At 39.2% G+C, this 72089-nt stretch overlaps 4 protein-coding genes across 4 annotated transcripts; 1 reads left to right on the top strand and 3 right to left on the bottom strand.

Annotated features, from left to right (window-relative positions):
• The first annotated feature begins 8930 nt into the window (after positions 1 to 8930).
• Positions 8931 to 10077, top strand: LOC117407782 (butyrophilin subfamily 3 member A3-like). The gene is made up of 2 exons (XM_059014492.1): positions 8931 to 8946; positions 9539 to 10077. The coding sequence occupies exons 1-2, from the start codon at positions 8931 to 8933 to the stop codon at positions 10075 to 10077; spliced, it is 555 nt and encodes a 184-aa protein (XP_058870475.1).
• A 4752-nt stretch (positions 10078 to 14829) lies between these two features.
• Positions 14830 to 25187, bottom strand: LOC117407866 (extracellular calcium-sensing receptor-like). Its single transcript, XM_059014491.1, has 9 exons — positions 24949 to 25187; positions 23262 to 23553; positions 22712 to 22990; positions 21196 to 21454; positions 20807 to 21099; positions 19382 to 19609; positions 17247 to 17370; positions 16275 to 16747; positions 14830 to 15264 (listed from the first exon to the last, which is right to left on the bottom strand). Exons 1-9 carry the CDS (start codon positions 25185 to 25187, stop codon positions 14830 to 14832), a joined length of 2622 nt encoding a protein of 873 aa, XP_058870474.1.
• A 4061-nt stretch (positions 25188 to 29248) lies between these two features.
• LOC117407789 (UDP-glucuronosyltransferase 1-2-like) lies at positions 29249 to 38653 on the bottom strand. Its single transcript, XM_059014653.1, has 2 exons — positions 38541 to 38653; positions 29249 to 32095 (listed from the first exon to the last, which is right to left on the bottom strand). The coding sequence occupies exon 2, from the start codon at positions 32085 to 32087 to the stop codon at positions 30486 to 30488; it is 1602 nt and encodes a 533-aa protein (XP_058870636.1). The 5' UTR covers positions 32088 to 32095; positions 38541 to 38653; the 3' UTR covers positions 29249 to 30485.
• A 14195-nt stretch (positions 38654 to 52848) lies between these two features.
• On the bottom strand, positions 52849 to 60443 carry LOC117404704 (UDP-glucuronosyltransferase 2B31-like). Its single transcript, XM_034007616.3, has 2 exons — positions 60017 to 60443; positions 52849 to 54758 (listed from the first exon to the last, which is right to left on the bottom strand). Exon 2 carries the CDS (start codon positions 54751 to 54753, stop codon positions 53149 to 53151), a length of 1605 nt encoding a protein of 534 aa, XP_033863507.1. The 5' UTR covers positions 54754 to 54758; positions 60017 to 60443; the 3' UTR covers positions 52849 to 53148.
• Positions 60444 to 72089: the final 11646 nt, after the last annotated feature.

Genomic DNA, 72089 nt, shown 5'->3' with positions numbered 1-72089 from the left:
ATCACGTTCCTTCATGGGCATGGCTCTATCAAATACAATAAAGAATGGTTCAAATCAAATCATTTGTGGATTCTCCTGTGTGAAAGAGACATTGTTTCCTTGTAAATAGTCCATCCAGACTAATCCCAGGACTAAAGGAATGAGCTTTGAATAGATGCTGAAAGAACTGAATCTGTTTAGTCTGGAACTAAGAAGAATTAGTGGGGCATGACTGAAGTCTTTAACATCTTAAAAGGGGTTGTCAAAGTTAACCCTAACCAATATTTTAAGCGCAGCACAGAAACCAGAACCAGAGAACACAGCTGGAAATGAAGTGGAGGGAAGAAGACATTTCCTCACACAGAGTGGTGAGGGTATGGACGGGGTTATCTAGTTCTGGTATTGATGCTCAATCACTTGGATCCTTTACATACCCACTTTCATTTGTTCTTATGTACAGTAGGTCATTGAGACTACTGGCCAAACTCATTTCACTTGAGACCTGAGAAGCTAGATTCAAACCCAGGCCTATAAAAATGAAAGGCAGGAGAGGATAGTGATTTTTTTCATATGTCTGTGCCACTTCGCGACCCCGAATTGAACCAGAAGTGAAAGAGGCTGGCGAATTAGCCAGCAGTGTAGCACAGTCTCCCTCAGAGAGAGATAGTGTTGTCTCCTGGTTAATGAATACAGGTATATTGCACAGGTGTTCACTGCTTTATGTGTTGAACTTTACTTTCAGTTTCTATTTTAGTCATACGTTGGATCAAAGAGCAACATAAACTATGAAACAAAACTTCAAAACTTCTGTTTTTTCTCCACTGATATCAGAGCTGTGAACTACTTTTCAAAGGTAAGCTGGTAAACTATGTTGCAAAAGGCAAACATCTGATAATTATCTGTTTAGGGATGCCAAGATATTTAGTGAGAAAGTAGTCTGAGTGAAGTTATTCAGCAACAAACTCCCTATTCCCAGTTGTACTGCTTTCCTAGGAAAAGGAGAACATTTCAGGGGACCATTCTACTTATGAGATGTCTTACTCATTAAAATATTTTGCATATTTTTAAAGAGGAGACAATTATCTATTCAGGGTTACCAAGATATTTCGTAAGTAAAGGGTCTGAGTGAGGAATCCTTCCCAGTCTTGCTGTAAATCATTTGTCGTTTCCAATCTTTTGAACACTACTGTATATATATATATATACTATACCCATGAATGACTCATATATGTGTATGTCCAGTTGGGAGGACATTATCTCTGATTTTCTTCTTTTGTTTCTGTGCAGTTATCAATGTGGGAAGATCTGTAGAGAAGATGGCAAAGAAAAATGCTGAACTCGAAACTGGTGAGAAATGTTTTGTTTGACTCCAACATTATATGATAATAACAATACAATAAAATGACACAGTGTCCAGTCAGTCAGGCATTATACGCAAAATCAAATATTATCCCTGTAAACGATATAGAAGTGATAATACTGAGTGTTGAGAAAAATAATCAAAACAAAGTCCAGTTGTAAGGTTCAAAAGTCTGTTACATTTACATATTTACACAAGGTGGAGAACAAAGCCAGCTGGAACAGTAACAAGTCCGGCAGTCAGACAGGTTCCGCGTTGGCTCCTTTGTCACACCCGCAAATCCTCCACCTTCAGCCTGGATCACATAAGTCTCTTGGCTAATAGTCCTGATCACAGGAAAAACGGCACAGCTTGTTTTTTTTTTTTTAAGTGCTACCTTCACAGCCCGGCTCTCGTCTGCCCAGTAGTATTCCCTACGTAGAAAACTAACGTCCTCCAGCTGACACAGTTCCCTATATATTCACGGCTCCGCCCCATCAATCCAATCTCAGCCACTCTGTAACAAATGTGTTAATCGCGATGAAGTGGAACCAGGAACACCTGTGTAGCTGCCCTCATCAAGATGGCCGTAGCAACCCGATTCTAGACCTATGTCAGTTCCATCTCGATAAGGGTATGGAAGTTATCCTCATTAGCACCTCCGTCTGTCGGGAGGCCAAACTTCACTCCTTTCATCTTGTCTCATATGACGATTAGGTTGTTGTATAAAATTGGGTGGACATACCCCACTGGCAAGCTGCATCATACAAATGCTCAGAATTTGTTCAGTTTTGCTTTAAAATATTTCACACCTGAAACATGTAGAGACCATTAATATTAACAATTAAGCCTATGATGCTTGATTATGGGACACCTTGTATTTAAGGCTGTTCACTGTATCTTTACCCTCAGGTGAAGGTATACCTCTTGGTAGTATACATGGGTCTTCTACCTGGGAATGGGACAATACACCACCATCAATATGTTTGTATTTATAAATAGAAAATAATTGTGGGACACTGAAGCTTGAGTGGAAAAAAAATATTTAAATAAAAAATGCAATTAAAATGCAGTTTCTATGTGAAAGTGAATTATTCTGTGTTTAAAAGAAAATCTTTCTCGATATTTTAGGAAACAAAGACTAATTATATAACATGTCCGTGCTAACAGACCACGCTGGCACCAAAGTGAACGAGCACAAGTGGGCCGAATGGCCTTTTCTCATTCTTGAATTTGTTATGTTCCTATACTGTCTCCACCTCCATAACCCCATCATGTTACCTCACTGTCTCTCATCCCCATAGTTACAAGCACATCAGGAATCATCAGTATTTCCCAGCAGAGTTTCAGCAGTCACTTTAAGGGGATAACTTCTGCACGTGATTCCAAATCCTTCAGCACTGAGAGATCTCATCAAAGCAACCATAAGGTATGGCACAGACAGTACGGTGGGAAGCAATTCAAAGTGCAATAGTGGAAATCAATACCCTTTGTTTTACCAAGGGGGTGTAGGACTTCCAAGTCTCTGTGTAATCAGGGTCAGGTCAGAGGGAGTGTACATGGACAGAATCAACCTGCATGGGCAGGTAGGCATTGGACCAGGCAGTACCTCTTCAAGCATTTCTATAAGCACAAATTACAAAGCTTGAACAATAAAAGAAGGTTTTAATAAATAAAATCAAGTTTGATATTTCCGAAACTCTTCTAGACTATTGGCTGTTTTATTAATAACAGTAAAGGACTGTTTCATAAATGTCAAACTTTATTCTATTCATAAAAACAGACTTTCAAATAAATAAGTCAGGATTTAAAGCTTCATTATATATTCGTTCAAGTTTCATGCAACCTAATTACTAAAATCCCCAGGATTTGTTTTTCAACTTCAAAACTTATATTCATTTTTGGCAAAAAAAAAAACCAAAAAACAAACTCAAATGTGTATGTGTTAAAATAATTTACAGTGCTGAAAAAAACACAACAAACTGGAAGTAAATTATAACACTCACCCAGTATGGTAGATAAATTCAGTCTGTCTTTATTCTTATTAATATACTGTACAGTATTTTTACTACCAGTATCTGTGTTGTAATCCTGATCCCGATTAGCACCAGTCATGGATTTCTTGACCTAAAATAACATCAGTTAGTCCAGGATTATCTAATATCAATTACCATCACTTTGTAGATCTGACATTTTCCTCTATTAAAGTCATCATGTTAAATGTGTATTTGATTTTGTAATGGTATTTTTTACCTTATTTTTCTTTTCCATGCTACATTGAAGCCCAAAAAGCAACATACAGTCCTATTCCTTTTGGATTTGTTAATACATTTAAGATGAAAGCCATATGATTCAAATGTCTTACCATTCAACTAAAGAGCAAGTTCTGTAGTCATGAGGTAAGTACAGGTATTATGCTAATGTGAGTTTTCTTAACTCATCAGCAGGGCCAATAGAAATTTGCAGAAATATTTGGCAAAAAATTGCGGGGATATTTGACCAGATTGTGCAAGAAATTGCTGTGGGTATTTAGGGGCAAATTTATACTAGTATACTTTTTTACTACTTTGATCTACTTTATTTTATTAATACATACAAAGAAGACTCAAAACATCATAGTTGTTGCAAAACGCTACTTTATTTTTTTCTTTCACAAAAACAGAATAGATTTATAAAAGGTGCAAAAGAGCTATTTGTAAGTATGTATGTAAAATTGAATGAATGCAAAAAATTAACTTCTGAGTGTTGAATCTGAAGCATTTTGGGCATGGCAACACAGTTTGCAGGAAAACAAATAACTATTCAAAATCAAACTGTCAGACAAAGAAACAAAACAAAACAAAAAATCTTGGCAGTTGTTCTATTTTAACATGAGTAGAAGCTTCACATTGTCTTTTGTCAGGATTCGTCTGTTGTCTTTCAGGAGGTCTTAATAAACAGAAAATGTATTTTCTACATCATCAGTGCTCGCTGGTAGCCAAATGTATCTCTTTGCAATTGCAGCAAGTTTCCCCAGTGGCTCAGCCTGAGTTTCCCAACATGTTGCTTGTTGTGTCCGCTGCGGTAGTTTTTCAACCTTTTTGTAGGCATGCCATTCAAAATTAGAAACAGCTAAAAGGTCAGGAATCACATCACTGTTCTTTGTCCATTTGTGGCAACTGACAAGAATCAAAAAAATTCAAGCATATCAATGGACAGCTGCTTTTGCAAAATCACCCTTCGCTTTTCAATACTTTACTGCAAGACACTGGAAAAGCTTGACGGATGTCTCTCTTCCATGCTCAGAACAGGCTGTCAACTTTTCTACTGTCTTTTGCCTGTACTCCTGCTCTCCAGCGATCTGCTAGATCAGGCAACAGCTGTGCTGCTGATGAAAGTTACAATCAGGCCATGCTCTTCAGTTTTGTGTTTTGCTTTGTGCAAACGTTGATGAAAACAATTAACTTTTCTTCTGCAGATTCCTGCCTGGACAGGGGCGCTGAAGAAAGTTTTCAAGGTACATAAAGAGAGAGAGAGAGAGAGAGAGAGAGAGAGAGAGAGAGAGAGAGAGAGAGAGAGAGAGAGAGAGAGGGAGGATTTCATAGTGCTGTTATGAACTGTAAAATAGTTTTGGATAGAAATGTTTTATTTATTTGTTTTTAACTGGGTTATACTTTAGTGTTTCAAACTAAGAATCAGTGAGTAAGAGAGTTTAAAAATGCAACGCATCTACAATAGAATGCTCAGTGAACCTGTTTGACTGAGACGAATTGAGAGGTTTGTAAATATGCATTTATACTTTCATTCATTCTGCAGACCTATGATAAAAAGTCCAGGCGTCATGAGTTTGGTGAATGGAGTCTGGAGGAGGGTCGACACTTCATCATGGAGCTGGCGAAGGAGCTGAACAAAGGCTGGGAGGTACAGAGGGGGCAGGAAAGGAGTAGAAACAGAAACACATTTCCTGTATTTATCTCTGCAGCGTTTGTGGTTTAGTACCTAGTTGTAAGTCATTTTTATTTATTTTATTTCAGAACCCCATCATACCATCCAATGTGACCGGTGAGGAAGTTTGTAGTCTTGAAGAGTGTCGGAGCTTCATAGTGAAATGGGCTGATGAGTTGGACAAGCTTTACCAGGTAAAGAGAGTACAGTGAGAGCTCAGCATCAGGGTCACAGTTACAGTGAGAGCTGATCATAGAGCGACTGATTCTATTGTAACCTAAGTGTGGTTCAGGGGGCATGAGCTTGGGCTCCTCCCTCAGTCTTCTTGCTAAAATATAATCTGTCAATCTTTCTATTTAAACCCAGGTCACACTCTAATGTTGCTGTTTAGTTTGGTCTTGGCTTTTCGTTATGCTCTGTGTACAAACCAAAGCTTTAACTTGAATACAACTTGGACAATAAATCAAACAAATCCACTGGACTGAAAGTATTTGCTACTTTTGGTTTACAGACAAAAAATATTGTTATCTAAAACCCCATTATTTAACTTAACAAACTAAAACTCTAATAAAAGCATATTAATACAGTGGATACCTGCGTCACCCTCTCACAAGGATCAAAAATCTCAGACGCAAATATTATCCCTCCAGCTAAGCAGCCCAGCAAAAAACTTCTGCATAAATCCATGAAATCATCCGTCTCTGTCCTACAGTGGACATTGCAGCTAAACCAGCCCCTGATGTTGATCAAAACGAAAGCTTCTTCTTTTGATCCTTCTCCTCCGTGGCGGTTTCTTCAAAGACCGCTCTGCTCTGGGTCCGCAGCCTCCTTGCTCCGCTCAGTAGCATCATCCCAACTGTCCAGGGTTTTGAATATACCACAGTTTTCCAGGGGCAAACTTTATCTAAACCAGCCTCTGGACGGTTTCCTCTCTAAGCTGCTTTCCTCTTTCTGTCAAAGACTGGCCCATCAACAATCTCTACAAAGCATTTTACATCTGACATTCATATCCCAGCAGGAAGTGATTGGAATTGAGGTGGCTTTCTCGTCAAGCAGTCTCACAGTGTTTATCATCTGTACGCCATGTATTACAAATGTAATGGATCTTTGTTCCAACCTTCAACACTTACATTTTCACTTACATTTTATAAGTGAGTTTGTAGAGCTATTGTTGTCTTATCAATCCACTGCTGTATAGGTACAGGTACAGCAAGCTGTTGCAAGATTATCTTCTCAGGTGTTGTAGGAACAACATAAAAAATCACGTATTGAGCCACGCAGACTGTTTACAGTCACAATTTGTTATGCATTTTCCATTGACTCTGCCAATTATGAATCAACTGTTGAATCCGATCTGAACATTTTTGTGTTTTCCATGGCTTGTTCTGTGCCTATACAAAAATGAAATAGTCTGCATCAGATATTTACCCCATAGACTTTACAAACTTGTTTTCAACAACTGCACACTTTACACAAATATTGTGACTGAAAACTTTGTTGCAACACATTTCCTGTTCAAATTAAATATATTTATTTTTGCAGAGTTTGTGGATAATTAACTGTATTTTGTATTGTGGCAGAATGAGGGTACTGGCCTGTGTATATGTGTGTTTTGTAGTGGTGGTGGGTAATTAAAGGGTTAATTCACCAGCACTTTAAAAACATGTGAGAATGTGGTGGAGGGCTTAATTGATTAAGTGGGTGTAAATTGCTGCACAGGTGTGTGTATATAAGGGAGCACTGAGAGCACAGGTTTAGTTGGTGTTAGGATTCTGGAGAGGGTAGATCTCTGATCCTGTGTGTGCGAGATCTGTTTTTGTTTAAACTGTTTATTTTGTTTGTTTTATTTAATAAATACGTGCCGTAGCGCTTTTCCCTGCACATCCTGACTCTGAGTCTCCTTACCCCGGTCAGCCTGTCACATGTATTATTTGTAATTTTTACATTGCATGTCAGAACTCTGCCATGCCATCCAGTGTGTCCAGTGAGGAAATGTGTAACTTTGAAGAGTGCCGGAGCTTCATCATGAAATGGGCTGACGAGTTAGACAAGCTGAACGAGTGGGCGGAGGGGGAAGAGCAAAGGCTGAGGGAAGGCCAGCACATCATCATGGAGTGGGCAAGGGAACTGTAGAGAGTGCCAGAGGTATTGTTAACACTGGTTCCAGATCCCTGCAAAAATCACCAACTACATTATTGCACCTTCCTAGTTTTGGCCTTGGAGAAAGTCCAATAAATAACAAGCAGACTTATCCCTGGGATTTAAGCAATGAGCTTTGAAGATGTATTTAGCCTAAAGCAAAGATTAAGGGGGGCTTGGCTGAAGCATTTCAAATCTTAAAATGAGTTGACAAAGTTAACCCAAGGCAATAGAAACCAGGACAAGTGGAGGCAGACTGAGGACACAGGGGAGGAGACAGCTCTTTACGCAGAGTGTTGAGGGTATGGAATGGGTTACCTAGCCATGTTGTTGATGCTGAACCACTGGGATTCTTTAAGGCTCAACCTGACAAAGGTTTGACATCAACCAGCTACTAGGAATCGGACAAACACAGGTGGGCAGAATAGCTTCATATTACTTGAGTATATTTTCACGAAAACAAAATTAAACTTGATAGAAAGTCAAATAGAACCTTATTGACAAGCCTGCAACTGGCTATCTTTTGAAGACCACTAATTATAGTTTTTAAATGTATGTCTTACAACAGGCAAATACAAAAATCAGAATTTAAAATAAAAAATGTAGGGAAAAAGTCTAACTTAAGCATGATTTAAAGGTGCATTGCAGTTTTCAGGTACTGCGTTTGTTGTGTGTTTGTTGTGTGTTGTGTTCACTGCCTTCCCACATTCTGTGAGTTTGAGGGGGTCAGATAATATTGCTGGTCACATGGATTCCATTCTCAATAATAATTGGCAGCCCATACAATAAACTTGTTTTTATTTTAATGGATTTATTGTGGATTTATTTCATACAGCTTTTGGAAAGGATGAGGAGACTCATTGGAAATGATGTAACAATCTTTATTTGAATGCGTGTTCTTAAAAACAGAACTCCTTGTCTGCTGGGGAGGAGGTATCAGGTGGTCTAGCAGAGCTGGTGAAGAAGTGGAAGCGAGGCAAGCTGAGTAACATCTTACCAATTATGGAGTTCATCATGCAATCCCTGATCAAAGAGAAGGTGAGAGCAGCAAGATGAACTCATAAAGTCCCATAGAACCCAAAACAATACATGTACCACTGACTGCATTACAGCAATATAAACATGAAATTCTGAAGGCCCACACTTTTTCCTCAAGACCTGCATAGTCTTGTAACATCACTGCCACCCATTTCTATAGAATGGTTGACATTAACAAGCAGACTGTTACTCCCGTTTTCTTGGGATGATAAACCTGGGGTGTTCAATTCAGGTTTTACATGAACAGATAGAGGAAGAAAGAAACCAATCATTATGTCTTTGTTTTTTTTTAGGGTATTGTTACTCAGATGTGGCTTTCTAATAAGCAAATCTCTCAGAATAGTGGTAAGTATGGTAAACCTTGGTTTCAAGTAATACAACCAGCAAATCTTCCCTTGAATGTGATGGAGTTCTATTTGCATGGCTTGTTTTAATTGGTTATTCATGTAAGTAATTTTTCATAGCAATGTCTCATAGGATGGTCTATTTTTAGATTGTCCTGATTTTAACAATGCAGTGCAGTACTGGTATTCATTTATTATTTATTTCAATCATAATAAACCAAGATAACTATGCCCAGATATGCGTCTAATATATACAGTCACAGACAAAAGTATTTGGGCAGTTTAAAAAAATTAGAAAAACTGCATGTTATTTTTTATTTTATGCATGTTATGTAATAATGTGGTGTTTTATTATAAAGCTGAATCTGTAGTTTAATGTATATCTTTCAATGAAACAATTAGAAATTATAGAAATCACTTTGTGTTTTTTCCAATTTTTTTTTAAACTGCCCAAATACTTTTGTCTCTGACTGTGTGTGTATAATATATATTATACACATACTGATTATTCTGTCCAATAGTTACCTAGAATAGATACATAAATGAACTTCAAACACATTTTCTGTTTTTAGTTGGTTTTAATGAGATTTTAATTGTTATTAATTAATAGAAGTTTGTCAAAAATATCTGTCTTTTTTCTAGGCTGGAATTCGATTTGTAATTCATCAGGTACTGCTTAACTTTATTATTTGTTTGCCAGAGTATAATGTTTCTGTTTGTTTGTACAATCCTGTTTGATTTGATTTATTCTTACTGTCTCCTGTATTCTACACAGTTGATGTGACTCTGGACTCTAATACAGCAAACCCATTGCTCACCCTGTCTGCAGATGGGAAGCGAGTGAGACTGGGAGAGGAAAAACAGGCTGTCCCCGACAATCCCCAGAGATTTGATCACAGGCTCTGTGTGCTTGGCAGAGAGGGCTTCATCTCTGGAAGACACTACTGGGAGGTGGAGGTGGGGGAGAATACTTTTTGGAGATTAGGAGTCACCAGCGAGTCTGCCGAGAGGAAGAGGGGGTTTATTATGACTCCGCAGCATGGTTACTGGACTATTGAGTGGTGGGAAATTGGAAATCAATTCAGTGCTCTTATTGACCCACATGCCCCACTACCCCTGAGCATGAAGCCACGGAAGCTGGGGGTGTATTTAGATTATGAAGAGGGGCAGCTCTCTTTTTACAATGTGGAGGCCAGATCTCTCATTTACACTTTCATAGATTTCAATGCCAATGAGAAACTCTATCCCATCTTCTGGACTATGGATAGGGAAATAGACCTCATGCTACAGTCTACTGTTAGCACTGGAAACTAATACTCACTTCATATGACAACACTTTTTTAGGCAGTGAATACCTCCTCTGGGACGCAATCCATCCTGCAAGTTTAGTTCTACCTGATAATATTCTCACTTTTCTAGTAATGCAGAAGCTAGTAGCACAAATGGGAAATGAAAAATGTTGTAGTTTCTCTTCCTTGCCCAACACAGTCTTTGCTTATTCATTTTTTTAACCCTTTGCTGTCCTATGTCGGACCTGGTCCATCATTGTAATTATTCCTATCCGGTCCAATGTCGGACCCTGACCCACATCATCAAAAAAACACAAAAAACGGGTTTCTAGTCGATTTTTCTCCGGAAAAAGCCGAGAAAACCATTCAATGGCTGAGTGGGAGCGACAGGAGCCGAGACAAGCCGAAAAAAAAGGGCGTATCTCATGAATAGTCATACTTGCCCCTGGCATCAGATAACGGCGGCCATAAGGAAACAAGCTGGCTGTTACTGCATCAGTGCTCAGAGAATATCACGGACATTTGCAGAGCTTTTTTCAGATGTTATAGTAATAAAATAATGACTTGGATCACATTATTGAGGCGTTTGGTGATCAAACGAGTGATCAGGAGATGATTGATCGGTATGTACGATTATTATTATTATTATTATTATTTATTTCTTAGCATATGTGAAAGCTATAGCAAATGAAAGGGTGGGGCGGGGCTGGAGATGCCTAGTGAGTGCTTTGTTGATATGCAGGGCCTTTAAAACCCGTTTTGACTGTGGAAAAAAATACTTTTAAACAGCGCGTCTAAAATTAACTGCGCGTGTGAAAATAAATTGGACCTGACGTGCCTGACATGCACTTAATAAATGGACTGCAAAGGGTTAAATCTAATAATTTCTTTATAGGCTTAATTAAATGTTGCTTTTGACTTACAATTACTTTTAAAGCTTGCAAATTGTGTTAAGGGGGCTAACTTGGGCAGCAGTGTGGAGTAGTGGTTAGGGCTCTGGACTCTTGACCGGAGGGTCGTTGGTTCAATCCCAGGTGGGGGACACTGCTGCTGTACCCTTGAGCAAGGTACTTTACCTAGATTGCTCCAGTAAAAACACAACTGTATAAATGGGTAAAAATAATGTGTAAAAAATCATGTAATTGTATATAAAAATAATGTGATATCTTGTAACAATTGTAAGTCGCCCTAGATAAGGGTGTCTGCTAAAAAATAAACAATAATAAATAATAATAATAATAATAACTTTCCCAAAATGCCACAATAATACGGTTTGTAATCATGTTAATGATATCTGAATCAGTCTCTAACTGGCAGATAATGACAAAGGGTTGTTAAGAGCTTAGTTCATTATCTGCCAGTTAGACAAATCCATGTCGGTCATTAACGCTTAATTTGATTATGCTTGGTAGTGTCATTCTAGTGAGGTACATTAATCTGTGGTGGACCACCGGCTATAGCCTTTAACTCATCACTCCTCACTGATCTTCATGCTTCAGGGTGATATCTCCTTGTGTAGGATGAGTACACCAGCACCCCACCCCGATATTCATGCTTCAGGGTGATATCTTATGTAGGATGAGTACACCAGCATCCCACCCCGATCTTCATGCTTCAGGGTGATATCTCCTTGTGTAGGATGAGTACACCAGCACCCCACCCCGATCTTCATGCTTCAGGGTGATATCTCCTTGTGTAGGATAAGTACACCAGCACCCCACCCCGATCTTTATGCTTCAGGGTGATATCTTGTGTAGGATGAATACCTGTGTCCATCACACACCTGTTTCTGCTGTCTCTGATTAATGATTGCTACGAATTCATCTTCCCTACTGGTTTGAGTGGCAGTGTGTGCAGCAATCGTGTAAGGACATCAGGAAAGGACACCGACTGTTTTGGGGCTGTTTCTGTGTTTTATGTGTTGTGTTATTTTATTAGTTAGTTAGTTGTGTATTTTAATTCTTCATTTGCTTTTATAGGTCTGCTGTGTCTTTTCAACTGACATCTCTCTCTCTCTCTCTCTCTCTCTCTCTTTCTCTCTCTCTCTCTCTCTCTCTCTCCTTATATTTCTTTTTCTATTTTGTTATACAATTATCTGATGCTCAATCACATTCCTTTCTGTAAATGTTACTTTATTTGTATAATTTTCTTTTGTGTTTGTCCAGGGACTGCCAATGAAAATGAGCTCATACCTAAATCTGGGAGCAATTTCAAAAAATGTGCATTGTCCCTGTCAAATGAATACATACATACATACATACATACATACATACATACATATATAAATAAATAAATGGGATAAGGGATGTAAAGTAATTTCTTAAACTAGAAAAAAGACTCTCCGGGGGTCCCTCTATGTTTTACACAGCAAATTAACCCTAACCCTAACCCTAACCCCTCCCTGATTCCCCTTTGTCTGAACTGATGAATTCACTCAGGGCAGCGACCCTCCCCTTGACCCACACTGTTTTTGACTCTCCATTCCTGACTCAATAGTTATGGTCATATTATTATTTTTTATTATTACTTACAACAAAAAATGAATTAATTGAATGGATGGATTATTGATTAAGGTCAACTAATAAAGCCTCTCTCTCTCTCTCTCTCTCTCTCTCTCTCTCTCTCTCTTTCTCTTTGTACAATCTGTCAAAGCATTTTTTAATATTTCTTTCCCTTGTGGGTTCATTTTTTTATTGATTTTAACACATATCAGGGATCGTCATTTGCTGTAATGACTCAAAGTAACTGGTTACGCTTTTTACTGATACACTACATAATATTATCCACACTCTGCACAGCAAAACAGGCTCAAAATATTATAATACATTATAGTTACATAATAACATCATTATTTCCTTTAGAGATTACATACAGTATGTAAAAAAATACTTTATCCCACACACCTAAAATATGCAACATCACACCCATACACTACTGATGAGACAACTTTATTAATTAATGTTCAAGTTATATATATATATATATATATATATATATATATATATATATATATATATATATATCAAAGCCTATATGTTTTAACATATTTAAAAGTTTACTATGGCTATACTTAAATTTAAAACATGTTTGGTCCACTGTCACTAGCAGGTCATACTTAACAAAAGTGCTTATAATATATGTATAACCCATTCAATTTAATATACAACAATATACCCCGTTCTATCAGAAATATATATGTGTTCTACATTGCCCATAGACCATTAATGGGAAAGTATGACCATTTCTATTTTTTAGCAACAATCTTTAAAAAACAGAGCTGCATTTACCCAGACAAAGAAGAATTAGAGGGACTTGATCAATGTCTTTAAAGTCTTAAACAGTGTTAACACAGTGAACCCTAACCAATACAGAAAACAGAACCAGAGGTCACAGTTTGTAAGCATGCCACAGGCAGTGGTGACTGTATGGAATGGGTTATCTAGCCATGTTGCTGATGCAGAATCAGGGAGGGTTAAAGGTATGGAATGGGTTATCTAGCCATGTTGCTGATACAGAATCAGGGAGGGGTAAAGGTATGGAATGGGTTACCTAGCCATGTTGCTGATGCAGAATCAGGGAGGGGTAAAGGTATGGAATGGGTTATCTAGCCATGTTGCTGATACAGAATCAGGGAGGGGTAAAGGTATGGAATGGGTTATCTAGCCATGTTGCTGATGCAGAATCAGGGAGGGGTAAAGGTATGGAATGGGTTACCTAGCCATGTTGTTGATACAGAATCAGGGAGGGGTAAAGGTATGGAATGGGTTATCTAGCCATGTTGCTGATGCAGAATCAGGGAGGGGTAAAGGTATGGAATGGGTTACCTAGCCATGTTGTTGATACAGAATCAGGGAGGGGTAAAGGTATGGAATGGGTTATCTAGCCATGTTGTTAATGCAGAATCATTGGGATCCTTTAAGCTATTAGGAATTGGACGATCAATGGTCTGACTGGCTTTTTTTGTTTGTACATTTTCTAATGTTCTTTAAAAAAAACTATAATGTCAAAACAAAAATCCACTGGTGGTACTTTAGCCACAGCATTAACTCACTGTAATGGTTAAAATGCTCATACCCCCTAATCTTTTGATGCATGCAACATCTTAGAAGACAATAAAACTGAAATATTGTATTTTATCTAGAATCTAGCAGAATCTTCTAAATGAATTCAATCTATATAAATATGTTCTATTTGTGTTTAACCAGGTAGCTGCACAATACAAGACTGGGACATCTGACTGCAGTTCCTCACGCAGGTTCATGCGGATTCTCTACTTGTTTTGTAGACTTGCAAATAAAATTCAATGTAATTTATGAGAAAGTCAAATAGGAAACCTTTGTATGTACATAAAGCATGATAATAACAACTTTCAATGAGGAAAACAAATGGTTAATGTTTCAAAACTAGCAAGAAACTATTTTACCAACTCAAATGGGCAAAAAGTAGTTTACCAGTTTTGTAATATTTACTTGGTGCCAATAGCCAATTAGCAATTGTATTGTAAGATTCCCAGGCTAAGCTGTTTCAAAGAAGGGACTCTTACCACATTATTTTTACACTGAATTTTTGCAGTTTTCCCCTGCTTTTCTCATGGTTATACAATGCATAATTACCATGGTTTGCCATGTATTTTAATATGCTTTATCATACCTCAAGTGCTTTACAATGCTTACCTGTGCTTTAACCACTGTGCTTTATTACACTTTGCTATGCTTTTATTGTGGGACACTTTTATAAGGGGAAAGCCTGGTAAACCTGTGGTTGTCCCCTAATCATATTACCTTGTTGGTCCCTTGCCCATGAGGTAATCACGTGTATTTCTCTCTGGTCTCAGTAAAATAATGTAACACTTTGGGAAAAAGATACAGCCCTGAAGGCCTGCGCTCGAAGACAAAATCGCAAATATCTCCACAGAAACCATGTACTTCCCCTTTGTGCTGAGATAGGCTGGGATAAAGGACAGCCACACACTGACGAAGACCAGCATGCTGAACGTGATAAACTTGGCCTCGTTGAAACTATCCGGAAGATTCCGTGACAGGAAGGCCACTACGAAGCTGACGCTGGCCAGAATGCCCATGTATCCCAGCATGCACCAGAATGCCAATGCAGAGCCTTCATTGCACTCCAGGATGACTTTGCCAATTTGGGATTTGATGTTATTTTCGGGGAAGGGTGGGGCAGCACCTAGCCAGGTCCCGCAGATACCAACCTTGGGAAGGCATGATAAATATTATACACCTTTTTTTTATTTCTGTACAGCTACCTGACACATACTGTGTTAATAGTTTCATATATAGTACCAGTATTGAGTGTAACATCTAAACTTGACCCCCTCCACCTGTGGCTCCTCCTACCTGTTTATGGATAATGCTATTTCTTCATGTTGTCTTTCCGCAGACAATGGTTGCGATATTTCAAACAAGTAGCAATGCATGCCATGAAGGCAAATTGTTACTCTGAAACCCTTATTTTAAGACTAACTAAGAAAATAATGTAAACCTTGACTAATTAGCAACAATTATAATTTTCAAAATGCAAATTATTAGGGGTAGGGGGGTGTAGTTAGGGATGAGGTTAGGGGTGAGAGGGTGTGGTTAGGGATGGGGTTAGGGGTAGAAGGGTGTGGTTAGGGATGGGGTTAGGGGTAGAAGGGTGTGGTTAGGGATGGGGTTAGGGGTAGGAGGGTGTGGTTAGGGATGGGGTTAGGGGTAGAAGGGTGTGGTTAGGGATGGGGTTAGGGGTAGAAGGGTGTGGTTAGGGATGGGGTTAGTGGTAGGAGGGTGTGGTTAGGGATGGGGTTAGGGGTAGGAGGGTGTGGTTAGGGATGGGGTTAGGGGTAGAAGGGTGTGGTTAGGGATGGGGTTAGGGGTAGAAGGGTGTGGTTAGGGATGGGGTTAGTGGTAGGAGGGTGTGGTTAGGGATGGGGTTAGGGGTAGGAGGGTGTGGTTAGGGATGGGGTTAGGGGTAGGAGGGTGTGGTTAGGGATGGGGTTAGGGGTAGGGGGCTGGGAGAGTGTGGACTGTTGTTTTTTCTCTAGGCATAGTTCACCGTCGATTACTATTCCCAAACTGGACCCTTGCCTCAAGGGCTCAGTAGCTTGGTAAAATCTTCAGTCCTACGGATCGGTAAGTGGGTTGAAGCAGTGAGACAACATTTGAACTGGCTATATAAAAAATGGTAAATAATTATTCAGAAGAAATAAAAAAAAAAGATGCCAACCTGGATTAAGGTGCCCAAGCAAGCAATGGAGTTTGGTAATCGAGTTCCTACCCATCGGTGCAAGCTGCTGCCTGGTATGGAGGCTTTGAAAGCTATCACCACCAGGACAGTCTTAGCCAGAACGCAGGAGACGCTGAGGGCAAATATGATGCCAAAGGCTGTCTGGCGTAGCATGCAAGAGGCGGGCGAAGGCTGACCGATGAAGATTAGTGAACACAAGGGGCACAGCACCAGGGCACACAGCAGCACGTAGCTCAGCTGACGGTTGTTAGCTTTCACAATTGGCGTGTGGTGGTGCCACAGGAAGAGAGCGAGTGTTGATGCAGGCAGAAGTGAGGTGAGAACAGAGAGAGATGCCAGCACAGCACCCAGGGGCTCCATGTAAGAAAGAAACTCAACCACCTTGGGAATACAGCTGTCCCGATGCTTGTTAGACCAGGAACCTTCTGGGCAGTGCAGGCACTCTGTGGAGTCTGAGAGATAGGAGAGAGACTTTTGTCAGCAAATTTGTGTTCTGTGAAATGCTATGTGAGTGAAACACCCAAGAAAATAACACATTTGCACTATTATACCATTCTGAGAAGTAGATAAGATATATTGGGCATGGTTTTCCCCTGTATCTTACTGTTATTGCATTAATACAGCATGCAGTGTTGTCTAAAAAGTGATTTTCTTTATGAGGAAAAAATGCAGTTGTTGTATTTCCACCAAATCGCTAATTTCCCTTTACAGTTGACGGTGAGTTAACTGAAATCGGCATGTGCGTTAATAAATGCCATTTTCATGAAGGGGCGTCACAGACTAATGCACATGGGTGGTGCTGTATCCCCTGTCACTTACAAGTAACAAAGTAAGTTGTGCCCCCAGCAATCCTAACCCCTCACCCACCTGTACCGATCTCCCTCCTGCGATCCCAACCCCACTCACCCACCTGTACCGACCTCCCCCCAGCAATCACAAGCCCTCACTTACCTGTGTGGTTGGCGATTTCACCCTCAGAACAGGGGATGCAGTCAAAGCAGCAAACAGGTTGACCACGGAGCGCTGCTTTGCGACTCCCAGGGGGGCAGCTTTCACTGCATGCTGAGACCGGTGCCTGAAGAGCGAGGGGGAGAAAGAGAGCTCAGTCTGTCCATTGTCAATAACCAGGGTCTGACTTGGGAGTAGGCCTTATTCATGGATTATGATCTGGGTCAGGGGTCAGGCCTGATCTGGTCAGGTCTCAGAAGCGAATAAATTGAGTAAGTACTTCCTGGATTGGGTTGGTCCTATATAATAAGGCCAAACTGCTTCTCTCCCTCCTAATCCCCCAGTTCTAACAATTTGGTCACATTGCTTCCATCACTCCCAGTCCCTCCCACTACCCATATGGCCACACATCTTACCACCCTACCCCCCAGTCACTCAACTATAACCACTGGGCCATACTGCTTCTCTCCGAGCAGTATTTTTAAACGTGGTTTGATTCTCAAAGCTGTTTACACAAAATCGTCATTAGAATTTTCTTAAAAACGTTCACAATAAATTTACTAAACCAGAAACCAGTTCTCTTAAGTAGAAGTGGTAGATCTTATGGGCCGTATTCATAAAGGGTGTTGACCAGATGTGTAGCTTTAGACTTGCTGAGAGTTACACATGTGTAAATAGGAGCTAAGAGCGTCCGGCTAAAAGGGCTTTCAACAAAACTTCAAACGCATCTGTGAGACAGGCAGTGTTAAGCTATTTGCTTGCAGCTACAAGTGGCTCTGCTTGCAGTCTGATCAATTGAAACTGCACACTGTTATGATTCACACAGCTGAAATGCAAGAGTGAAATGTAAAAGCAATGTTGAATGGCAATGTAAAAAGGAATATGTTAATTAAAAGCCCATGTTGTTCCAATCAGCACATTTTAAATTTCAGGTAATATTCATCAGTGACCATTCATCAGTGACAAAACAATACCATGATATCAACAGTAAATGGCTTGAAAAATTCACAAGCACAAATATAAATACACAAATAAATATTATACTGCATATGGAAACTCAATATGTACAAAATCTAGTAAATAAACAAACAATATGAAGTCACATTACGCGTAAAAATAACCCTGCTTCCGTCTTTTCAGCAAAAAGATAATATAAATAAAAGTGCACACAACTAACAAAAAATAATGGACTTCAACCATTGAAAAAATAAGAATGCCAATACAACTAGCACCATTATCAAAGACCGGTACATGGGGGCACATTTACTACAGATTGTCTGTTCTCTCTCTCAGCCATCGATTCTGCAAGGCAACAAGCTACATTTTTTGCATTTCATGGAAGACGGAAAAAAATACAATTATATTTATTCAATACCTTACTGTGACAGGTAATAAGCAGAATACTGTAATGAACAACTGTATCAAATGCAGTGCTGAAAGTGAATGTATTATACACACATATGCATACAGTTTCATGTTTGTATCATTCTAACATTAGAAATGACATGAGGCTATAAATGAATATGTAGAGTTAACTCTTTAGAAGGAATAACCCTTTTCTACATCTCTCCCTGATCCCCTGCACCTCTCAGCAATCCATTCTGCAGGTATTCAAACACAGTATTCAAAACACACGTCTTTTTGGCAACCCACAAAAGATGGAAAATAATACATTTTTTAATACTGTACTGTAGCTGGAAATAAGTAGGGTACTGTAAAGAATGTTGTTATCAAAGACAGGGTGGTGATACCAGGACTTCAAAGTGTTTTGAGATGGGTACGTTTTTTTTTATTTTTTTATTTTTTTATAAAAGTACATTTGTTATCAAAGTAATTTCAAAGTGATTTAAATTAGTGGTAAAGTAAAGAAAAAGAATAACTGAGTATGTGTTTTACCTCTGCATAAATGTGATTGAAAGAGCTTAAAACAAGCTCTACCCTTGTTTAACAAATTCTATTGCACCGAAAATGTAGAACAGACTTCAGCACATGCAGAGATAAACTTACTTCATAAATAAGTGACTAAAAATACGCACAGGATTTAAGGGCAGCTCCATGTGTACACGTGTCTAAGAGATCAATATGCTTTATGATTAGGGCCCATATATTTTTTGGAACATTCTATACTTGACCCTCACCTGTGTTTGGCCTCCATTCCAGATGATGGCACTCTCATTTATTTCCAGGTCTCGTCCTGATGGAGCACTGTAGTCAAAGCTTCCAATCTTTACATACTGGATGTCACCTGTAGGGGTCTTCTGCCAGTTTAGGATGTCATAGCGAGTTGGCGAAATGCCGTTTTCATCAAAATGCACCTCCTCTTTAGCATTATTGTTGAAACGCACTTTCTTTATGTAGGGGAGGAGCTATGGAACAAAATGAAAGATACCCTCAGACAAAGGTTGAGACGTGGCAATTGTTCATGACTTTTTGTTCACACGTGACGTAGTTGCAATGATTGCTGGATGAAGGCATGCTGTAGAACACATGTGTTTGGACTGTTATCTAATTTGTTTGCCATGAAGCCTTTGATTGGCTGTCAATGACAATGTCCTCTAGCGGTCTCAATCAGAAAAGGCACCATTGTGCAGGAGAGCAGGAGAGCAGAGAGAGACACAGGCTTGTGCAAGCTTGATTGCAGTTCTTGGACAGAGGGACACAGGGAGTGCTGCATTGGCCTTTGGTCACCCATGGATTGGAACAGAGGTTGGCCATTGATTTTTGATCCTCCATTGATTGGAACAGAGGTTGGCCATTGATTTTTGATTGGAACAGAGGTTGGCCATTGATTTTTGAATTGGTAAGTAGGCTGCAGTAGTGAGGCTACATTGAAACTTGGTATTTCAAATCGAGGAAAATAGGATAAAAAATGTATTTAAATATACTTACTATTTCCCACAGTGTTACTTTGTAATAGATGGTTAAATATGTTTTTTTTTTAACATTTGAAATATGCAGTCAACAAAAATACCTATTCTCTCAACCATTCATCAGTGACAAAATACTCACTAAAAATCAGTAAATGGCTTGAAAATTTCACAAACACAAATATAAATGATACAAATAAATATTATGTCGTATATGGAAACTCAACATGTACAAAATCTAGTAAATAAACAAACTATTTATAACACATCCCTGTGATTCAATATGAAGTAGAAATCTGCAATACTGAAAATAACTGTCGCCAAAACAATAATTGGATTCATATGCTTTGAACCTTACAATAATGCAACACTCTCAGAAGTGACGTAGTATTCCAATGAAATGTTTAAATTACCACACTTCACACAAAGTAAACTATTTACCATATTTCAGGATTTGTGACATGTGTATTGTGACACACAGGGCTACAGACTCAAGAGTCATTTACTCCAAAATGCCATGAGCAGGTTGTAAGCACGTTTCCATGTTGCAAGTTACCAAACCAGAAATAAACAACTTTGTAGGTTGTGTCTTATTCATTTTAGAAATGTGTGTTGCTGTTTTTATTCTTTAACTAAGATGAGTAAATAGCTTTGAGAATCTTGCCTATATAGTATTGTGCTTTTAGTGTGTATTACCTGCCAAGGTTCAAAATCCCTGATGTTCGCACAGCCTCCATTAGCAAAGGGTCCCTCCCCAGGCTTGCAGGAGTGGAGGTCGTGCAGAGCGTGAGCAGCAGCATACACAGCATTGTAGATATTGTAACTGATTCTGAGATTGGAAACGTCAGAGTAAGCTGTAGCCATGCCCAGCTGGCTAAGATTCTCCTGGCCTGTGCAAAGCTGCTGTGAGCCTCCAAGGTTATCCTGGATGTCGGGCCACTTGCACTTAAACATCTCCTCCCAAAACAACTTGACCAAGCTTTTGTTCTCTTCAGTTCTCTTTGTGGTGTTGGCAGTGCCAGTTTCTCTGAGGCTGTTATTGCTGCTTTCCTTAACGCTGTTGGCTGTGTAATGGTTGGTGCTGCCGGTGGGTGAATTGGGTGACACACTCAGTAGGTGTTCCCTGAGCCCAGGTATATCAGCCCTGCGGATTGCAAACCCAATGGTTCCGTCCATTGTCTTCAGGAGCTCTCTGTTTGCCAGGTTGTGCGATGTGGACCAGCCCTCGGTGGCGACCCACACTTTGCCTGTCACGTTCTGACGTGCCATTTCCACTACGACAGGCATCAGGAAGGACTCAAAGGTGAAGACAATGATGGCTTTAGCAGAGGAACTCTTCACAACCTGCAGTGAATTGGAGACAAGTGACCCACTTTATTGTTTAGAATTTGTGTCAAGTTTCTTCTTTACAAGTTTAAATATAGTGTGTCCCCCTCATTGCTGCTTTCCTCATTCAGGTGGCTGTGGTACAAAAACAAGCCCAGGCCAGAAGACCTATAAAGCCAACTGGTGTTGCATCTACAAGTTGGTTACAAATGTAGTTAGAAACCTGATCCCAGCTATCTTATAATTATGGCTTCTGTTTTTTGGTTTTTATTAATTTAATTGTTCAGTGATTATTTTTTGCTATTTTCTAGATACCCCGAAAACATTTTTTTTTTCCTGGGCTTTCGCTTTTTATATACTGCATGAAATTATTGTTTTTGGTTACTTTGCAAAATGCTTGAACATTCTTCTGGGGTTTTTGTGTGTTTAGGCATTTTTTTTATAGTTCCCCACAATCCTCCCTATTTAGCTTTGCTTCAAATCCTGCGAACATGTCTCCGTTTCTAGTTGTAATCTAATTTTAAATCTTGCAAGCAGAGTCTCTAGTAGAAATTTAGGAATTTGCTGCCACTCGGTAGTTGAGGTGGGTTTAAAGTATTCAGATCGATTCAACTGCACTGGGAAAGGTAGTTTGTTGTAGTTTTTTTATTGGAAAGGGGTGAAGTCAACATGAATTAAGTAACCATTGCCAGTGTTTTTCCATTGTTTATTGGCTAATCAGAAGCCCTAGTTACAATTTATGGAAAGTTTCAGCCAACCCAGTAGTTCGTCACAAAATATAAGATGACATTAATAAGCTGAATCTTGGCTGGGGGCCCACAGGGAGTTTTTCCTTTGCCAATTCTTAGGTAAGGGAGTAGAATCAGCTGGTCATACAGTACTTCATCTTCAATGACCCTACGGCAGTGACTGAATCAGAGTCACTGAGCCTGGGAGCAGTCCTTCTGACTAGTAAGTGGGTTACTATTGTGATGTGACATTAGACATATTGGTAGAAAAAATTATAAATTGTGATACAGATGCAAAAAATTGCCTCAACCCACACAAACACACAATTTAGTGATGCTGTTCAATCATATGTCATCACATCTGTAAATTGTGGTCTATTTTCATTCTAAAATCATTCAGCACCAAACAAGAATGCCACCATCGAGTAAACCTTGTCAAGACAAGTTCTACACATTTTAGCAAAGGGTTCACCAGTTGTCATTGAAGGCTCACCACTCTGGGGTTGAGGACCACTGTTCTGTACATATTGTATTGTACTATATTAACCTGTACTATGCGTTGAATCTTCCTCTTGTCATAAAGCAGGGGCACAGTTTCATAGAAGGCCAGACATGCCCCACTCTGCAGCAGCTCCTTCTGCAGGATCTGACTGCCCATCTGCCCGTAGTCGTCCTCCGATGCCAGGAGCCCCAGCCAGGACCAGCCAAAGTGCTGCATCAGCCGGACCAGCCCCTGCACCTGGAAAACATCGCTAGGGATCGTCCGGAAAAATGAGGGGAACTGCCGCCGGTCACTGAGATGGGGCACCGTCGCAAAATAGCTGATCTGTGGAAAGCCAAGTTCAATTGAGTCAATGAGGCACTGTGTTGTTGGTTTCAATCGAACCCTCACTGATTTCACTGTCCAATTGGCTCAAACAAATATACTGATATTAGGTGATAAACTGAAAATATTTGTTAACCATATCATGTTCATATTATCTAACAACCAAAAACAAAATCTACAAAGAAGAGTGTATAGTTACTTAACTATTAGTGTAAATATACACAGAAGCCCTGATGTAGAGATTACTCAGACCTGTACAAGTTCCCCTTACCAGTGGGTAGCTGTACAGTCCAAGGATTCGGGCGATGGCCAGCGAAATCCGAGAGCCTGCATCTCCGATGATGGCAGCCAAGGGGGTGCCAGGCAGGCAGCGGTACCCAGGCACCAAGACTTCCTGACCACTCATCATCCACAGGGCGCCCTCTATCCCTCGGTGGACGGCACCACAGGTATCGTAAATCCCAAAGCCCAGCGTTAGGTTGGGGAGCAGTGTTGCATTCTGATTGATCTCATTGATGGCGAACACCATAGTCTGCACCCAGCGGTAGGACCGCTGACTGAAACTAGATCAACAACAAAATGGGAGATTTTAGTTTAGTGATGGCCCGTTGCTGATATTGTTCAAACCTGATTATGTTAAACCATGGCTAAGCAAAGGTGGGCATGCAGCTACCGATACCAACAATAAGGCAAGAAACCCCAATCCACAAGCAGATGAAAACTTGAAGCATATATGGGAGCTGCTGTAAATCAATACAAGTCAGTACATTAGGTCAATATACAACAATCCTACCCCTTCCTTGATTATAAGACCCTGTACATTTTCGTTTACAAATGAACCCCTAGTTGCAGCCTGAGGGGAATTTGAAGGTCCAGCATGCCCGTTGTGGCTTTCTCAGGATAGGCATGTTGTTTACAGGTTCTGTTCGGTACATTGAAACCCAAAACCTGCCAATTCATGTAACAAAATCTCAAGATGTTCCTTGAGTTCTTCACTCTTTCTCAGACAAGGACACAAGTCTGTCTTTTCACAATCCAGCCACATACTCACATGGCTAGTTTGCCCACCAGTGGGTGGGAAGTCATCAACAATGAATCACATCAGAAGTGAATGTTTTACCCTAGCTTTCAGGCTATTCTCTGTATTGTGAATCTCAATGTCCAAGCAATTCATAAATCCAGCCAGCAACATAAAACACACTATTGTAAAAGTATGACTCCTAAATGTAACATTGGCTCTGAAACTCGGCAATGCCTCTCTTATTGTCATCACAAACAATGTGTTTAGATCAAAAAGAACAGAAGCAAAAATACAAACAAGAGACAAAAAGTTGGCCCTAGTTCCAATTGCAGCCAATTGATCACAGAAATGTGGCCTGGCTCTTAAAGGATCCCAGTTTTTTAGTAACCCATTCTCACCCCTCCCTACCCTACCCTCATAAAAGTCTACTACAGTATGTTTGCACTGCATGTTTGCAGTTGTACGCTTTTCCAGTGGTTATTTTATGCATTTACCATCGTTTTCTCAGGTTTGCCATGTTTATTAATATACTTAATCAAACCTCGCTGGTCTTTACCATGCCTACTTATGCTTTACTATGCTGTCACTGTTTTAATACACTGTGTGATGCTTTTCTAAGGGTAAATCTGTCTATGCTCAGTTTCCAGCTGTGAAACTGTACTGTATCGTGAATAATAGGATTCATACTCTGAGGCCTTTATAAAATGTGAAATCTTCTGTCATTTTAATACACTGAATCCTAACAGGGAAGAAATAACATTTTAGATCACAAAATGGATGAATAAATATCAACCTGGTTGTGAGGAGACATAGAGCATGCTGATGTGGTGTTATGTGACAGATTAGCAGTTAAGGGTTTGAAATGGCAGTTACTCATTTTTACTTGGGATTCAGTGTTCAGATGAATCCAATACAATTCAGAGTAGGTTCTACTCACATCTCACAGCGGGTGGGTCCAGGCAGCTCTGTGAACGGGGTGTCCGGGAAAACCTTGTTATAATGAACTGGAAATATTCCACCAATGATGATGTCACCCTCCGCAGAGAAGCCCCGCCCCTTCACACTGCCCAGTGTACACGCTGCAAGTCCCGCCCCTGTCTGCTCTGAACAGCACACAAGGGAGAGGAAGTGCGACCAGACTGCTGGAGCCAGCAAACGGAACAACATTACTGACATCGCTGTCACAGTCTGGGGAGGACAAACATATTCATTATCTCTTTAGAAATCAAACACTTTACGATATAAGCTATAGTAGGGTTATAAACATCCCAATAACCATTAAGAAATTGTTTAAAGCCCAATTCAAATGAGCTTTCTAAATATATTGCTTTAATAAAACTGTGTAGTGTATACAGTAGGTGAAATCATATGTGTAAAAAGACACTAGCCTCATTTTTTTTTTTTAGTGTACCCAACCGACCTTTAAATACCTTTCATTGATCAAACAGTGTTAGAAGCAAATTTTAACTGCTTGACACAACGTTACAAGATTCATCACCGTTGTAATTAAATATAGTTACCGGTACTAAAATTGTAACTAAACAGGTACATTTTTCTGCAGGTTCTTTCTGGCTTAACAAAGTTGGGAGGTTACATTGTAACAATGAATCTTGATGAATCTTGTAACATTGTGTCAAACAGTTGAATTGACTTCAAATTCTGCAACCTATTTATACAGTGATTTTAATGGAGCTTTTTAATTGTTTCTACATTGCATTCGCTGACCCCAAGTGCATTTATCTGTATTTTAGTTAGTTTGTTATTTGTATATATATATATATATATATATATATATATATATATATATATATATATATATATATATATATATATATATATATGATAATAATACTAATAATAATAATAATAATAATAATAATAATAATAATAATAATAATAATAATAATGAATTGTCTAATACATACAAGGGCACATTAAAATAACAGTAATTATAACAGTAATAATTGTAGACATTACATTATGTAAATGTAGATATGTACAATAGGCTTAAACAGTACAGTAGTAAAATTAAATGAATACCTATAGCAGGCTTTTTTTCTCTTTTTAGTCTATTATACATGTAATACAAAATAAACCATGCTGATGCATTGTAGGCTTTACATTGTTGTAGACGCGTAGATAATAAAATATTATTTTAAATTGAAACTAAATTATTTCAGCATATTTTCTTTTATCTGTCTCTCATATTTATCCGTGCCGCCACCAGTAAGTAAGCTCCTTCACCTGTTATCAATAGAATATTATTATTATTATTATTGTTATTATTATTATTATTATTATTATTATTATTATTATTAGTTTATTTAGCACACCTTTATCCAAGGCGACTTACAGAGACTAGGGTGTGTGAACTATGCATCAGCTGCAGAGTCACTTACAATTACGTCTCACCCGAAAGACGGAGCACAAGGAGGTTAAGTGACTTGTAATAAATACCGTGCGCAACTTCAGACCTGTTGCCACCCACAATTTGTATGCTATTTAGAATTTTTCCAACCAATATTTTTGCTTCTAATTAGTTAGTAAATAAGGCATGACAATTTGGCATGCACAGTCAATTTTAATTCTGGTGACATTACCGCCGCTTAGTAAATGAGGCCCTAAAAGGATCTTGTTGTGATGTTTTTTTACACAAGTATTGAAAAATACTTAAGATTTAGAAATATTGCTGTGTTTTGGTTTTTTTTATAATCCACAAAATCCTTTTGCAGGACCCTTTTCCATTTCATTGCTTTTATATTACACAAGCTGTGGATTTAAAAGGAACATACAAGATAGTACTGAATTCAATGACTCTATATTATTATTGAATTCAAGTCTAATAGAGTATCTACTTTAGATAATTGTCCCAGTGTGTGTTTTGGAGATACATCCTTAACACCAAAGTCCTATTAAAAGGGTACCACCAGATACATTGTAATTAGATAGAATTAATTGTAGCAATCATAAGCATAATACTTAACACCAAAGCATGGTAAAGCACAGGTAAGCATTTTAATGCCCACAGAGGTATCGTAAACCATATTAAAAAACATAGCACCCCATTTTAACCTACAGTGTCGTGTAGCCATTATGTCTGTTATGAATGCTACATAGTATTCAATTCAACTTATGTCTTGGCAATTAAAATTATATATATAATTGTAAAGGATGTATCTCCAAAACACACACTGGGACAATTATCTAAAGTAGATATTCTATTAGACTTGAATTTAATAATAATATATAGTCATTTAATTCAGTACTATCTTGTATGTTCCTTTTAAATCTACAGCTTAAATCTACATCATTTGTATCTTACCGTCCAGTTACATCGGACTTTTGTAGTCTCTGCAACTCATGCAACAAACTGAAAGCTGAGTATGAAGCAAGCATATACAGTACCTTTTCCGCTTGGTCACTGGAATTTTTCTTGAGCTGTCTTTAACTGTGACTCATGTGGTGTTGCAGCCTCTTCTCCCCGTCTCACTAAAAGTTATGCCTCTCTTCTGCTTGTACCAATATTTGCTTTATCGGTTCGCTTTTACTTTAAGATAGTCGAACAGTATTTCATAACGTAAACCAAAATTTGAAATGCAGTATTACATACTAATAATTTGTTGTTTTCATTATAAAATATAGAAGTTGGTAAATATAATTGAATATTACATATTGTTTTAGTAACAAATCTCTTTTTAAAGTCCTGAATTAATATATATATATATATATATATATATATATATATATATATATATATATATATATATATATATATATATATATATATCACACACTAATATAATAGAACTTTTCCTAATTTATAAGTGTTAATACTTTTAAGAACAATCGTCAGCAAGTGAACTCAAATAAGGTGCTCTGCTACCTTGTTTCCAAAGAGGGCACATTTATAGCTCTCTATAGCAGCTCTCCAAGGTATCATTTTCCTACAAAAACACCATGCATTATAATTAAGGGCTCTCCATTACAATTAAAAAGGTCTTATTTTTTGCAATGCAGTTTAGAGAACATAGCAAGTTTGCGCTGGCACGAACAACTTAGAACACACCAGGGACGTTTCTTCAGTTCAGATTCATACACTGACAAATAATCACTGGGTCTCTGATTCAGCTTTACGGAAACATTTGAAATACCCTATTGGGATTATATTCTACTACCAGTTTATTACCCCGAAGAAATCTTTGCAGAACCACTAGCAGACCAAAACATTACCAGAAATGGCAACACATTGGGTTTAGAGAAAAAATATCGTACAGTGGTCCTAATATGTTACCCTGGCATTACTGTGATAGCAGTCCAAGAATATGTTACTGGTACAAAAACAGCCAAATTATAGTAAATGGATTAGCCTTATAAATATGTTTTTATACAAGCACCCAGTAGTTCCTGATGCAATAAAATAGGGATCACTCCAAGTTAATCCCATTTTTTATAAATGGTCCCCTTTTATAGATATTGAACCTTGATTGTCTTTTTACTTGGCTGTTTTGGTCTGCTATTATTGAAATGGCATTTGCAGCTATAGGCACTCTGAAGGCCCTTGAGAATCTGCTGAAAGCAGTAATCATAAGGAAGCTCTAATCACTCGACAGCAATTAGCTCATCAAGTAGAAATTATATCCTTCCTCTGCCCCGTGGCAGAGTTTTGTTTAGCAGATAACGGAGAACGCTAGCAGGGCACACTTGGGCTTTGGTGTGCATGTTTATCAGATAGGAATAACACTGCAAACCCACCAGAGAGTGAAAGAAGACAGATGAGTAGAGTCAGAAATTGTATTCAAGTTTGAATCACTTCAAATAGTGATTTAAAAAGTGTTTTTCAATGGAAACACAGTGTATCTGTACTAAAGGGCCAACTGGAGCACAAGGAAGCCACAGTCTAGGTTTACAACTCCTCTTCTGTGAGGGGGAGGCCCTCTCCCTCCTCGGTTATCCGGAAGAGCTTAGATTGTGGATAAGCATCAAATTAATTTCCTAAGAAGACAAACAATCTCTCAAACGCACACTCAGATAACCAAATACATTGTCATAGCTGTTTACACTCCACGTGATACCTCTTAGCAGTCACCACTGTCTGAGTGAGTTTCACAGGCAACACATGTCTCACCCAATTATTATTATTTATTTCTTAGCAGACATCCTTATCCAGGGCGACTTACAATTGTTACAATATATCACAATATTTTTACATACAATTACCCATTTAAACAGCTGGGTTTTTACTGGAGCAATCTAGGTAAAGTACCTTGCTCAAGGGTACAGCAGCAGTGTCCCCCACCTGGGATTGAACCCACAACCCTCCGGTCAAGAGTCCAGAGCCTTAACCACTACTCCACACTGCCGCCCAACAATTAACACAACAAACCAGCACACCATTGAAATGTTTAAGTTGGCCAAAAAGTGTACGATAAATACATCTTTATTTTCAAGCCTTTTATTATTAAAAAACAATAAGCAACATTTTTGGCCCTAATATATGAAATGCTTGCTGTGACATTCTGTTTTATTGGAGCTTCTGTTTGTCATACAGTATGCCAACCATTAGATGGCGACATTAACTATGGTTGTACTTAACTGTATGGATAATGTGGTTTCACTGTGTGTGGAGGTGAGATAAGAGATATATTCGCTGCCCTAACCCCTCTGTACTTTAGCTGCATTGTTTATACTAATTATACCAATAAAGAAAACAGGTAACTGAACACTGGTAAATTAACATACTTGAATGTTATTTTTTAAATATAAAGTTGTTCTCATTGTTTTGCACGTGTATTGTTCACCTTGATTCTTTACCATCCAAAGCAGGCAAAAATGAAGAAAGATAGGAGAACTTCCATGTGGTAATGATGAACTGGATGAATATCCTGCTGGTGCCACCATCACACAGGTACAATAAACCTCAAATGTACAGTTTTGCCACTAAAATAGTAATAATAAACCCCACCTGAATTGACACAAGTGTATTTTACAGAATGTACTGGTGACAGGCTTTTAGGGGATTTAAAATGGTCAAAAGACGTCCACGTTCTGATTGCTGTCACCAGCTATCATGGTTGAACCCAGATGGTACGGCTCATGGATGTCATTGCTGCTTACGTTGCCCAAGCTGCACCACTAACGGACAGCAGGGTTTGGGCAATTACAATTGGTCAATGCAATGGTGTGAAATGTGGCCAGGCAAATTGATTTATTTTAAAAGGGAGCTGGAAAGCTAGTTCTTTGTTCACAGCACGCTGGAGGTAAGAGTTTGTGAACTGGCAATGAACTCTCACCACTGTGTGTGTGTGTAACCAGGGTGAGCGAACCTTGACCACTGTGTGTGTAACCAGGGTGAGTGAACTAAGGGCACGGCCACTGTGTGTCTAACTGGGGTCGTGAGCAGAAGCCAAAAACATAGACAGGGTTTGTTTAAATGCACTATAAAAAAAATAGGGAATGCTGTACAGCGAGATTATTTTACTCATGCTTTATTTTTCTTTTCTTACAAACCCTGCAGCACATAAATCTGACAATGCCTATGATAGCTGCCATGAAGACTAACACAGCAGCCAGCAAGACCACTATAACATCCACACAGTAGTAGGCGTACCAGGGCATTCTGTAGGACTCTGTGCGCAGGTGAGCAGCACCTTTGTTCCTCATGACATACTCGATCCAGAAGAGGGCGCTGTCCATTGGTTTGATAGGCTGGTCTCGCTGGAGGCTGGAGAGCCTATTCATATTCATCTGATAGGAAGGCTCCTCAAGCACCTCCTTCAGGGCCTGGAGGAAGTCCTTGCTGCCCAGGGTGGTGACTTCCAGGACCTTGGCTGCCCCTCGCACCTGCATCCTGAGGAGGTTGTCAAACTGGTCAAAGAGCAGTGGTAGGCCTACTATTGGCACGCCATGGTAAATGGCCTCATACACCCCGTTGGTGCCCCCATGTGTCACAAAAGCTCTTGTCTTGGGGTGTCCCAGGAGATCATTCTGGGGCAGCCATTTGACCAGCAGGGTGTTGTTGCCCAAGCTAGAAGGCCTTTCTCCCAAATGCCTCCAGATGACTTTCTGAGGGAGCTGTGAGAAAGCGTAGGCTATCTTATCTGTTAGCTCACTTGGAAGACCGTTTACCAGAGTTCCCAAGGACATGACAACCACACCGTGCTCTCCAGAGCTTTCCATAAACTCCTCTAGATCTTGTGGTAGGGGCTTGGCAGGTTTGCATTGGAAGCCGCCTATGTAGACAATGTTGGGCATAGTGGGGCGTGGGAATTCAAAGACAAAGTTGACCCTCATAAGCCAAAGGTCTGCAGACTGGATGAGACTGTAGAGGTCTACACCTGGGCCAAAGTAACGAGCACACAGAGCATCGTAATGGGGGCTAACCACATATTTGTCTACATAGAGGTTGATGCTGTATTGGAGCATGTTCCGGGCTCTTTGAATGAGGTCCATTTGGTCAGATAACTCTGTTCCTGTAATCGGGACGTAGGAGAGAGGAGAGGGAGCAGTGGCAAAATGAGCCTCCCCACTTGGAAGCCAACGGACATTGAATACCACAGGCAGTTTAAGGTAGTGGGCCAGCAAAACTCCTCCAGCCAAACAAGGATCTGTGAGAACCAAATCAAAGTGGACATCCTGGAGCTTCTTCATTAACTGTTGATCCTCAAACATAGTTACCACCATCTGGCATTCTTCTCTGTGAACGTTTGAGAGATCAGAAAAATCAGTGTTCATGGCCATGAAAGCCTGCAGGGACCCCTTTCCTCGTCGGATCTCCAGCATTTTCCTCAAGAATGAGGCCATGAAGTCTTCACTCTCGATGCTCAAGCCTTCAGGTAGAGTGACAGTGATGGAAGTGTAATGGGGTGATTTCTCTTTGATGTACCAGCTTGTTTTGGAGTGCACCACTGTGATGTCATGACCACGCCCATGCAGTTCCTCAATGAGGATGTTCATGTTCAACCAATGGCTGCCATCCAATGGGAACACCAGGATCTTGCCACCATGGCAACAGGGCACAGCAATAAGGGATAGGATGAATGCAAAGGCTGGGTAGCTCTTCCAGAGGGGAAATTCCATAATACAGTCTGAAACACATATTGAATACAATTGTTAAAGGCTTTAGCATCTTACTATATTTTAGTAACTTTCAATGACACTGTAAAATAATGTCTGTATATTCATATTAATTAAAATGTATATTATGTATATGGCTGGTTATAAAATGGCTTGGATAAATTAAGTGCTGTGATTGGCTTAACAAGGTCACATGACCATGCTGTAAGAATTGTCTTACCGCACGGCTATGACATCATAAACCAACTTACTTACCTGATCGACTAATTTTACTACACCTTAATAGTAACACTTATCTAAACAGTATTTCTGTAGGTAAAAATGTCAACATACAACTGAAACAGCATTTAAATCACCCAACAATCTGTTTTTTTCATCTCTGTCACTAAGAATTACAGAAAAATTGGCAAATATATTGTACTGTGGTATTTAGTCAGAGAACAGAACAAGGAAAACTCTGCAAGCAGGAGCAGTAACACTTTATTCAAAAGCCATCTGAAAAATCACCACGCAAGTCTCATTCATCATGTAATATATACAATTAAACTAATTATCACCTTATAAAACTGACCAGTGAATATGCAATGTTTAAATTAGACTTAACTGATACATCAATCAATCAATCAATCTTTATTTTATATAGCGACTTTCATAGTGGACCACCATCACAAAGCGCTTTACAAGATGCAGTAACACCAAAATTCATAATATTTTAAATACAGGGAAGTGCATAATTGCATGATATTACATGATATAAATGCCTAATCCAATACAGTGAAAAATGCATAATACATGATACAGTAGCAACAACACAGTAGCTAATAGCAGATATCAGGCTTAAAGAGCATGGAAAGCATGAGAGAACAAGTGCGTCTTGAGAGTTGATTTAAAGTGAGCGACGGTGGAAGCATCACGCACCAAAGCTAGGAGAGTCAAGGTGGTCAAATAGTAGACAGGGCTTGTGGTGGGAGAGCAACGATAAGATGTTGTCAATTTTGTTCCGAAAGAAAGAGGAGAAATCATGACAGGTAAGAGAGGAGGATGAGCGGGAGATGGATCTGTCGGTGGCTGGATGTAGGATTTGGTCAACGGTCTTAAAGAGAACATTGGGTTTACCGTGTCCCACAGTTATGATTTCAGAGAAGTACTTCACCCTGGCAGCGGCGAGCGCACGCCTGTAGCTACCGACATGGTCGGTCCAGATCTCTCTGCGAACCATTAGTCCAGACGACCTCCACTTGCGATCAAGCTTGCGGCAGGCAGACTTAAGCAATCGAAGTTCGAGGGTGAACTTTCTTGACGGTTCTGGTTGTAAGCAGTGCAACAGTGTTGATGATATGAGTAAGGGTGGCTTTGTAGAGGGTCACCGCATCGTCAACGGAGGATGGGAGAGTACCAGTTGGGGGGGATGAACAGAAACATTCAGAAAGTTTCAGAGGATTCAGCAGATTCTTGGGACAGAAGGAGATAGCAGTGTCAGTAGCAGAGGAAGGAGCAGGGAGATTAATATTAGCAGTGATTAAGAAATGGTCAGAGAGGGAGATATCTGAGACGGAAAGATTTGATGGGTCAAGACCCTTGGTGATGAGCAGATCCAGGGTGTGTCCTCGGGTGTGATTGGGGACGTTGACAGACTGAGAGAGCTCAAGAGTCCAGAAGTGTGTTGAAGTCGGTCACTAGGGGGGAGGAACAAGTCAACATGAATGTTGAAGTCACCCAGGAGTAGGATTTTGTCAGTAGAAGTGCAGACGAGGGAGAGGAATTCTAAAAACTCTGCAATAAAGCAGAGTTGCTCTTAGGTGGATGGTAGATAACTGCAAGGGTGAGGGACATGGGAGAGGGGAGCTTGATGGCGAGATGCTCAAATGAAGTAAAGGCTGGCAAAGAAAGAACTGAGAAAGCAAGCATAGAATTGGCAATAACAGCAGTGCCCCCGCCATGGCCAGTGAGGCGAGGTTTGTCAAAGAGGGAACAGCCCTTTGGGGTGCCTAGATGCAGCGAGTGCATGTGATTTACAGAGTGCCAGGTTTCAGCTAGACAGAGAAGATCAAGATTGGAATCAGTTATAAGTTTCCTGAGAAGCAGAGATTTGTTAGTCAGAGAACAACAATTGAAAAAGGAGATGTTCAAATGTGTAGAAGGCGACGTAGAGGGAGAAGGAGTTAGTAGCAGTATGTGCAGCAGGTATGGGAGTGGAGAATGAGTGAGCCAGCTTTGTGCAGGGGATCCAGACATTGGGTGTCAAAGTAGGAATGAGGCCTCTAGTAACCATTGGGAGAGATTTGGAAGAGGTCCTCGCTCCACCTGTCCTCGCTCTGATTGACACAGCTCAGACTGCCCTTGGATGTGTGGCCCTTAGACGGTTTTTCACTAGCAAATTAAATACAATCCACTTACCTGGTTATATGTTGAGTCACCCAGCAGCAAACGAGGATAGACATGTTCAGAAAATGAAAATAGACACACAGCATGTGTGGCCTCAGTTGCAAGGTAAACTAAATGTTTGCACAGTTAAGATGCCAGTATAAGTTCAGGCAAGATCAGACTCACACAGACGTCCACTATTTTAAAAGAAAAAAGACACGCTAATCACCGTTCACGTGCCACAATATTCTAATCAACCTCACGATTCAACACAGCCCAGCAGTTTACAAAACTTAAATTACAATTGTTAAAGGCAGGGATAGTTACCAAAACAACAGTGATTTTAACATCTCACCACAACTCTCCTATTTCAGAAACATATTTAAAACAAAATTACAATCTGTTCTCTTCTGACACAGCCGTTGGGCTTTTAAACAAGGTTGGGTTCGGCATAAAAAGCTGAACTGCTTGACTCTTAGGGAGACATTTCCTTTTATTATTAGAACATTACAAGAAAAGGACTGAACATGTATTTAAGGTGGAAAAGTTTTGTATTACTGTTTTTGTTGTTTAAATGTATCTGTAAATTATGTTTTGCTGTTGTTAAATTATTGAAAGTTTAATACTGGTACTGTCCTTTGCTTAGTACTTATATAGGAGTAATGTTGCATCTAGGTTGCAGTGGACTATATGCATGCTTATACAGTGTTGATAACTGTCACTCACTAAAAAGAACAAGTATATCATTTATTCTGTACAATTGGCATTTTCATGCTGTATTGTTTCAATAAATAATGTAACCCTTAATTTAACTAATAATTTGCTTAAGTAGACCTTTCTTCATTGTTCTCAGCTCCTAAAACGTTGCATATTTCAAGTTACTTGTTATAGCTGACTTGGAATCTGCAGCTGTTTAAGAGCTGAACACAAGTTAAAAGGTCTAATTAAGCAAATGATCAGTTCAATTAAGGGTCTAGTTAAGTAATAGAGAGCTCATTTGGAAGCCCTGCCACACAGCCTCAAATACAGCTTGGATAAATTAAATGCCATGATTGGCTGAACAAGATCACATGACCACGCAGAAAGACTTGTCTTCTGCACTTCAAGGGGTGAATCACCCCCTCTGAAGATTAATCAATTTCCTTGGATTTATTTTCTTTAAAGTCTCAAAATCCTGATTTCATCGGCCACGGTGATAGTCATGTAAGCCACCCACATGTACATATTTAAAAAAACATATCCCCATGTCACTGCTGTTGTGTTTTTTTTCTTTTGCATGAACTAACCACCTTTCCGTTGTAAGAAGAGCAAACTTAACACTGCAAATAATAGTTTACACATTGTGTCCAACACTATACTAATGTGCACATTACGTGCAAGCTGATAAACAATGTACATCTCCAGATAACAGCGGACTTGGTCCTATAATAAGCAAGTTTAATGTGCACAGTCATTTTTTTTCTCCTGAACCCTCACACCTTGTCATGGGTTATTGCTTATATAATAGTTGGCTGGTCTGTTGGTTGTCCCCAGCTCCAGGCTGCACACTCAGGGTGACAAGACTTTTTTTCTGTTTATGCACCCAGACTTTGGAACTTCTTGCCAAATTATATTAAAAGTAATTATATAAAAAAATTGGCTTTTAATTGTACTTCATTGTACTTTTTTCTTGTTGTTTGTTTAAATCTTGTAAAGTTCCTTTGGATACTTGCTATGAAAGGCGCTATACAAATAAAATGTTGCTATATAAATAAATGTTGTTGTTGTTGTTGTTGTTGTATATAACTAACTGGGACTTACTTTTTCTTATTTATTAATATTCATTAACACTATTTTTCATTGAAAAGTCATTGCTTTAGAATTGCAAAAAAATATAATTTTTTCTCTTTGCAGATTTTAGGAAATGTTACTGCAGATTTCTATGGGGACTATTTTTTTCTGTACGTAATACAATAAATACTATGCAATTGATGTTGTGTGAACTGTAGGATATGTTTATTACATGCCTAGATGGTGTAAATTAAAGATGGCACACAACTATTTCAGTTTGGCAAATCACCTCGATTGAATTGCTTAGAATTGCACAGATCTATGCTAATGTCCTGATAACACGAAGAACACAAGGAGAGTTACATCAAGAGGAAGCCATTCTGCCCATCTGTGGCTGGTAGATCTCGAACATTTGACAAGTCAAACATATCTTTAAAAAAAGCTTTGCTACCCTTCAGCTTAGTTTGCATTGCACATTTCAAGTCAGGTATCAGATTAGTTTGTATTGCATGTAAATCATTGAAAGACTTAGATAACCTTCTTTAATTGGTCCTTGGAAGTGAGCCAGGTGATAAAAAGTTCTCATTCTGCATGTTTGCCAAAACTAACTGTCAATAAACACAAATGGTTAATATTGCAGAGTACAGCAACTATCTCAAAATGGCAGTGATACAACTAAACGAAAAAGGAGAAACTGCCAGAAAAAGAGCAGAAAGATTTGGTTTCCTATTTGACAAACACGGGAGAACAGGAACTATTGCAAGTAGCTCCAGGTGTGGAAGAATGATTTCTGTAAATCTGGAAGAAGAATCATTCAAGCAGCCCGGCAAAATCTTTGGATTACTGCAAAAGATTGGAAACATGAGTGAACAATTCAACGATACCTTTACAAAATGAATGTCCGTGGGCAAAAACCAAGATGCAAACCTTTGTTAAAAACAATACACAAAAGAAAATGATTGGAGTTTTCCATTGAATACTTGAAGAAGCTTAATGATTTCTTCAACCAAATTTGGTGGTCAGACGAATCCAAAATAGATTTTTTTTTTTTCACAAAGAAAACAACAAGTTTGGATGAAGAGTGGAGAAGAATTTGTGTTAAACATGGTGGAGGTTGTGTGATGGTATGGGCTTGTTTTTCTTCCTCAGGCACTGGCGACCTTTGTATTATAGAAGGATCAATGAATGCTGCAAAATATCAAGAAATTTTGCACTCACATTTGTTACTCTGTGCTAGAAGGCTTATGGATGGAAATTTGTATTCCAGCAGGATAAAGACATGAACCTAAGCAGTCTACAAAGGAATTTTTGAAAAAAGAAAGATTACAGTTATGTATTGGCCATCTCAGTCTCCAGACTTGAATCCCATTGAGATGTTGTGGATTGACTTGAAGGCTGCTGTTGCAAAAAGGAAACCAACATCGATTGCAGAACTCAAAGCTGTATGTGTTGAAGAATGGGCAAAAATATCTCCAGAAAGATGCCAGGAATTGGTTTCAAAATACAAAAAAGACCGCAAGCTTTAAAGGAAGCAAAGGGTGGGCACACCTAACATTAATGTAAGGTTGTCTAAATACTTTTGTCAAAGTATTTTTTTTTTGCATGTTAGTTTTCATTTGATGCATGTTATGTAATAACGAGTTGTTTTATTATAAAGCTGAATCTCTAATTTATATCTTTCAATAGAACAATTAGAAATGATAGAAATCACTTTCTTTGTGTTTTTTCTCAACTGCCCAGTATCTGAAGTGTTGTTTAAAATGAATAATTCTGTTTCTTTGGATATGAACAGGATTCCAACATAGATATGTTTTAAACAGGTTTAAAAGCAGTTTTAAGTAACAAACAATTGGAGACTTTATATACCTATGCATACATAAAAATGATGCATGCAGTTTAGATTTAAAATATGTTTTAAAATATGTTTTAGGATGTACAGCATATTTACTGTTGTACATGTATAGGTTCCCCACTAAAATTGAGTTACTCCTTCCAGTTTGTTATTCTTAAATATAATGATCAAATAAGTAAAAATACATAGAATGCACTTATATAAATCAGATAACAATATAGTATATTACACATTATTTTTTTATATTTACTTTCTTCACATTGCGTTATTTATCTGATAAATGAACCATCACACCGATAAAAATAAGTTTTAAAAAAATCCGGTCCTACAGTACCTATCCTTGTCTTTTGCCTGAAAATAATCTGGAAGCTCAGGTATTATCAAATACCCACGTCTATCTACACACTTACTGCTTACTGCACTTTCTAAAGCTTTAGCTGGGTAAAATGGGCATAAACTGATAAACCTACCTTAACTCTTCCGCAGTTCTGAGCTGCCGTTCCTGGTCTCTTGTTAAATAAAGCAAGTTTGTTTGGTTTAGTGTCCAAGGCCAAGGGAGGAGATACGCCCCCACAGGGGAGTGGTTACAAACAGAACACCTCAGAGGTAAAGCACAGCCCAGTGCTTAAGAACATCAGAACATAAGAAAGTTTACAAACGAGAGGAGGCAATTCAACCCATCTTGCTTGTTTGGTTGTTAGTAGCTTATTGATCCCGGAATCTCATAAAGCAGCTTCTTGAAGGATCCCAGGGTGTCAGCTTCAACAACATTACTGGGGAGTTGGTTCCAGACCCTCACAATTCTCTGTGTAAAAAAAAAGTGCTTCCTATTTTCTGTTCTGTTACAGCAAACACACTTACCATTGCTCTCCTGCACTGTACCTGTAGACAGCAACGCTTAATGATGACTCCTCTCATTCACTACACCTGTACTGTACCTGTAGAAGACAAGGCTTAATGAAGACTCCTGTCTCATTCACTACACCTGTACTGTACCTGTAGAAGACAAGGCTTAATGAAGAGTACTCTCTCATTCACTAAACCTGCACTGTACCTGTAGACAGAAAGGCGAAGACTCCTCTCTCATTCACTACACCTGCACTGTACTGTAGAAGACAAGGCTCAATGAAGACTCCTCTCTCATTCACTACACCTGTACTGTACCTGTAGAAGACAAGGCTTGTGGAGCATTAAAAGGTTCAAAATGAGTTCATTCATAAATCAATTTGTAAATGAATTTGTCAATTCATAAAGTTAAAAAAAACAACTTTATCATCATTCTTTCAAAATGAAGCTGATTGACTATTCAAATGATGTTGCTTTGCATGTGAAATTCAATGTGGTGCCAGTGGCATTTAAAACAAATTGCTACAGTTGCACATAATTTGAAATGTATTAAATTGTAATAACTCAGCTGTAACTTATCAACATCCCCAGCTGGAAGTATTTTAGTCAAAACACACAAAATGGCTGCTGTATACCGTTAGCCGAGGTATACGAAATAGTTGTGCAATATCCCACACAGATCCCAAAAAATCAACTGAAAGACCAGCACAGAAACACATTCTGAAAGTATGCTGAGATTAAATAACTGTTAATTACTGCGTGTAAACAGTGTCGGTTTGTGTTTTTTTAAAGAATACCCCTCACCTGTCATATAGAAACCTACAGGAGGAGGCAGTGTGGTCCAGTGGTTAAAGTCCAGGGCTTGGAACCAGAAGGTCACCAGTTCAAATATCACCTTTACTACTGACTGACTGACTCACTGTGTGACCCTGGGCAAGTCACTGAACCTCCTTCTGCTCTGTCCTGCGGATGAGATGTTAAATCAATGTCCTATTGTAAGTGACTCTGCATATAATGCACAGTTCACAGCCTACGTCTGTAAAACACTGTGTGATGGTGGGCCACTATGAAAGGCACTATATAAAGATATTATAGCATGTCGAACAGAGAGAAGGAATGCTGATTTTGACGGGTTTGGTTTGTAGAGTTTTGTTTAACTGTTTGTTTTGTTCCTGTGTTTTGTTTTGTAAAGAATAATAAAAGTCCAAAGAAGCATTTGAACTGTTCTGAGTCTGGATACTATTGCAAGGGCGCAGACCAGCCTTGACTGGGGGGCAATGCCACACTGCAGCTTTGATATTACAAAGCAGTGCTATTGATTCACACACATCAAACTGTATAATATTCACACAGATATGGACAATGCTGGGGTTCTTTATTTATTAAAAAAATAATTAAAAAAGATATCCTCAAAACCTCAATCAGATTACTGAGAATGCAAACTATTGGAATGCTATTACTGACATTTGAACAGTCAACAGGAAACTCTAGTGAAACTGTAAATCTAGCATGTCACTCACTCCTTCTCATGTTTGTAGATGCCCAGCTTAACTTCAAACTGGAGAAACAAAACATGAAGGGGAGCAATTCCTGTCACTGACAGACATTCACAGACAGTGTGTACATATAATATATATATATATATATATAAAATATATCATGTCAACAAAACGTTCAAATGTTGGTGTCTGGAGACTCCTCTCTCATTCACTACACCTGCACTGTACCTGTAGACAGCAAGGCGAAGACTCCTCTCTCATTCACTACACCTGTACTGTACCTGTAGAAGACAAGGCTTAATGAAGACTCCTCTCTCATTCACTACACCTGTACTGTACCTGTAGATGCAAGGCTTAATGAAGACTCCTCTCTCATTCACTACACCTGTACTGTACCTGTAGACGCAAGGCTTAATGAAGACTCCTCTCTCATTCACTACGCCTGTACTGTACCTGTAGAAGACAAGTCTTCATGAAGACTCCTCTCTCATTCACTACACCTGTACTGTACCTGTAGAAGACAAGGCTTAATGAAGACTCCTCTCTCATTCACTACACCTGCACTGTACCTGTAGACAGCAAGGCGAAGACTCCTCTGTCATTCACTACACCTGTACTGTACCTGTAGACAGCAACGCTTAATGAAGACTCCTCTCTCATTCACTACACCTGTACTGTACCTGTAGAAGACAAGGCTTAATGAAGACTCCTCTCATTCACTACACCTGTACTGTACCTGTAGAAGACAAGGCTTAATGAAGACTCCTCTCTCATTCACTACACCTGTACTGTACCTATAGATGCAAGGCTTAATGAAGACTCCTCTCTCATTCACTACACCTGTACTGTACCTGTAGAAACAAGGCTTAATGAAGATTCCTCTCTCATTCACTACGCCTGTACTGTACCTGTAGAAGACAAGTCTTAATGAAGACTCCTCTCTCATTCACTACACCTGTACTGTACCTGTAGAAGACAAGGCTTAATGAAGACTCCTCTCTCATTCACTACACCTGTACTGTACCTGCAGAAGACAAGTCTTAATGAAGACTCCTCTCTCATTCACTGCACCTGTACTGTACCTGTAGAAGACAGGGCTTAATGAAGAATCCTCTCTCATTCACTACACCTGTACTGTACCTGTAGAAGACAAGGCTTAATGAAGACTACTCTCTCTTTCACTACACCTGTACTGTACCTGTAGAAGACAGGGCTTAATGAAGACTCCTCTCTCATTCACCACACCTGTACTGTACCTGTAGAAGACAAGGCTTAATGAAGACTCCTCTCTCATTCACTACACCTGTACTGTACCTGTAGAAGACAAGGCTTAATGAAGACTCCTCTCTCTTTCACTACACCTGTACTGTACCTGTAGAAGACAAGGCTTAATGAAGACTCCTCTCTCATTCACTACACCTGTACTGTACATGTAGAAGACAAGGCTTGTGGAGCATTACAAGGTTCAAAATGAGTTTATTCATAAATCAATTTGTACATGAATTTGTCAATTCATAAAGTTAAAAAAAACAACTTTATCATCATTCTTTCAAAATGAAGCTGATTGACTATTCAAATGATGTTGCTTTGCATGTGAAATTCAATGTGGTGCCAGTGGCATTTAAAACAAATTGCTACAGTTGCACATAATTTGAAATGTATTAAATTGTAATAACTCAGCTGAAACTTATCAACATCCCCAGCTGGAAGTATTTTAGTCAAAACACACAAAATGGCTGCTGTATACCGTTAGCCGAGGTATACGAAATAGTTGTGCAATATCCCACACAGATCCCCAAAAAACAACTGAAATACCAACACAGAAACACCTTCTGAAAGTATGCTGAGATTAAATAACTGTTAATTACTGCGTGTAAACAGTGTCGGTTTGTGTTTTTTTAAAGAATACCGCTCACCTGTCATATAGAAACCTACAGGAGGAGGCAGTGTGGTCCAGTGGTTAAAGTCCAGGGCTTGGAACCAGAAGGTCACCAGTTCAAATATCACCTTTACTACTGACTGACTGACTCACTGTGTGACCCTGGGCAAGTCACTGAACCTCCTTCTGCTCTGTCCTGCGGATGAGATGTTAAATCAATGTCCTATTGTAAGTGACTCTGCATATAATGCACAGTTCACAGCCTACGTCTGTAAAACACTGTGTGATGGTGGGCCACTATGAAAGGCACTATATAAAGATATTATAGCATGTCGAACAGAGAGAAGGAATGCTGATTTTGACGGGTTTGGTTTGTAGAGTTTTGTTTAACTGTTTGTTTTGTTCCTGTGTTTTGTTTTGTAAAGAATAATAAAAGTCCAAAGAAGCATTTGAACTGTTCTGAGTCTGGATACTATTGCAAGGGCGCAGACCAGCCTTGACTGGGGGGCAATGCCACACTGCAGCTTTGATATTACAAAGCAGTGCTATTGATTCACACACATCAAACTGTATAATATTCACACAGATCTGGACAATGCTGGGGTTCTTTATTTATTAAAAAAATAATTAAAAAAGATATCCCCAAAACCTCAATCAGATTACTGAGAATGCAAACTATTGGAATGCTATTACTGACATTTGAACAGTCAACAGGAAACTCTAGTGAAACTGTAAATCCAGCATGTCACTCACTCCTTCTCATGTTTGTAGATGCCCAGCTTAACTTCAAACTGGAGAAACAAAACATGAAGGGAAGCAATTCCTGTCACTCACAAACATTCACAGACAGTGTGTACATATAATATATATATATATATATATATATATATATATATATATATAAAATATATCATGTCAACAAAACGTTCAAATGTTGGTGTCTGGAGACTCCTCTCTCATTCACAACACCTGCACTGTACCTGTAGACAGCAAGGCGAAGACTCCTCTCTCATTCACTAGACCTGTACTGTACCTGTAGAAGACAAGGCTAAAGAAGACTCCTCTCTCATTCAGTACACCAGTACTGTACCTGTAGACGCAAGGCTTAATGAAGACTCCTCTCTCATTCACTACACCTGTACTGTAGCTGTAGAAGACAAGGCTTAATGAAGACTCCTCTCTCATTCACTATACCTGTACTGTACCTGTAGAAGTCAAGGCTTAAAGAAGACTCCTCTCTCATTCACTACACCTGCACTGTACCTGTAGACGCAAGGCTTAATGAAGACTCCTCTCTCATTCACTACACCTGTACTGTACCTGTAGACGCAAGGCTTAATGATGACTCCTCTCTCATTCACTACACCTGTACTGTACCTGTAGAAGACAAGGCTTAATGAAGACTCCTCTCTCATTCACTACACCTGTACTGTACCTGTAGAAGACAAGGCTTAATGAAGACTCCTCTCTCATTCACTACACCTGCACTGTACCTGTAGACAGCAAGACGAAGACTCCTCTCTCATTCACTACACCTGTACTGTACCTGTAGACAGCAACGCTTAATGATGACTCCTCTCATTCACTACACCTGTACTGTACCTGTAGAAGACAAGGCTTAATGAAGACTCCTCTCTCATTCACTACGCCTGTACTGTACCTGTAGAAGACAAGGCTTAATGTAGACTCCTCTCTCATTCACTACATCTGTACTGTACCTGTAGACAGCAAGGCTAAATGAAGACTCCTCTCTCATTCACTACACCAGTACTGTACCTGTAGACGCAAGGCTTAATGAAGACTCCTCTCTCATTCACTACACCTGTACTGTACCTGTAGACGCAAGGCTTAATGAAGACTCCTCTCTCATTCACTACACCTGTACTGTACCTGTAGACGCAAGGCTTAATGAAGACTCCTCTCTCATTCACTACACCTGTACTGTACCTGTAGACGCAAGGCTTAATGAAGACTCCTCTCTCATTCACTACACCTGTACTGTACCTGTAGAAGACAAGGCTTAATGAAGACTCCTCTTTCATAACCTACACCAGTACTGTACCTGTAGAAGACAAGGCTTAATGAAGACTCCTCTCTCATTCACTACACCTGTACTGTACCTGTAGAAGACAAGGCTTAATGAAGACTCCTCTTTCATAACCTACACCAGTACTGTACCTGTAGAAGACAAGGCTTAATGAAGACTCCTCTCTCATTCACTACACCTGTACTGTACATGTAGAAGACAAGGCTTGTGGAGCATTACAAGGTTCAAAATGAGTTTATTCATAAATCAATTTGTACATGAATTTGTCAATTCATAAAGTTAAAAAAAACAACTTTATCATCATTCTTTCAAAATGAAGCTGATTGACTATTCAAATGATGTTGCTTTGCATGTGAAATTCAATGTGGTGCCAGTGGCATTTAAAACAAATTGCTACAGTTGCACATAATTTGAAATGTATTAAATTGTAATAACTCAGCTGAAACTTATCAACATCCCCAGCTGGAAGTATTTTAGTCAAAACACACAAAATGGCTGCTGTATACCGTTAGCCGAGGTATACGAAATAGTTGTGCAATATCCCACACAGATCCCCAAAAAACAACTGAAATACCAACACAGAAACACCTTCTGAAAGTATGCTGAGATTAAATAACTGTTAATTACTGCGTGTAAACAGTGTCGGTTTGTGTTTTTTTAAAGAATACCGCTCACCTGTCATATAGAAACCTACAGGAGGAGGCAGTGTGGTCCAGTGGTTAAAGTCCAGGGCTTGGAACCAGAAGGTCACCAGTTCAAATATCACCTTTACTACTGACTGACTGACTCACTGTGTGACCCTGGGCAAGTCACTGAACCTCCTTCTGCTCTGTCCTGCGGATGAGATGTTAAATCAATGTCCTATTGTAAGTGACTCTGCATATAATGCACAGTTCACAGCCTACGTCTGTAAAACACTGTGTGATGGTGGGCCACTATGAAAGGCACTATATAAAGATATTATAGCATGTCGAACAGAGAGAAGGAATGCTGATTTTGACGGGTTTGGTTTGTAGAGTTTTGTTTAACTGTTTGTTTTGTTCCTGTGTTTTGTTTTGTAAAGAATAATAAAAGTCCAAAGAAGCATTTGAACTGTTCTGAGTCTGGATACTATTGCAAGGGCGCAGACCAGCCTTGACTGGGGGGCAATGCCACACTGCAGCTTTGATATTACAAAGCAGTGCTATTGATTCACACACATCAAACTGTATAATATTCACACAGATCTGGACAATGCTGGGGTTCTTTATTTATTAAAAAAATAATTAAAAAAGATATCCCCAAAACCTCAATCAGATTACTGAGAATGCAAACTATTGGAATGCTATTACTGACATTTGAACAGTCAACAGGAAACTCTAGTGAAACTGTAAATCCAGCATGTCACTCACTCCTTCTCATGTTTGTAGATGCCCAGCTTAACTTCAAACTGGAGAAACAAAACATGAAGGGAAGCAATTCCTGTCACTCACAAACATTCACAGACAGTGTGTACATATAATATATATATATATATATATATATATATATATATATATATATATATATATATATATATATATATAAAATATATCATGTCAACAAAACGTTCAAATGTTGGTGTCTGGAGACTCCTCTCTCATTCACAACACCTGCACTGTACCTGTAGACAGCAAGGCGAAGACTCCTCTCTCATTCACTAGACCTGTACTGTAGCTGTAGACAGCAACGCTTAATGAAGACTCCTCTCTCATTCACTACACCTGTACTGTACCTGTAGAAGACAAGGCTTAATGAAGACTCCTCTCTCATTCACTACACCTGTACTGTACCTGTAGAAGACAAGGCTTAATGAAGACTCCTCTCTCATTCACTACACCTGTACTGTACCTATAGATGCAAGGCTTAATGAAGACTCCTCTCTCATTCACTACACCTGTACTGTACCTGTAGACGCAAGGCTTAATGAAGATTCCTCTCTCATTCACTACGCCTGTACTGTACCTGTAGAAGACAAGTCTTAATGAAGACTCCTCTCTCATTCACTACACCTGTACTGTACCTGTAGAAGACAAGGCTTAATGAAGACTCCTCTCTCATTCACTACACCTGTACTGTACCTGCAGAAGACAAGTCTTAATGAAGACTCCTCTCTCATTCACTGCACCTGTACTGTACCTGTAGAAGACAGGGCTTAATGAAGAATCCTCTCTCATTCACTACACCTGTACTGTACCTGTAGAAGACAAGGCTTAATGAAGACTACTCTCTCTTTCACTACACCTGTACTGTACCTGTAGAAGACAGGGCTTAATGAAGACTCCTCTCTCATTCACCACACCTGTACTGTACCTGTAGAAGACAAGGCTTAATGAAGACTCCTCTCTCATTCACTACACCTGTACTGTACCTGTAGAAGACAAGGCTTAATGAAGACTACTCTCTCTTTCACTACACCTGTACTGTACCTGTAGAAGACAGGGCTTAATGAAGACTCCTCTCTCATTCACCACACCTGTACTGTACCTGTAGAAGACAAGGCTTAATGAAGACTCCTCTCTCATTCACTACACCTGTACTGTACCTGTAGAAGACAAGGCTTAATGAAGACTCCTCTCTCTTTCACTACACCTGTACTGTACCTGTAGAAGACAAGGCTTAATGAAGACTCCTCTCTCATTCACTACACCTGTACTGTACATGTAGAAGACAAGGCTTGTGGAGCATTACAAGGTTCAAAATGAGTTTATTCATAAATCAATTTGTACATGAATTTGTCAATTCATAAAGTTAAAAAAAACAACTTTATCATCATTCTTTCAAAATGAAGCTGATTGACTATTCAAATGATGTTGCTTTGCATGTGAAATTCAATGTGGTGCCAGTGGCATTTAAAACAAATTGCTACAGTTGCACATAATTTGAAATGTATTAAATTGTAATAACTCAGCTGAAACTTATCAACATCCCCAGCTGGAAGTATTTTAGTCAAAACACACAAAATGGCTGCTGTATACCGTTAGCCGAGGTATACGAAATAGTTGTGCAATATCCCACACAGATCCCCAAAAAACAACTGAAATACCAACACAGAAACACCTTCTGAAAGTATGCTGAGATTAAATAACTGTTAATTACTGCGTGTAAACAGTGTCGGTTTGTGTTTTTTTAAAGAATACCGCTCACCTGTCATATAGAAACCTACAGGAGGAGGCAGTGTGGTCCAGTGGTTAAAGTCCAGGGCTTGGAACCAGAAGGTCACCAGTTCAAATATCACCTTTACTACTGACTGACTGACTCACTGTGTGACCCTGGGCAAGTCACTGAACCTCCTTCTGCTCTGTCCTGCGGATGAGATGTTAAATCAATGTCCTATTGTAAGTGACTCTGCATATAATGCACAGTTCACAGCCTACGTCTGTAAAACACTGTGTGATGGTGGGCCACTATGAAAGGCACTATATAAAGATATTATAGCATGTCGAACAGAGAGAAGGAATGCTGATTTTGACGGGTTTGGTTTGTAGAGTTTTGTTTAACTGTTTGTTTTGTTCCTGTGTTTTGTTTTGTAAAGAATAATAAAAGTCCAAAGAAGCATTTGAACTGTTCTGAGTCTGGATACTATTGCAAGGGCGCAGACCAGCCTTGACTGGGGGGCAATGCCACACTGCAGCTTTGATATTACAAAGCAGTGCTATTGATTCACACACATCAAACTGTATAATATTCACACAGATCTGGACAATGCTGGGGTTCTTTATTTATTAAAAAAATAATTAAAAAAGATATCCCCAAAACCTCAATCAGATTACTGAGAATGCAAACTATTGGAATGCTATTACTGACATTTGAACAGTCAACAGGAAACTCTAGTGAAACTGTAAATCCAGCATGTCACTCACTCCTTCTCATGTTTGTAGATGCCCAGCTTAACTTCAAACTGGAGAAACAAAACATGAAGGGAAGCAATTCCTGTCACTCACAAACATTCACAGACAGTGTGTACATATAATATATATATATATATATATATATATATATATATATATATATATATATATATATATATATATATATATATATATATATATATATATATAAAATATATCATGTCAACAAAACGTTCAAATGTTGGTGTCTGGAGACTCCTCTCTCATTCACAACACCTGCACTGTACCTGTAGACAGCAAGGCGAAGACTCCTCTCTCATTCACTAGACCTGTACTGTACCTGTAGAAGACAAGGCTAAAGAAGACTCCTCTCTCATTCAGTACACCAGTACTGTACCTGTAGACGCAAGGCTTAATGAAGACTCCTCTCTCATTCACTACACCTGTACTGTAGCTGTAGAAGACAAGGCTTAATGAAGACTCCTCTCTCATTCACTATACCTGTACTGTACCTGTAGAAGTCAAGGCTTAAAGAAGACTCCTCTCTCATTCACTACACCTGCACTGTACCTGTAGACGCAAGGCTTAATGAAGACTCCTCTCTCATTCACTACACCTGTACTGTACCTGTAGACGCAAGGCTTAATGATGACTCCTCTCTCATTCACTACACCTGTACTGTACCTGTAGAAGACAAGGCTTAATGAAGACTCCTCTCTCATTCACTACACCTGTACTGTACCTGTAGAAGACAAGGCTTAATGAAGACTCCTCTCTCATTCACTACACCTGCACTGTACCTGTAGACAGCAAGACGAAGACTCCTCTCTCATTCACTACACCTGTACTGTACCTGTAGACAGCAACGCTTAATGATGACTCCTCTCATTCACTACACCTGTACTGTACCTGTAGAAGACAAGGCTTAATGAAGACTCCTCTCTCATTCACTACGCCTGTACTGTACCTGTAGAAGACAAGGCTTAATGTAGACTCCTCTCTCATTCACTACATCTGTACTGTACCTGTAGACAGCAAGGCTAAATGAAGACTCCTCTCTCATTCACTACACCAGTACTGTACCTGTAGACGCAAGGCTTAATGAAGACTCCTCTCTCATTCACTACACCTGTACTGTACCTGTAGACGCAAGGCTTAATGAAGACTCCTCTCTCATTCACTACACCTGTACTGTACCTGTAGACGCAAGGCTTAATGAAGACTCCTCTCTCATTCACTACACCTGTACTGTACCTGTAGACGCAAGGCTTAATGAAGACTCCTCTCTCATTCACTACACCTGTACTGTACCTGTAGAAGACAAGGCTTAATGAAGACTCCTCTTTCATAACCTACACCAGTACTGTACCTGTAGAAGACAAGGCTTAATGAAGACTCCTCTCTCATTCACTACACCTGTACTGTACCTGTAGAAGACAAGGCTTAATGAAGACTCCTCTCTCATTCACTACACCTGCACTGTACCTGTAGACAGCAAGACGAAGACTCCTCTCTCATTCACTACACCTGTACTGTACCTGTAGACAGCAACGCTTAATGATGACTCCTCTCATTCACTACACCTGTACTGTACCTGTAGAAGACAAGGCTTAATGAAGACTCCTCTCTCATTCACTACGCCTGTACTGTACCTGTAGAAGACAAGGCTTAATGTAGACTCCTCTCTCATTCACTACATCTGTACTGTACCTGTAGACAGCAAGGCTAAATGAAGACTCCTCTCTCATTCACTACACCAGTACTGTACCTGTAGACGCAAGGCTTAATGAAGACTCCTCTCTCATTCACTACACCTGTACTGTACCTGTAGACGCAAGGCTTAATGAAGACTCCTCTCTCATTCACTACACCTGTACTGTACCTGTAGACGCAAGGCTTAATGAAGACTCCTCTCTCATTCACTACACCTGTACTGTACCTGTAGACGCAAGGCTTAATGAAGACTCCTCTCTCATTCACTACACCTGTACTGTACCTGTAGAAGACAAGGCTTAATGAAGACTCCTCTTTCATAACCTACACCAGTACTGTACCTGTAGAAGACAAGGCTTAATGAAGACTCCTCTCTCATTCACTACACCTGTACTGTACCTGTAGAAGACAAGGCTTAATGAAGACTCCTCTCTCATTCACTACACCTGTACTGTTCCTGTAGAAGACAAGGCTTAATGAAGACTCCTCTCTCATTCACTACACCTGTACTGTACCTGTAGAAGACAAGGCTTAAAGATGACTCCTCTCTCATTCACTACACCTGTACTGTACCTGTAGAAGACCAGGCTTAATGAAGACTCCTCTCTCATTCACTACACCTGTACTGTACCTGTAGAAGACAAGGCTTAATGAAGACTCCTCTCTCATTCACTACACCTGCACTGTACCTGTAGACAGCAAGACGAAGACTCCTCTCTCATTCACTACACCTATACTGTACCTGTAGACAGCAACGCTTAATGATGACTCCTCTCATTCACTACACCTGTACTGTACCTGTAGAAGACAAGGCTTAATGAAGACTCCTCTCTCATTCACTACGCCTGTACTGTACCTGTAGAAGACAAGGCTTAATGTAGACTCCTCTCTCATTCACTACATCTGTACTGTACCTGTAGACAGCAAGGCTAAATGAAGACTCCTCTCTCATTCACTACACCAGTACTGTACCTGTAGACGCAAGGCTTAATGAAGACTCCTCTCTCATTCACTACACCTGTACTGTACCTGTAGACGCAAGGCTTAATGAAGACTCCTCTCTCATTCACTACACCTGTACTGTACCTGTAGACGCAAGGCTTAATGAAGACTCCTCTCTCATTCACTACACCTGTACTGTACCTGTAGAAGACAAGGCTTAATGAAGACTCCTCTCTCATTCACTACACCTGTACTGTACCTGTAGAAGTCAAGGCTTAAAGAAGACTCCTCTCTCATTCACTACACCAGTACTGTACCTGTAGACGCAAGGCTTAATGAAGACTCCTCTCTCATTCACTACACCTGTACTGTACCTGTAGAAGACAAGGCTTAATGAAGACTCCTCTCCCATTCACTACACCTGTACTGTACCTGTAGAAGACAAGTCTTAAAGAAGACTCCTCTCTCATTCACTACACCTGTACTGTACCTGTAGAAGACAAGGCTTAATGAAGACTCCTCTCTCATTCACTACACCTGTACTGTACCTGTAGAAGACAAGGCTTAATGAAGACTCCTCTCTCATTCACTACACCAGTACTGTACCTGTAGAAGACAAGGCTTAATGAAGACTCCTCTCTCATTCACTACACCTGCACTGTACCTGTAGACAGCAAGACGAAGACTCCTCTCTCATTCACTACACCTATACTGTACCTGTAGACAGCAACGCTTAATGATGACTCCTCTCATTCACTACACCTGTACTGTACCTGTAGAAGACAAGGCTTAATGAAGACTCCTCTCTCATTCACTACGCCTGTACTGTACCTGTAGAAGACAAGGCTTAATGTAGACTCCTCTCTCATTCACTACATCTGTACTGTACCTGTAGACAGCAAGGCTAAATGAAGACTCCTCTCTCATTCACTACACCAGTACTGTACCTGTAGACGCAAGGCTTAATGAAGACTCCTCTCTCATTCACTACACCTGTACTGTACCTGTAGACGCAAGGCTTAATGAAGACTCCTCTCTCATTCACTACACCTGTACTGTACCTGTAGACGCAAGGCTTAATGAAGACTCCTCTCTCATTCACTACACCTGTACTGTACCTGTAGAAGACAAGGCTTAATGAAGACTCCTCTCTCATTCACTACACCTGTACTGTACCTGTAGAAGTCAAGGCTTAAAGAAGACTCCTCTCTCATTCACTACACCAGTACTGTACCTGTAGACGCAAGGCTTAATGAAGACTCCTCTCTCATTCACTACACCTGTACTGTACCTGTAGAAGACAAGGCTTAATGAAGACTCCTCTCCCATTCACTACACCTGTACTGTACCTGTAGAAGACAAGGCTTAATGAAGACTCCTCTCTCATTCACTACACCTGTACTGTACCTGTAGAAGACAAGTCTTAAAGAAGACTCCTCTCTCATTCACTACACCTGTACTGTACCTGTAGAAGACAAGGCTTAATGAAGACTCCTCTCTCATTCACTACACCTGTACTGTACCTGTAGAAGACAAGGCTTAATGAAGACTCCTCTCTCATTCACTACACCAGTACTGTACCTATAGACAGCAAATTTTAATGAACGAGATGTTGTGTTGATGAAGCCAGCAAATTCAAATTAACCCCATCTATGTAGTGTTTGCCATATACTTACTGACATTTAAGGTGGCCAAATACAAATCCAACTCCAGTTTAAATAATTCTAAGCCTATTGGCTAAATGAACCATCACATTTTTGTGCAGCTGGTGCAATGATAAATCCTGAATTGAATGTGCCTTTTTACATTGCTTTGGAACACAGCTCACACAAACTATAAATGATAGAGATATTGGTATGCTTATGAATTCTCATAAATCATTCAATTATACATCGTGCTGTGTATACTATTAATAATAATGATATTTGTATTAATAGTGGAAATGTAGAAAGAAAAACATTAATGCTAAAACATGTTTCTGTTTCCCATTGAACAGTTTCAAAAGTGTTTATTTGCAAACTGAATAAAAGAAATTATGCAATCAACACAAACAAATTATATATTTTTTTGTATTTCTTGATCTGATTTATAAAAGATATATTAGCAGAAAATATTTGGATATTTCCACCAATTTTTCTTTTTTTTAAGTTTTAAATTGAATCGTAGTTGTAAAATGTTTTTTAACAGCTGTTCGAATTGTAGAATCAGCATGAAAAAAATGTAAATGTAAAATAAGAACCAAAGGTAATAAAGCTGTGCTGTAAAGCTATATTTAATCCCCCCTTACTCGTGCTTTATTTTTCTTTTCTTACAAACCCTGCAGCACAATCTGATAATGCCTATGATAGCTGCCATGAAGACTAACACAGCAGCCAGCAAGACCACTATAACATCCACACAGTAGTAGGCGTACCAGGGCATTCTGTAGGACTCTGTGCGCAGGTGAGCGGCGCCTTTGTTCCTCATGACATACTCGATCCAGAAGAGGGCGCTGTCCATTGGTTTGACAGGCTGGTCTCGCTGGAGGCTGGAGAGCCTATTCATATTCATCTGATAGGAAGGCTCCTCAAGCACCTCCTTCAGGGCCTGGAGGAAGTCCTTGCTGCCCAGGGTGGTGACTTCCAGTACCTTGGCTGCCCCTCGCACCTGCATCCTGAGGAGGTTGTCAAACTGGTCAAAGAGCAGTGGTAGGCCTACTATTGGCACGCCATGGTAAATGGCCTCATACACCCCGTTGGTGCCCCCATGCGCCACAAAAGCTCTTGTCTTGGGGTGTCCCAGGAGATCATTCTGGGGCAGCCATTTGACCAGGAGGGTGTTGTTGCCCAAGCTAGAAGGCCTTTCTCCCAAATGCCTCCAGATGACTTTCTGAGGGAGCTGTGAGAAAGCGTAGGCTATCTTATCTGTTAGCTCACTTGGAAGACCGTTTACCAGAGTTCCCAAGGACATGACAACCACACCGTTCTCTCCAGAGCTTTCCATAAACTCCTCTAGGTCTTGTGGTAGGGGCTTGGCAGGTTTGCATTGGAAGCCGCCTATGTAGACAATGTTGGGCATAGTGGGGCGTGGGAATTCAAAGACAAAGTTGGCCCGCATAAGCCAGAGGTCTGCAGACATGAGGAGACTGAAGAGGTCTACACCTGGGCCAAAGTACCGAGCACACAGGGCATCGTAATGGGGGCTAACCACATATTTGTCTACATAGAGGTTGATGCTGTATTGGAGCATGTTCCGGGCTCTTTGAATGAGGTCCATTTGGTCAGATAGCTCTGTTCCTGGAGTCGGGACATAGGAGATAGGAGAGGGAGCAATAGAAAAATGAGCCTCCCCGCTTGTAAGCCAGCGGACATTGAAGACCATAGGCAGTTTAAGGTAGTGGGCCAGCAAAACTCCTCCTGGCAACCCTGGATCTGTGAGTACCAAATCAAAGTGGGCATCCTGGAGCTTCTTCATGAACTGCTGATCTTCAAACATGGTGACTACCATCTGGCACATCCCTCTGTGAAGATTAGAAAGCATTTCAAAGTTCTCCATTTGCATGGAAATTAAAGAAAGCAGGGAACCCTCTCCTCTTCGGAACTCCAGCATTTTCTTCAAAAGGGAGGCCATGTAGTCTTCACTTTCGATGCTCAAGCCTGCAGGTGGAGTGACAGTGATGGAAGTGTAATGGGGTGATTTCTCTTTGATGTACCTGCTGGTCTTGGAGTGCACCACTGTGATGTCATGACCCCGCCCATGCAGTGCCTCAATGAGGATGTTCATGTTCAACCAATGGCTGCCGTCCACCGGGAACACCAGGATCTTGCCGCCATGGCAACAGGGCACAGCAAGAAGAGATAGGATGAATGTGAGGGCCGGGTACCTCTTCCAAAGGGAATATCCCATCATACAGTCTGAAACACACAAAGAGAGGTAATTGGTTAGCATTATTATTTATAAGACAGTCAGAATGGCAGATTGGTTGCTGTCTATCTGGGGGTGAGAGGGGCAGAGACATCACCAAATGCAGAGCATATTCTGAGCATCTCTGCACTGATCTGGTATCTGAGTTTCAGACAGACCACTTGCCATGCATTTTTTCACAGCATTTTGAAACTAATTTGTATGTGCATATGTATAAGTACATGTAGAAAGTAAAGTATTTATATAACGTACCTAACTTAATGAGATTCCTGGGCTTTAGTCTTCGCTACCAGTTCATTAAGGAATGTTGTCATTTTATGCATTGAAAGTTGCTGATGGCAAAGTTCATGTTCCTTTTGTTGAAAAAAGTAATTTGTTTCGCATTCTGAATGTTTTGTAGATAAACTCAATTTTGTAGGATTAAGAGTTTTGTTTGACAAAAGCACCTGACAAATAATGCACTGGGGCTTGGGTTGTCCTCGCATCCAGTAAATGTAAATGCCAGTGCTGGTCCTCACAACCATTATCTCGTGCAGCAAATTAATCTATCCATTTCTAACACAATTTATTGCATTCACTGAGTCTCCAACTTCGCTTGATGTACTTATAAAAAACACTGGAATACGTGGGAAGCAATTAGAAAAATTATATGAAAAAGAAAACAGATAAAAGGGGGAAAATACATAATTGTAATTATATACATAATGTGGTTAACCCTTTAAGGACCAAGCATTTTTCAGTGGAATGCTCCCCAAGGATCAGTTTTGTTTTTGGCTGTAGTTGAATCTCTTTCTATAAAAAATTCACTAAAAATCTATTTTTTACAGTAGCATCTTGGAATTGGTGTCCTTTTCGGAACACTCTGGGGAACATTATAAAGTACTTCAGAAACCATATAAACTTTCTCTTTTTTCAACATGATATTTCATTTTTTATATAATTCTTTTTAACAGTGAAGTATTTGTTATTATTATGTACTCTGCTTAGAGATACATGTATAAAAACCTGATTACAATTACATAATACATAATACATGTGATTACAATTACATAATACATGTTTATTCTCAGGAAGCAGTGTGGAGTAGTGGTTAGGGGCTCTGGACTCTTGACCAGAGGGTCGTGGGTTCAATCTCTGGTAGGGGACACTGCTGCTGTATCCTTGAGTAAAGTATTTTATAGATTGCTCCAATAAAAACCCGACTGTATAAATGGGTATACAATGTGATATCTTGTAACAATTGTAAGTCGCCCTGGATAAGGGCGTCTGCTAAGAAAATAATAATGGACACTACTCTTGGTTATTTTCACAAAATAAATATTTATAAATAAAATAATAGTTCATTCATTCCATTATTATCAGTAATAAGTAAAACAAACAATGTAAAACACATACAACAGAATAAATGTTCTAATATAACTATAAATCAAATGCATGATATTTACAGCGTTGTCCCATTTTATATTAGCTGTAAACAAGTTCTCGTGTCATGTTTTGTTTCTCTGTGCTTCTGAAAATGTCTCCGTCCTTTAAAAATGAAATGCCCGTCTCAGTGACGTCACACGAAAAAACTAACTGAACTGGCAGTGAAACCCCTATCCAATGATATGTGTTAACAAGCTGTACTGCACATTATGATGTCCCATAATGAAGTGGTTTTTTTTTATCGTGTTTTCCTGATCTCTGGCCCAGAATGACACTTCAGTATGATCGTGTTTACGTGACCACGAGCTGCTTGTTGTGTTGCTTAGAACTGCGTAACTGAATTTTGTTTGCGGACCCCCTGGAGTTTACTCACAGACCACAAGTGCTCCACGGACGACAGGTTGGGAACCACTGGTCTAGACCAAACTTCTGTAATCAGAGGCACCAGAAATATTGTTACAGCGAGGCAAGCTTAGTTTAAATGAAGTATAGAGAGGATGAAGATAGATTGTGTTCCTCACATAGAGGGCCCTGCCTCTGTATTGTAAACCAGATTAGATACCTGCAGAGCTGCCCTTTAGATTTAATAAGAAATCCCACATATTCAAGCTCGGACGCTTCGGACATTCACATTTTTTGGTACTGGTACTATTTTATTTAAGGATTTTTTAATAATACATTTTGTGCAATGCAAAGGGTGTACTGAATTTTATTTGAATTCCTTAAATGTTTTTTAATCGTTTACTTCAGTTGCTCTGGCTATTCTTATAATGGTAGGCGTACACTTTTCTATGCTTTCTGCTTTCTCAATGCTTTTATTCTTAAAACAGTCTGTTCCAGAAATAAACTGTGTTCCCTGCTACACCTGGCCCTGCTTTAGTAAACCCACATTTCTTTTTTTTACTTATTGTAAAATAGCATGGACAATTATTGAAGCTATGCTGTTGCATTGTCTGCAGAAGTATCAGTTCATCATATAACTAAGGATGATGCTCACCAATGAAATAATCTTCAAACCCCTGACTGATGAAGTACGTTAGATGGAGCAGATGAACTTGAGAAAAATAACTTAAACAAATGACTGAAATCCTGGTCTCTAGCTCAGCCTTTATGAGTCTGTTTGCAGCGATTAGAATATAAGAAACACAAAGCAGGGAAGCTAGAATTGTTATTAAAGGGTACAGAGGCTATTTGAAAGTCAACCGTTGCTGTAAAGCTGACAAGAACCTGATCATTCCCTTCTGGACAATATAGCACTCTGCCTTTTACACACTTTAACTTGCACTTATCTGCTCCCTGTTTTACTGTATTTAATCCTGCACTGAACCCAATCTGTAGTATTTCACTTGCACTCGTATCTAACCCTGATGTAACTATCCGCTCTTGAACTGCCCCGATATCAAATCATAATATGTTTTGTATTTGCTCTTATTAGGACTGAAGTCATTGTATTTTGTAGCTTTGCTCTTAATTGTACTGTAATTCTTGATATGTTTTTTTGTATACAACTGTAAGTCGCCCTGGGTAAGGGCGTCTGCTAAGAAATAAATAATAATAGTCTTGAACAAAGAAGACTACGCGGCGATCTGATTCAAACATTCAAAATCCTAAAAGGTATAGACAATGTCAACCCGGGGGACTTCTTTGACTTGAAAAAAGAAAAAAGGACCAGGGGTCATAAATGGAGATTAGATAAAGGGGCATTCAGAACAGAAAATAGGAGGCACTTTTTTACACAGAGAATTGTGAGGGTCTGGAACCAACTCCCCAGTAATGATGTTGAAGCTGACACCCTGGGATCCTTCAAGAAGCTGCTTGATGAGATTCTGGGATCAATAAGCTACTAACAACCAAACGAGCAAGATGGGCTGAATGGCCTCCTCTCGTTTGTAAACTTTCTTATGTTCTTATGTTCTTCTAATAATAATAATAATAATAATAATAATAATAACAACAAAAATAATAATAATAATAATAATAATAATAATAATAATAATAATAATAATAATAATAATTATTCTACTGTTAATGGTAATAATAATAATAATAATAATATTAATAATAATAATAATAATAATAATAATTATTATTATTATTCTACTGTTAATGGTAATAGAGTGACTTAGTAAAATGTGACTTAGTAAATGCTTGACTTTCTAACTTGTGTCTGTATAGCAACACTGACTGAACTGCCCCTATCTGTACATTGTTTCCTACTAATCTGATAAACTAAATGGTTGTTTTGGGGTCAAAATTAATTCACTATGATAAGCTACCACAACTCATAGTGGTGTCTATTTAATATGATGTACAGCTAATTTCTCTAACCGGGGCGGTGAAAATACCTGTTGAATAATGAATTGGTTTTGGTTTTGAATAATGAATTGTTTTTGGTGTTTTCTGACTCATGCAGAGTGTAACCTTTCCTACTATATGCAATCGTTTCACATGTGTGCTCTTAGTAAATTGTTGACAGAGTTTTACAACCCTCTTTCACTGATCCTTGGAACTGAGCCACATTCATGAGGCCCTGGTTCAAAAACATGTTTGATGTTGTCTTAACCTGTCCTCAATCAGTGTGACTGCAAACACACACGCACGTGGGAGGTTGTGTATATAAAAATGATAATGTGCTTAGTGCTCAATTCTTAGCGACCCTTTTTAGAAACTGTACATGACTTTATTATTTTTTTTATATGCCCAATTATTTTACCACCGATTTTCTCCCCAATTTGGAATGTCCAATTATTTTTTCCCTCTCCCCACAGCTGCTCAGGAAAATTGAAAGTTCAGTGGGCATCCTCCAATCCCACGACCAAACCAGTTTACACCCAGGAACTTAAGAGTGGCTGTCAGAGAGCTACCGGCCTCTGGAGGACATAAGCCATCCCTGCAGGTGTCCGCCTGTGTTCACTAGGCATCTAGCAAGCTGTTGAGCGATGAGGATAAACAGTCCCTGTCGGTTTTGCCTCCCTAACCCATGGGAGCACCAGAGCCAATGCGACGCTCCCTTCAGATTCCCCAGCAAAGACCGATGACTTTGCACAGCCAGGACGCGAACCTGCGATGCATGACACCCTGCACACCTCGCTGCTGCACTTTTACCAGGGGAGCACCCAGGGAACCTAAAACTTTATGTTAGCAACCAGTTATTTTGGTAAATGTCTTAGTTACATTTTAGAAATTTGTTGCATTGTAATTTTATCTTTTCATTGTTAACATCCTGACAACTGTTTACACTTATAACTTTAAAGTCTGTCTCAAAGCTCTTTTCAAAATGGCCCCTCTAGAGCACTGGAGTTTGAGATCTGTCATCTAAATCACTGCAGGAAGAGCGATTTAAAAAAACAAACAAAAAAAAAACATAACAACAAGTGCTCTGGCTTTTCTGTTCCGTTCCACATCATGGATCGTTATTTCTGTGTTACCTGTTTGACAATGTGGGCAATAATCCTTACACTGTCAGTGCACTAGAGCTTTGAAACATATTTTAAAGTTATAAGTGTAAAAAGTTGTCAGGGTGTTAACAATGAAAAGAAAAATTACAAGTAAATTATTTAAACAGTTGAAGCAACACCTGGGGTAATGCTAGATTTTTCCAGAACCCCGCTACTTACTCTAAGCTCCATATCATGTAACAGCTGACTCCTACAGTGCCTCGGCCTTGTCTTTTGCCTGCAATATTCTGAATGCTAAGGTTTTTGAATAAAATAAACAATCAAATAACTGCATTGGCTTAGTTCCTGTACTAGATTGAAAAATACCGATACAGCTCTATGTAATGCATTTCAAACTTTTACATCAAATGAAAAGCATACAGTACCTTAACTTTGCAGTTGCACAGTTTCTGGTCCCTTGATACATATAGATAGTTCCTTTGGATTAGATTCAAAGTCCAAAGTATCTGCACATTGTTGGGTTGTAGATTAAAAGCTAAATAGATTAGCAATAGCACTCTCAGACTTTTGTAGCGTGAGCCGTCCTTCCAAAAACTGTGCAGGGGGAATCGTCTAGGGGTGTACGTTCGGGGGCGAGTAGCTGTGTAAAGCATGCCAAATATTTCAGTGCTGGAGAACTCTGTATGCATGCCAAGTTGCTTCAAGGCAGATTTGGTTGCATATAATTTAACTATCCAGGGCCCAGGAGATTTAGGGGTCAGTGTATTCCAGTTTTTGCGAGAACACTTCACTTTCCAAAGCTCATGAAGAAGAAAATAATCCCTAGGATTGTACGGTTCTGCCACAGAACCGCCCCTTTTGAGAAGCAGCTGCACTCAGACTTGGACGTGACGTACAGCACAAGCAATGCTTTATTGTCATGACACCCGAGCTTTAAAGTACCTTGTGTTGTAAACTGGTTCTGTGAATAATTGAGAATTACTTTAGTAGTGTAAATATAAGTGTGGTTTGAAAATGTTGCAGCTCCAACAAGTAGACATGATTACCCTGAAACTGTGTCTGGCTCAGCACATAATGCCGTCCTGGACATTTGCCAGAGGTAATTAAACAAAGCTGCGGTTCTGGCAGGGAACTCACTTTAACCTCAGATCAAATAATATGTTAGCACACCAAGTTATATCAACTTTGTTGAAAAGCAGAACTGGCTACAAGTAAAGAAAACAATAAAGTTTACTGGGGTCCTGTATTCCTATTGCATACACCCTTTGTTTTCTCTTGAAAATACATTCAGTATGTTAGAAAGGAAAACCAAAGGAATGTGCCGTTTGAACGCTCAGGGGAACCACAGTAATTCAAGAATTCAGAAACAGCACGATATCCCATCGGAATCTGGATTAAACTGGGCAGACACATGGCAAATGAAATTTAATAGAGAAAAGTGCAAAGTATTGCATGCGGGCAATAAAAATGTGCATTATAAATATCATATGGGAGATAGTGAAATTGAGGAAGGGAACTATGAAAAAGACGTAGGAGTTTATGTTGACTCAGAAATGTCTTCATCTAGACAATGTGGGGAAGCTATAAAAAAGGCTAACAAGATGCTTGGATATATTGTGAGAAGTGTTGAATTTAAATCAAGGGAAGTAATGTTAAAACTCTACAATGCATTAGTAAGACCTCACCTAGAATATTTTCTTCAGTTCTGGTCACCTCATTACAAAAAGGATATTGCTGCTCTAGAAAGAGTGCAAAGAAGAGCAACCAGAATTATCCCGGGTTTAAAAGGCATGTCGTATGCAGGCAGGCTAAAAGAATTGAATCTATTCAGTCTTGAACAAAGAAGACTACGCGGCGATCTGATTCAAACATTCAAAATCCTAAAAGGTATAGACAATGTCAACCCGGGGGACTTCTTTGACTTGAAAAAAGAAAAAAGGACCAGGGGTCATAAATGGAGATTAGATAAAGGGGCATTCAGAACAGAAAATAGGAGGCACTTTTTTACACAGAGAATTGTGAGGGTCTGGAACCCCCAGTAATGTTGTTGAAGCTGACACCCTGGGATCCTTCAAGAAGCTGCTTGATGAGATTCTGGGATCAATAAGCTACTAACAACCAAACGAGCAAGATGGGCTGAATGGCCTCCTCTCGTTTGTAAACTTTCTTATGTTCTTATGTTCTTATGTTCTTATGTAAACAGGGTACTCATCAATCACTAGAAATACTTACTGAGAATAATTATTTATAAACAGATAAAGAGATAGCAAATCTACACAGAGACGAAGCTGCAACCAGGGGACTGAAACAGGGTGGTGACATCTAAAAAACTGCAGCCACATCCTAAACAAGGCACATCACTTAGCAAGCGTCTGCCGGAAGTCACATTGTGTGCTGAAAGTTACATTTCATGGCCCAGAAGTAACATTTTAGCCTGAAAGTTCAATTTTATGCCATCAATTTAAAATGTTACATCCGATTTGAATGGAAACATTGAATTTCAATCACGGTATGTCTAATTATTACCTGAGACACAAGCCTCGATTCATCAAAGAGCTGGTCCCAAAATTCCTTATGTTTTCCCGACAGTTCTCTGACTGTTTTTATTCAGTTTCTGTGACATCACTTCATTCACAATCGCTTCTACAAAAATCACTTCTACCACATGTCGGCTTCATTTGTATACATTGATTTCATCAATCAGAAACTGCAAGTGATTTATTACATGGTTTAAGAGTAAATAAGGGACATTTTTACAGTCAGAGTTAACACTTCTTCTAAAACAGTCACTCACTTAACATCCAGTTGTTTTAAAAGGTTTATTGCCCAGGTAGCATCTGTTACTGCAATGGAAAATACCATTAAGAAATAGTCTGCTCCATTAAAAGATAATAAAATATCTTAAACTAAATGAGATTATTTTTTTAATTGAGCTCTCTTTCACCACTCATAGGGTAGCCTACTTTACCACGTGTCCAGATGTTCTGTAATAAATAACCAGGCTTTGCACTTAGTGGAATCTCTGCTCCATTTAAGTTAAGTACGGTGTCGGAATTATTGGGGAAATGGGAGGGACTTAACTGTCCCACTTTCACCATTCAGCAATACCAAAACCTTTTCCCAGATAAATATTGCATGTATGATACAGTAAATTAGGGGCAGCCATATCCCTTATGTGTACAAAAAAGCTAACAGAAATAATAACGCTACAGAAAATAAAATAATAATGGAAGCACCATCTTTAAAATATTACATTGCACGTAGGCTATCCTTTTCATTAAAAAGAAAACAAGCAAGTATGATCAATGGGCAGCAGTGTGGAGTAGTGGTTAGGGCTCCGTACTCTTGACCGGAGGGTCGTGGGTTCAATCCCAGGAGGGGAACACTGCTGCTGTACCCTTGAGCAAGGTACTTTTCCTAGATTGCTCCAGTAAAAACCCAACTGTATAAATGGGTAATTGTATGTAAAAATAATGTGATATCTTGTAACAATTGTAAGTTGCCCTGGATAAGGGCGTCTGCTAAGAAATAAATAATAGTAATAATAATAACTTAAAGCCCTTTTACATACTGCTGGTTCATCGCCCATCAGGCGAGTGAGTGAAAGCAAGTCTCCTTACCTGGGGGGGTTTAGCAATACAATGCTAGAGATAGGACTAGAGCTGTAGCTCTCTGCTTATAAAACGGCAGTTAGGTTTGAACGAATCGCCACAAAAGCAAGGAAATGTGGCGTTAAGCAGCAGCCTCGTAGATCTGCCTGTCAGTCATGGTGGTGAAGAGGGTGTGTTGGCTTTCCCTCTCTGTGAGTGGCTGAGAGGCGGGTCTTGGGGGATTGCTGACCCTATAAAATAACACTCTGTTGTTCCCTCAGCCTGCCTCTCTAAGACGAAATGAGCCAGCTGCTGGAAGCGCTGTTGTCGGACCGAGCACAGCCGGAGAAGAACGAGCACAACAAATAATTAATTAAAAAGAAAAAGAAAAGGAATTTTTAGTAGCGGGGAAAAAACTTGGGCAGAACCCCAAATAGTACAAGCAGGTTGAGGGGACGGGTGAGCGCAGGATGGAGACCCGGGCAGGGGTAACGCTGCCCAGTGCAGCACCTTTATTTTGTAGTTTTATTACTGTGTTTTATTTTCCCTTTTTCTTTCGCCTTTTGTTTTCATTATTCTTTTGAGCACCTGTGAGTGCGAGACATTGGACTACCTGCATTGATATTACTGTGGACCTGACTGCCGTTGTCAGTATTGAGGCCACAGACAACAGCGCTCAGCGTTAACCAGGGTCCCATCGACCCACGTCAGGATGTGGGTTGACAGGCTTTGACCCAGGTTGAGCAAGATAAAATGCATGACGGCCGTTCGTGAGCAGACGCAATAACAGCCACACCTGCGTGAAGGTTTCACTTCCACAAGGGACATTTCTGTTTAGGCATATTTTTGTTGATTGAGACACAGCATGAGCCAGATTGCAGCAGGGATTTAGAAACATTTCATGATTTCATGATTTCTGTCAAATTTAGCCATTGCCATATAATATATAGTTCACTGTGAAAATGACTATTTCTGAAAGAATAGTGCAAATATACATCTTTTTTAGTACAAAAAAATATATACAACGCTTAGGTTATGAACCTAGCAGCTGGTTTAGTTTGCTTACTTGAAACGATTGAACATATTGCACAGAACAATTTCTTTAAAATGTCTTCAACAAAAACAATAATAAAAACAATAATAAAACCACAGGCATCTTGTGTCTTTATTGGGTATCCTGCTGCCTTGTTTCATGAATACCAGCTGCATCAAAGACTGGAAATAATTCTGCCAAAGATCGCTCTGTCAGTACAAGAAGGGAACATTGCACCAGTTTGCTGCTGTTTTTATGTTTATTTATGTTTTTATTTTGTTTGAAAATAGAATGTCTTTAAAAGGTGGACATAACTGTTGTTAGGTATTTAAATATTTAGGAACATTGTTTGTATAATAACTAGAGAAACACGATCGATTTTTAATTTGACTATTTTTTCTGCTTAAATAAATATTCTGTTTAATCAGGGGAATATCGTGAAAAATATATTTTTAGACCATTAAGTGCCATTTACCATGAATAAAATACAGGCCAGATTACTGAACCTGTCCCAGGTATTACAAAAGCTTCTGATCTGAGTATTTTAAAACTGGGTATTTTGTCTACAATTGTAAGCTTGTAATAAAACCACAGGCATCTTGTGTCTTTATTGGGTATCCTGCTGCCTTGTTTCAGGGCTGCTTCCTTGAATTATAAAGAACATATTGAGCTATTTTTTTTTGTTCAGACCTGGCAGATTGGCTATAAATTTAAAGTTAAACCATTTGGGTAATTTAGGGTGCTGTGGTCCCGTTACAACCCTATAATAAGGTAAATATATATTGCAATTTGATTTTATTTATTTGACTTATGTCTGGGTCAGAAAAACAAATCCGAATACAAAATCAATTAATCAGGTAACACAAACAAACAAAACCCATGCAATTCCATTTATTCTTTTTTAAATCCACCCAAAGTGTCTCTTCTGAGCACGATGTCCAGATAACTCACTTTTTGTGCATTTTTCAATCTATCACACACCATTACAAATGAAATATTATTTTATTTTTGTATTTTATTAATAATTGTGATTGATCATTGGGTATTTCCGTTATTATTTTTTGAAAAAAAAAAGTCAGATGAATTGCTTCTGAGAAGGTTGTATAATGCACCAGTGAGACCACCCTATCAGAGTTCTGTGTCCAGTTCTGGTCACCACAGTATCACAGGGACATTGTGGTCCTGGAGAAAGACCAACGAAGAGCAACAAGGCTAATCACAGGGCTTCAAGGAATGAGCTACAAAGAGAGGTTGGAAGAACTCCATCTATTTAGCCTGGAGCAAAGAAGAATTAGGAGTTGACACACTTAACGCAAACCAATCAAGTGCAGAAACCAGAACTAGACTAAAGGACACAGCTGGAAATAAAGTGGAGATAGACTTAGGGCAGTATAGGAGACACTTCCTCACATGTACATTATATTACTGTTAGCAAGCAGATTTCTACAGTGCAAAGGTAGAGTAGCACCATTGGTATACAGAAAACAACACAACACTGTCACCTGCTGCATTTGGTATGTATACATTGGGAAAAGGATGCCAAGTTTAAGAATTGACAAGACATGTTGGCCTCGATTCATAAATTCAAAGTATAGGTATTTTAGAAATGTTTTTCCAAAATTCAATGTGTATATATATATATATATATATATATATATATATATATATATATATATATATGTTACACAGATCGAAAAATGAACCAGCAGTACATTGAACCAAGGCTTTCGTTGGGAAAAGGACAGCATACATGCAATATAATATGAGACTAACGGTGCTTCCATTACTGTTTTTTTTCTATTGCAATCAGGATAGTGATTTTAGTTCTGTGAATTGCACAGACATTGTTTGTACACATGAGGGATATGGTTGCCCAGAAATAAGAAAGGAAATGAAAAATACAAGGCTTGGGATAATTGGTATAACAATATGTACCACTTTACTAAGAATATGCTACTGTGTTTGATTCTACTGTTATGGCCAAACATTTTTCAGTATAGTTTTGTTCACAATGTCTTACGTCACCTTGAAATGAATGCAGGGTGCCATTGAGATTCAGTTGTAATAACACATTTATCTGCAATTGTTGTTCAAATCTCTGTCGTTTTCCAAAATCTAAAATCTATTGAGAAAAACTATTAGATCAAATTAATATGAAGTTTACTTGACTTATTCCCTAATAATCTGCCATTACTAACAACATTAATTGATTTTCTTCAGCATTATGGCTCAGAGATTTTCAACTTACCTATTAAAGAACTGCTTCATTGACACTTCAGTACAAAAAGAGGGCATTCCAGGTTTCCCAGGATGCTTAGAACACATCAATGTGATCTGGCAACAAATTCAATCAGCTAAAAAGGAGAGGAAGGAACTCCATGTGACATTCCTAGATTTGGCTAATGCATATGGTTCAGTGCCACATGAACTTCTTTGGGCAGCATTTGATCTTATAACAAATTTAGTGAAAGCCTACTTTGGAGATTTGCAATGTACTTTTTCAACTTCAGAATTCAGCACTACATTATTTTCTTTTTATCATGAAACATCACAAGCGGAACATGACCAATAAGTTGCCACCAGTTCCATCTAAACATTACACACAAAAGACAACATTCCTCCACCGAGGAGAGCAACCACCAAGAAAAGGTGTTAAAACCAAGCCTCACCCAGGACACCTGGAAGCTGCTCTAGACTGGAAAATGCTGGCAGATGTTTTCCACCTGAGATTGCCACCACTAACCTTCGACCAGATATTGTCTTGTTGTCTGGATCAGCATGCCTTGTTCACCTGGTAGAGTTAACAGTGCCATGGGAGGATGTTGTAGATGAAGAGTATGAGAGGAAGAAACTGTGGTATGCTCAACTAGACGCTGAAGTGGAACAGCGAGGATGGAGAGCATCGCAGCCGTTGTGTGTGCTGATGCGCCAGGGAGGCAAAATAAGCTGATCCCTGGAGCCAGCATTACACTTCAACCATTAACACCAGACAGAAGGATATCTACATCATCATATGGAAGGAAACGCAAATGGATGGAGATACAGATGGATCACATTATTTTACTGTAAAGCTACAACTTAGTTGGAGCCTATCTTGGCGAGAGCCGAGTTCAAATCAGCATGAAGTTTTAACATCTACTCTCATTTGTATGGGTTCCAGATATGAAAAAAATTGTAGTTGATTTTTTTTTTTTTAATATATAATGCTTATTTGATAGAAAAGGTAAAAAAGGATTTTGTAAATTTTTGGCTTTTATTGATTAAAATAAGTAAGAAAAATAACAAAGTATGCAGAATGTTTAAGAATGATGATACAGCAGGGTGTTGTTATTATATTCCAGCATATCTTTACACCCTGGAGTACCATGCTTGACATGGGTTAGAAAATGACATTTATCATCATTATGTACAAACATACTTATTTTTTATGGATGTTATTCACTGTGTTTCAAGCACAGCTTTGTTGAGAATATGAACAGCAGTAGATCGTATTGAATGGTTTGTATATCCACCGCTTTGCTCAGCTTCTACATCATGAACCAGTGTAATGTTTACCCATTGGCTCCAGTGAGTAGGTGGTGATGTGGGAGGTGCCGAGGGTGGAATTTAAAAAGCAGGATTTTCAGGCATTTTCAAAAGTGCAGGTTCGAGTGGATTATTAAAGTCCTCATACATCATCCCACTGGTTTGTTTGCTTCAGAGTCATGACCTTTTTCCCCCGTTGAATGTCAGTGTTGCAGATCTCTTTCCTGACTCATCTGTTTTATTGAAAGCAGTTGTAACACGTGCTTTATTACAACAAGAGCGGTTCATGGAGTCCCTGTTTTCTTCAATCTCCTGATATCCTTTTTGTTAGCGGATTCATATTTCATCATTAATATTTTGTGATGAGGATCCTGCCGAGAGGATGTTGTGAGATTTTTCAATGGGTGCAATGTGTGATTGACCAATCAGAGAGCTGCATATTTGCCTGTCGTTTAATAATTGATTGTAATAAACTGTTACTGTGCAATCATGTTTACAAAATGTTGATACAGTGAAGGTAAAAGTTCATTCATCCAATCAGGATGTCCATATTAGGACATCCTCAGACTTTAACATTTCCTGGGTATTGTCATTTTTTATCACTCATAATAAATATGATAAGATATTACAGTACATTATCAGTACCTTTAAATAAACTATCACACTAACATTCGTGAATGCTGAACTGAAAGTCCCAGCCCTGCTGTGCTGTCCAAGGTTACCTGTAACCAGGCTAAACCTGACCAAGAATAATGAAGATAATGAATCTAAGACGTCAGTAGAAAAACTCTTTATTATTTTTTAAACTCGAACAACCATGAGTCATCACTTGATAAACTTCCCTTTAAATCTGACTCTGCTTCTGATTTAATTCATTCATGTCCAATCTCCTTATTGCCTGTAATTCCAAAACTGTATTCAATGTAATCAAACACAGGTTGAATTATGTTACTGAAAATAAACTCTTGGTACCTCAGCAGTCTGGTTTTAGACCCATGCTTAACACAGCTACTGCCACTGCCAGCGTACTAAATGATATATTATATGAATATTGTATTCTAGTAGTATTTGTACTTACTGCAAACTACACTATTTAAATATTGTTTTTGCTCCTGTAAGTCGTCTTGGATAAAGGCGTCTGTCAAATAAACGAATAATAATAATAATAATAATAATAATAATAATAATACATTTCTTAGCAGACGCCCTTATCCAGGGCGACTTACAACTGTTACAAGATATCACATTATTTTTACATACAATTACCCATTTATACAGTGGGGTTTTTACTGGAGCAATCTAGGTAAAATACCTTGCTCAAAGGTACAGCAGCAGTGTCCCCCACCTGGGATTGAACCCACGACCCTCTGGTCAAGAGTCCAGAGCCCGAACCACTACTCCACACTGCTGCCCATAATGCAATAATGAACACTGCAGCTATCTTCATTGATCTAACAAAGCTTTTGTTACTGTTGACCATGAAATCATGATTATTAAACTGCAGAATATTGTTTTTGATTCTGTTGCTGTAAGTTGGTTTAAGAATTACTTCCAAAATCGGACTGAAAGGGTGACTATTGATAGGACTAAATCTGACCTGCCCATCATCAAAAAGGGAAAAATAGGGCTAGGTTTGACAGGGATGAGGTTAATTCTGTCCCTGCCAACAATCACAGGTGTGGCCATTCCCCAATTAGGTAAGTGAGTGCTAATTAGGGAATGGTCACCTGTATATAGGGGAGAAAAGCCTTTCTTTGGTGGAGGGAGTTAACTCTGTGTAAATGTTGTTGAAGCGAAGGCGAATGCCCAGCCTACATGTTCTTGTTTTTTTTAAAACCTTTTATTTTGGCCATTGTACCCTGTTAATTTGTTCTGTCTTTGTTTGTGTGTGTGTGTAAGAAATGGGTGCATGTACTCTGAAACTGCGGCTTCTTGTCTCTGAGTCTCTCATTCCTGATGCTATCCTGTAACAGGTGCTCCTCAAAGTTTAATTTTTGATCCATTGTTTTTTTGCATCTATATAAAGTTACATGTACAGTTTTCTATGGTAGTGGATGTTGCTTTAGTGAAATCCAACATAACCTTCAAAAAGACTATGATGCCTTGTAAAATGAATTAGTAAATAGCAAGGCAGTTTTAAATACTATTACAACTAAAACCTTTCTGTTTGGATCTGCACCGAAACAGCACAATGTTGAAAGTAACCTTGCTCTTATATCAAATGATGGCACTAGTCTTGAAACTTTAAGACAATATAAAAACCTTGGTTATGGCTTGATTCAGTGCTAATTTTTGAATACCATATTGAACATCTGGTATCAAATGCAGAGTTAAACCTGGTTTTCTATACAAGCACATGCAGTGTTTATTCTCAAGAAGGTTGTTCTCTGTAACCCAAACGATATTACCTTTGATAGACTATGCTGATTCAGTAAACATGAGCGCATTCCATTCAGTTCTGCCAAAGTTGGTTCCCATCTATAAAAGTGCTGCAAGATTCATACTGAATGTAGATTACAAGCAGCACCACTGTACTTTCTATGAAACGAGGGTGACTCAGTCTGGAGAATAGAAGGCTCTGTCATTTTTTGTGTTTAGTTTATCAGGTGTGCCCTGGAAATGCTCCAAGTTTCCTTACATGCCTTTGTATATCAAACATCTCACCTTTGGAACATAAAAACAGCCTTTTCATGAGACTTTTTAAAACCACTCATACATATTTATTTTAAATCTGACCAGGACTGCAAATCCTGTAAATGACCAGGATCGTTGAAATTGGAATTGTTTGACTTTTTTATGGATTTATTTTGTATTACTGTTTTTTTTGTTTTTTTTTAATTTAGTCGTTGTCAATTATTTTATTATTATTTTTCTCCCAATTTTGAATCGCCAATTATTTTTAGGCTCAGCTAACCGCTACAACCACTGCGCTGACTCGAGAGGGCGAAGATGAACACACGCTGTCCTCCGAAGCGTGTGCCGTCAGCCGACCGCTTTTTTTCACACTGCGGACTCACCATGCAGCCACCCCAGAGCTACAGCGTCGGAGGACAACGCAGCTCTTGGGCAGCTTACAGGCAAGCCCGGAGGCGCCCGGCCAGACTACAGGGGTCGCTGGTGCGCGGTGAGCCGAGGACACCCTGGCCGAAACAAACCCTCCCCACAGGGGCGATGCTCGGCCAATTGTGTGCCGCCCCCAGGGAGCTCCCATCCACGGTCGGCTGTGGAATAGCCTGGACTCGAACCGGCGACTTCCAGGCTATAGAGCGCATCCTGAAGCGTCTTTACCGGATGCACCACTCGGGAGCCCCTGTATTATTGTTTTGGTTTCATTTCAATTTGAGTGTAAGACCAGATGTTTTAAACTTTAAAAAGAGATGTTTACTATAACGTGTCTGTTTCAAAACTGCCTATTTGTGACCTACTGTATATAATGAATGGAAGTGCAGGACAGGCTAGACTTGTAGAAGTATTTTGTTAGCTGCAGTCCCTGGCATCTGGCAGTGTGCCAGCGGGTTTCAGATATCACTGAAAGTTTCTCTTTGATGTTAAGTTTCTATATCCCAGAACTGAAACTCAACTGAAATGCTGCTCTGATGAGTAGTGTATTGCTGGTGCCCAGTACCTTGTGAGGAAACATACCAACAATTAAAACAGTAACGACCCTTTGTTTAACATTTCCTCAGATTGTATCAGTTGTTACTGCAAAACATTGCAAACATTAATACCTGAATTCATTTAAATGTTTTCTATTAGAATATTTGAACTCTGATTCAACACGTTGAGTTAATTCCTTACAGAAAACTGGCTAGCACTCCTTTAAAGGAGGACCAGTGATCAATCAATCAATCAATCTTCATTTGCATAGTGCCTTTTCACGATGCATAGCCTAAAGGTGCTTTAAATGGATAAACACATCAATAGTAACAATGATCAATAAAAAATGAACAAAATGAAAACAGATCAATAAAACAGTACAGCAGTAAAACAGTAAAACAATAAAACATGTAGACTGAGAGTAAAAGCTTGATTATAATAATGTGTTTTCAGTCTTGTTTTAAAAGCAGCAACATCATTCCATAATGTAGGGGCTGAATGTTCTATTGCCTGTGTTTTTGTTTATTATTATTATTATTATTATTATTATTATTATTAATATTATAATAATGAGTAAGCCACCATCCTGTGATTGGAGTGAGCATCTGTGGCAGTGTGACCCCGCCTTGTGTGTATTGTTTGTTTATATGTTACATGTAGTGTGTTAAATGTTGGTGTATAGTCATTGGTACACGGCATATAAATGGGTCTACGTAGCACGAGTGATAGAATGTATATTTGTATTTAGCCACG

The sequence above is a fragment of the Acipenser ruthenus genome, chromosome 48, assembly GCF_902713425.1.
Source record: "Acipenser ruthenus chromosome 48, fAciRut3.2 maternal haplotype, whole genome shotgun sequence".
Classification (NCBI taxonomy): Eukaryota; Metazoa; Chordata; class Actinopteri; order Acipenseriformes; family Acipenseridae; genus Acipenser; species Acipenser ruthenus.
The sequence above is the reverse complement of the archived record's forward strand: the minus strand, read 5'-3'. Positions and strand labels throughout refer to the sequence as shown.

Bases quoted from the DNA above. Each gene is read 5' to 3' on its own strand.
- LOC117407866 (XM_059014491.1), bottom strand. From the start codon at position 25,187: ATGTCAGTAATGTTGTTCCGTTTGCTGGCTCCAGCAGTCTGGTCGCAC. The intron at 21,100-21,195 runs GCAGCACCAACC...AGAGAACTGAAG, and splicing joins GTCACCCAATTCACCCACCG to AGAACAAAAGCTTGGTCAAG. The intron at 17,371-19,381 runs GTGAGGGTCAAG...CTCGCTCTTCAG, and splicing joins GGAATGGAGGCCAAACACAG to GCACCGGTCTCAGCATGCAG.
- LOC117407789 (XM_059014653.1), bottom strand. From the start codon at position 32,087: ATGGAATTTCCCCTCTGGAAGAGCTACCCAGCCTTTGCATTCATCCTA.
- LOC117404704 (XM_034007616.3), bottom strand. From the start codon at position 54,753: ATGATGGGATATTCCCTTTGGAAGAGGTACCCGGCCCTCACATTCATC.